The sequence below is a fragment of the Artemia sp. Qi Xiang Cuo genome, chromosome 21 (assembly GCF_049724085.1).
Source record: "Artemia sp. Qi Xiang Cuo chromosome 21, ASM4972408v1, whole genome shotgun sequence".
In the NCBI taxonomy this organism is placed as follows: Eukaryota; Metazoa; Arthropoda; class Branchiopoda; order Anostraca; family Artemiidae; genus Artemia; species Artemia sp. Qi Xiang Cuo.
This window is the reverse complement of record NC_142814.1, coordinates 50,581,139-50,643,175: the sequence shown is the minus strand read 5'-3', so window position 1 is coordinate 50,643,175 and position 62,037 is coordinate 50,581,139. Positions and strand designations below refer to the sequence as shown.

The window sequence follows — 62,037 nt, the reverse complement described above, 5'->3', positions numbered from 1 at the left end:
TCTGCAAGTGCAAAAATAAGGTAATGGATTTTAGAAAAATTCAAATATCATGACTCTTCTATTATTTCTGCCAGTGAAAAAGGTAGATTTTGAAAAAATCTGTGTCTGAACTTACCAAGAAAAGTATAATCAGTAATGTGGAACTTCTATGCTAATTAATAAATTCCATATTAATAACATAGAATTAATAAAATATGACATGCGGTCTTGGAATCGCCGTTACCTACTAGCGAAATATCATCCCATTCCGCCACTTTTTGTGTTTATTCTACTGTTATTTCTCGAGCCATACCATAGTCACCCCTGTGGTTAAAAAGCCAAGATATCACCCCTGTGGTTAAAAAGCCAAGATATATGTGTTTTTCCTTGATCTTAGCGTCACACTGTAGAAGTGGAAAATTTAAATGGCGAGAAATTGGTTTGCGTTTATGAATGCAAATTTCTGTAGCGTTTTGCACAAAGGGCCTTAATCCTCTGTTTTTCCGAAAAAAAGTTTGAAGAACCTCAAAGAGATCTATCGATTGGTCTATTCGAAATGAGTTTATCTTTAATTCTGACCGAGTTACAAATTTTTCTAAAAGAGCGTGAAGCCCCTTATTTTTTAAGCAATGAATAATTCAGCAATTTGGACATTTCCAACCAATTCCGATCAAGCAGTTAAATAGGAATCTGTCTTTAATTTCTTAATTTCTGACTTTTGAAAAAAAAATTTCATTGTTGTTGCTCTCTTGTAAAATTAGGAGAAGTGGACTTGGCCCTTTTTGCTAAAAGCTACGGATTTATACCCGGTTATTGCCTACTCATAACATATCTTTGTATGTTTTTTTTTCTATAGTTGTCTTGTAAATAATAAATGTAAACAAAAAAATTTTTAACTTGTTCTCAAAATAGACTGAAAAGTAGAGAAACATTTTTTTTCTTGAAAATCTATGAATATAAGCGAAAACGAACGTTGTAAGTTGTATTGGACTTTACATAACATAGATATCACATTGACCTATTACAGCAGTGAAGAAGGGAAACAGTGACCCTCGCGAAATATCAGTTGTTCTTCGTTAAGTATTTTCGTTGCCCCTTCAAGACCCCATCTTCGTTTTTCTCTTCTTTTTTTTTTTTTTTTTTTTTTTTTTTATACAAGTTGTAATGCATAAGTGGAAAAAATGGCGAGTTGAAGAAAACGAGTTAAAAAGACCAAGTCATGCAAACCCCAAAATTATTTTGCGCCCCTCGTTTTCACGTGCATTCATATATTCTCGAGAAATGTTCTTTTTCGTCCATTTTGAAAATGAGTTTAAAAAAATAAAAATCATATATATTGTGTTCGACTTTTTAGTCTTCCAATTTTAATATAACGTAACTGTATTTATTCTTATTGCATCTTTTCCGCATTGCATCCTCGTTGCAATGTCTTTTTCCTGTGAGCTTCTCCATAAAAAAATTGTCGGATGTAAGATTCGATCGCAAAATGCACTCATTGAAGTCCGACGTCGCACTGCGTGTCGAACTGAAGTCCGCAGTGCACTTAAGTCCACTGCGCAATCAAGAAGTAGTTAGAACAAAAATAACAACCAAGCAGAAACATTGATTGGTTGAGGAAAACGAGTTAAAAATCAAAGGTATAAGCTAAGAGAACCACCTGGAGAGAAGAAAACATGTCAAGGAAACAATTCTTACTTCATGATATGCAGAATAATAATAGTTAACACGCCGTGCATACAGCTTATCTTTATCTTCACTTATTTCAGTGCTTTTCTAATGTATTTAAAAAAATTTCAAAAGCTTTCCTTCACTTTTGAATCAACTCTGAAACAGAGCAATCTTAAAATTTGTTTGTTGAGGACGTTAAAGTGATTGCAGTGGCGGTAACACAAAATTCATGGAAAAAGTCTTTTGACTAAAGACAATTCTAAAAAAAAAAAGATACCGCTTTGTTTCTCAAAAAGAGTCAGAATCTTGAGTTGACAGTGCTGCATTTAGCAGACTTCAAAATTAAACAGGCTATTGCGAAAATTGATAAATTTCTTAGAAAAATTGGAAAAACACCGAAATAAGTAAAGATAGAGGTTAGCTGCATGCAAAATGTGTTACCTATGATTATTCTGCATACTATGAATTAAGAATTGTTTTCTTAACATTTTTCCTTCTTTCCAGGTAGTTCTCTAGGCTTATACCTAATCAAATACCAGTTAAATAAGAAAACCACCGTTCCAAGCTTCTTTTTTTAATGGCTCAAATCTTTACCCTGATGTGTTATTTGCAAATCTCGTGGCTTTGATGTTAAACAATGTTGTACTCGAAATAATACGAAGGGAATATGTGATTGTTGCTGTAATCGAGTGTAATTCTGATTTATCCATAAGTGTGACTGTAATGTGACCCGAGCATAATATTCTAAAGTTAACGACCATTAGTGTTGTTTTGGTAGATGTTAAAGTAGCTTTTGTTTGAAAGTTTGAAAAGTTTTTATCAATACTTTTCCTCTTTAAATGCTTGCTAGCAGAATCTGGATTGAACCATTTTAGTACTCCCTCCCCTCCTCCAGAACCACAAACCCTATGGGCTTATTCTGTTTTTTAATTGTAATCAGAAATATATGCTCTTAGACTGTCAATGAGATATCATCTAGTTTGTAATAAAGTTTTTTTTTTATTTCTATCAACTTTTTATTCGTATCTCAAAACTATTCATAGGTAAAAGTATGAATATGTATTCCCCATTGTTTTGATAAATCACGCTTTAAAGCATGCAGCAATTGTTAAAGATGTTCGATTTAACAAACTGCTTGTTCACTGACGTATCATCTGTTTTCAAACTTTCTGAGCTGTAACTGATGAAATCCAACCTTCAGCTCACGGGCTCATCGTCACCATAGCCTGGGAGAGGAAAAAAGATGTCTATAGGGATAAGGGAGTTTGACATCAGATCTAAAGAAACCACATTAAGTTGAAGAATGAAAATAAATTTCCAAAGCTGATAATAATTGAACCTGAATAAATAATAAAGAGGGAAAATTACTGTCTGACTATCAAATAAGTCTAAATATCTGCCTGTAAATTTGTGTAATTGAAAAAAAAAGGATTATTATTTGATTTTATAATTTGAACCGTAGATGATATATAAAAGGAACTCATGGCAAAGGGATTCGTCTCCTTTGCCATGTTGCGTTGTGCTAAAAGATTAAAAAAAAAAAAAAGAAAAAAAAAAAGACTCCCATAGTCATGATAAGGTTTTTATTGCCAATTTTCTGGTGAATAAATCAAAAGACCTTTCCTTAGTAAAAACTCCTGCCGTTCTCAGGAATTTTCAATTATGGTTAAAATATTCGTCAAGGATTGACAACTTATAAGAATGGAAACTGTCGCTAGTATCGTCAAAAAAAAGCTATCAAGGCCATCAAGTGTTTGGGACACTTGGCATTTTACAGGCTTTGTAATCGTTTTTCTGTGAAGATCTGGGTTAAGACACTTTTGATTAAGTTAATTTTGCCAAATATACAAATTAGATTAGTTATTCTTGTTATTACATTGAAAAATAATGTCAAGTCTTGCCAAACAATAGATGGCGCAGAGTTTTTTTGTCGATACTAATGCCAGTTCCTAATCTTATAAATTACTCCCTTGATAGTCGTAATGACTAAGCAGCAAAAATATGAATGAGTGCGTAAACACTAATAGAAAAACAACGAAGGACAGTTGAATCCGGAAGAAGTTGATTAAGTATCCTGCTTGGTGCAAGTAAACAGTGTGTATGGCTGCCAGTTTTTCCGTTTTCAGTCCAACAATTCGGCTTTACTTCGCCTGTTAGTCTATTGTCTTTGATCTCTGAATAGCTGTTTCACAAGCATGGCCCTTTTATTTTTGAAATTACGAGTTGGTCTCATATTGTTCGACGACCCAGACTTATCTTTACCGGTCAGCATTCGATTTTTTGCAGTCTTTTCGCTCTGGAGCCCGATTAGATGTACGAGTACTGTGGCATAAAAGGATTTTTGATGATCGATAAAGCTATATTAGTATAGATTGCCCAAATCCTTTGATGTCAGAAAAACTGAATCGATTCCCGTAATCCCAACTTATAGTCCTGGAATTGGATATGTTGATAATATTATGGGAAAGCCTTTCAACTCCAATTTAAGCAAGAAGAAGAATAACCCTCGTACGACTAAATGGCTAATACAATGATAAAGACACAGCAACAGTACTAAACGTAAACCAATAATAACAATGGAGAAGGCTGCAATCGTATAACAGAACTATAACCATGATTCCATAAAAAAGAATGTGCAAGCAGTCTTAAGAAATTGATTTGAGGTTTGTAGACAGCTATTAGTTTATGTGGCTTTAAGTCACGGAGATTAAAATACAGAGGTCCAATTCTCGCTTTGTCTTAATTATCGGGCTTTGGAGCCCGGCCTCTTCACAAAAGTTTTTTTTTGTAATCTATAAAGCTATTCTATTTTGCTACTGCTAACAACTCACCGCAGCACCAAGCCGCCTGAAGCCAATACAGCTATGCACGCTCCTCCTCTACCATAAACTATTTAAACCCTCCCAGGAAGTTCCGATTTCCCTTAAATCTTTCTTTATGAAATCCTCCCACCTCAACCGCGGACGACCTGCTTTCCGTTTACTAGATGATTGGCTGAAATGGACAATCTTCGGCAATCGGTCATCCGCAGAACGTGTCCTAACCATCTCAGACATTCTGTCATTATAGTCCTAGAAGGCAGGGACGTCATTTTCTATGCGGTATGGGGGCAACTGCCCTTCGTAGACCTCGCTTCCTCCCCCCTCCAACTGAAATTTAGTTTCTTCCAAAATCGTGTCCAAACTAAGATAAACCTGCATAATTCAAGAATCAACAGAAACAGATCAGTTCTTTAGTACATGTTTGCCTTGATAGTATTTCAAGTTACCTTTATATAGTACTATTCAGTACCTTTATAGTGCTTTCGAAGTACTAAATAGTACCTCTATGGTACTGAATGGCTTATTTTTTAGTTTTTACTGTCATTTTCACTTGATTTGGCAAAACTGGCTCCAACTTTCCCCCTCTCCCTTGGGTTTTGACGAAATTACGCCCCTGCTAGAAAGTGGGATTGAAACACACTTTTCGTACAGCCTACTGTTTGAAATACAACATGTTATTTTAGGTTTTCGAAATTCTTTGAAATTAGAGAAAATTAAATCGAGTCTCGTAAGTTGTTTTTTTTTTAATAGGATTTTTTAATATTATTAACAAAAATAATTTTCAAAAATTTCTTCACCCTTTAGGTATTTTGAATGCAACTGGATCATTTTTTCAATATTTTAATATGAATGTTAGAAAGAGCGCAGCTTTGCTAATTTATTTTAAATGGGAGTAAGTCTAATTCTTCACTTTTGATACGTCTTTTTGTTATGAGGAAGAAGGGTATTTTTCCTCTCCTCGCAAGACTCTCCTTGGTGACGTCTGTAAACGACATCACTAATGGAAGTCCATAAATTCAAAATCTTTAAACTTTAACACGCTTTACTTACATAATCTTCAGTATAACACTAGCTGGGCATGCTGTTTAATTGTATAAATCAATGTCTCTGTCGTGTTTTTTAGTTATTAATTACTGTGAAATGAAAATCGGTATAAATTTAATTCTCATATAGTAAGGAACATGGATAAAAGCTTAAAGAAGAAAACATTTGCAAACAAAGAAACCATAAATAGCGAATGAGTTACTTAACATAAATGCTGAAAGGATATGTTTATGGCAAAGAGATAGGCCCATTGAAGACAGGTCAGGATTTATTACAGTAAGATTCTTTTGAAAGCGATATTTTATGTCTAAGTCTCTTAGAAATTTTGCAGAAACAGAAGCTATTATGCTTTGGGGAAAATTTTTCTCCCCAGGGTAAAAAACCATTCTTAAAACAATGGAACTAATAACCAGTGGTGTCAATTCATAAAAATGTTAGGTAGGCCAAAATAAAATTTTCAAAGCCTACGGGGGACAGTTTTTTTCAGTGAAAGTACCAAAACAGGAATATTTTTCAATATTGGCACAAAGAAGGTATTTTTTTAAAAATCGGGGGGGGGGGGATAAATATCCTCCTCTCCCTCAAATTTGTACCACTTTTTATCACTACAGCTTAATAGTGTCAAAGCAGTGAAATGCATATGATTTCCAGCTGTGATCATGGGCGCCCATAAGCTGAATTCCAGGGGGGGGGGCAAACTTCGTCTAATTGCTACTTTTAATGCTATATAATAGAAATCTCAGAACAAAATATGAAAATAAAGCAGCATCATTCAGCCAGGGGGGGGCAAGAGCCCCCCCCCTGCCCCTCCATATGGGCACCCATGGCTGTGATAGTTTCTGGTGATAAATATAATATTGAATAACAAACTTACTTAACTCCAATGATTATTGCATACGAATACATATTATCGTATAACAAGAAATACCATATTGCGAGATAGTGAACCGCTAGTGAACTGAAATTGTCTCAGGGGATTGTCGGGGGGTAAAATTTAAAAAATGCTAATAAGAACCAAAATAGCAATTCACAAGATTTCTTGAATGAGCTTTAAAGTTTAGATCCATATTTATCGCAAAAAAAAACAATGCAGAAGCTTACCAAGTCCAATGACTTGGAAGCACTGGACCTTTACGATCTTAGTCACGACCACAGACAAAAAGTATATGATGCAAATGTCTAAGTGCCCTATCTTTTAGAGTTTAAAAAAGGGTTGGGTATCTGGCTATCTTTTCGCTATGTATAGTGACGTTAATGTGCACTAAGATTCTAAGAAACTAAGGCGCACAAACACAAAATTGACCAGTACCATAAAATTATTTCAGTTGGACGTCTATATTGCATGCGTTTTGTCTATTGTCTCGACTATGTTTAGTAAGTCCACTCATGATAATAACAGGTTCAAGAATTAGTAAATATGTCACTGAAAAAAAAGAAAAGCCCAATCCAAATTAAATGTGATCCTATTAAAAGTTTGAAGTCTGAAATCCTTCAAACTTTGTCCTTCAGATCCTATTCAAAGTTTTAAAGAATCTGAAATCCTTTGAAATGACATCACAGCAAAACGTTATTTTTCAGCCCATGTCTGGCTCTTTTTAGCCATTTTTTTCAATAAACATATTTTGAACTTTTGGTTACTATGGGCTGTTCTGATGGCTTTTAGCCTTTAAGGGGTCAAGATGTAATTTCCCCCAGAACGATTATTGAATTTATGAAAAAGTATAAAAAGGTAAAAAGTGGTGTATTTACTTTCATCCTATCCAGAATATGCTTTAAACTACAAATTTACCATTTGTTCTTTCATTTATGACGCTAGGACAGGGTTTAGTGTCAAATACTCATTTGATTTTAACCTTCTAAAATAGTCTATGATTAATCTGGCTAGATTCCGAAAACTTCTCCGGCTGTTTTTCTTGTAACTCTGAAGCTCGTCAAGAGAACAATTTAGGAAAGAAATAGAAGATTAAAAATTTCTAAAGTCAAAGAATTTTTTTAAAAGGTTAGCATTAACCTACTCAGTATACACAGTAAGCACTGAATAAAATTCTGAGAAAAAGATTCCATCAAATTTAGTTCTAATACCCTTCTTGAGGATAGCTTGCTGTAGATTACTTTCTGAAAAGATTGCCCAAGTCTTAGTTTTCTATTCAAAAGGTAGCCTAATATCCAAAAGAAGGTGTATAACATCAAGCTTATCACAAAAGAGCTAGTAAGATGTTTTCTTACATGGTCCAGTCTAAAATGTTACAGTAAAATTTTAGTTTAGCTCTACTTCTTTCTAGGCCTATGCCTATGTGATAGCAGTGGCATCATTTCATTCTGAACTAAGGGGGGGGGGGACTAAGCAACTTCTTTGGACCCCCTAAATTGGTTGAATAACAGTCATTGAAGAGCAATATTTTGGTAAATATATACCAAATCATATTATTGAGTTAGGACTAAAGTGAATAGGCTATACCATTTGATGCCTTTTTTTATGCTTATTACAATTATTGGTAAATATCTACCAAATCATATTATTGAGTTAGGACTAAAGTGAATATGCCATTTGATGCCTTTTTGGTCAATATCTACCAAATCATATTATTGAGTTAGGACTAAAGTGAATACACCATTCAATGCCTTTTTTATGCTGATTATAAATATAATAAGCATTTCTATCATAAATGAATTTCAGCCCCCCCCCCCTATAGAGGCTATACCTAACCTAGCCCTGAATTGGCCGATAAAGGGGGGGGGGGCTGAAATTCATTTCCAATAGAAATGCTTATTATATTCGTAATCAGCATTAAAAAAGGCATCAAATGGTGTATTTACTTTAGTCCTAACTCAATAATATGATGTGGTAGATATTGACCACCTTTTTTTATGCTGATTATGAATATAATAATCATTTCTATCTGAAATGAATTTCAGCCCCCCCCCTATATATACCTAACCTAACCCTGAATTGGCATATATAGGGGGGAGGGGGCTGAAATTCATCTCCGATAGAAATGATTATTATATTCATAATCAGCATAAAAAAGGGTAAATTACCTTAAATTACCTTAAATCGCATCTTCTAGCGACTAAGGTTGCAGGAACCTGTAGATGTCGCCAGGTAGTATTGACAGGAGTTCGTTGCACAATTCATTAATGGATCATCACATCCTACACGTATACAGGACAGTTGAATAACACACACTAATAGACCCTAGTGGTGGATGCAGGCTCATCCCACTGCGTCCTCCATGGCTTGTTCCTCCAGTCATGGTCAACGCCAGTCTTGAAGCTGTTAACTGAAGCTGCGGAAACAGTTGAATCGCTCAGTGAATTCCACAACGGAACAACGCGATTGGTGAAGAAGTTGTATTTCTCACGCTTTCTGCTGAATCTTTGGCGGAGTTTTATGGGGTTACCTCGCGCTCTGCTAGACTGGTCCTGTTTGAGAATGGGCTTGATAACACTGCTGTTCATCAACTTATATGCCAAAATTACGTCCCCCTTTTTCTACGGTAGGTCAGAGTTTGCAAATCAAGCTTTTCTAGGCGTTGCTCATATGGGATTTGTTGGTTGGCAAATGGGAGCCTAGTAGCTCTTCTCTGGACTTTTTCAAGCAACTCTGCATTGCATTTAAAGTGGGGGTTTGCAACTGCCATCCCAAACTCAAGATGAGGGCGGACAAGGGCTGTGTAAAGCTTCTTAATGACCCTGGGGTGGCGACTAGTCACTGATCGCTTGATTAGGCCTAGGATCTTGTTTGCCTTTGCGGCTTGAGTTCCGCAGTGACTATGGAACTTCAGCTTATTATCTATGATTACCCCGAGATCACGTTCTTCCTCTGCGCTTTGGATGGGTGTTATAGCACCAGTAGAGTCCAACATATGGTAGCTATGGCAAGGGTTGTTCAGTCCAAGATGTAAAACTTTACATTTGCTTGGGTTAAACTCTAGTGTCCAAGTTGAGGCCCATTGGCAGAGGTTTGTTAAGTCTTGTTGCAGGGCATTGCAGTCTTCGTCAGAAGCGGCAGGTCCAAAAAGTTTGGAATCGTCTGCATATAGTTCCAGCAGATTCTGGACAACCTCAGGAGCATCATTAATGTAGAGGTTGAATAAAGTCGGGCCCAACTTAGTTCCCTGTGGCACACCACTTCTGACATTTACTGGTGCCGAGTACACGAGGTTTCCGTTGTGGTCGTAGACTGCAGCAATCTGGATTCTATCAGACAGAAAGCTATGGATCCACTGGGCTACGTCTACATCAATGTGATATGCTGACAGTTTAATCATCAGGTACCGGTGGGACATTTTATCAAAGGCTTTTGCCTGGTCCAGTAGGAACACGTCTACAGGGGATCCCGATTCGATAACCTCAGTGATTGATTCATAAGCTTGGATCAGGTTCGTTTCAATGGACATTCCTTTTCTAAAGCCATGTTGGCCGCTGTAAAGGAGACCATTCCTTGTCATGTGAGCTATAACGGCATCATTGACAATTCCTTCAATCAGCTTAGCAACGACTGAGGTAAGGCTTATGGGCCGGTAGTTCTCTGGCTGGCTTCTGGAACCTGTCTTAAATATTGGAGTTATTGTTGCTGTACGCCAATCCGGTGGTAGTTTCTTTGTCTTCAAAGACAGATTATACAAGGAGCAGAGCGGTTCGGTGACTATATCAGAGATTTCTTTGAGCAGCCTGGGATGGATGCCGTCTGGTCCTTTGGCTTTGTTAGGGTCCAGCTTTGATAGTCTTTTCTTAACCTCTTCAGTCGTGATGATGAGTTTCGGCATAAGATGTTCGATATGTCTGGGGTCAGGACATGAGGGTTCAGCTGATGAGTCTGAGGAGAAGTTCGAAGCGAAGGTAGTGTTAAGCAAATTTGCTATAGCTTCTGGGTCTTCCAACTTTTTCCCTTCAGCGTTGAATAAGAATGGTATTGATCGCCTGTTCTTATCTTTCTTGGACACATACCTCCAAAATCGTTTAGGGTTTTCCTTTATACTAAAGGCTATCTTCTCCTCATATTCTGCCATAAAATGCCTAGTTAGATGTCTCAACTTATTCCTGGCTCTGGCATAATGCTCCCAGTGTCGTGTGCATACACACTTCTTGTACTTCGAAAGTGCCTTTTTCTTCCTGTTCATGGCTCTTTTAATGGGTCAATCTATGTGAGGCAGTGTTCTAGGTGCCTTGACAAAAGACGTTGAAGTACAAAGCTGCTCAACATGGAGGACGGCGTTCTTGAAATTTAGCCAGGCTTGCTCTATATCATCACTGTTAGTCACTTGATCCCATGCAACCGCCTGTAGTATTTCCCTGATCCTGCTGTAGTCGGTATACGTTCGTTTGGTGCAGTTGTTTGGTGGTTGACTTATTAGCAAGTCATGGGAAATACAGAGGTGATCGCTAGCGCCAATGGGGGGCAGGTAATCAGTATTCACTAGCAGTCCTGGGTTGTTAGTGATTGTCAAGTCTAGTAGAGATGGTATCTGGTTGTTTTTGTAACGGGTTGGCTGATCAATTAATTGGTACAGATTATTGTTGCCTAAATATTCCACAAACGGGTTAGTTGCAGTTGAACTTTGATGGTAACCTGCTCCATCCACCCACAAAATATCAGGCATATTTAGATCTCCAATTAAAATAAAATCTTGGTTACAATGCTTAGATGCATGATCAGCTAATTGAGTAAGAGCCCCATAAGAGGCAGCGGCATCTGGGCTGCTTGGGCTTCTATAAACGCATCCTATTAGAAGTGGCTTCCCCCAATAACAATATTAACAAAAACACTCTCAACCCATGGGGAATAATCATGATTCAAAGTCAAATCTCTGACCTGTAATACATCCTTCACATAAACAGCAACGCCTCTTCTGGGGTGAGTTGAGAGATTCGAGAACAGGCGATATCCGGGGATCATGATATGATCATCTTCCAGTGGGGTAGTAGAGTTCTTGGGGGTCAGCACGCAGATACACAACACATCGTATTCTTCAGCAGTAGTTGTAAGTTTTAGTTCAGGAAGCTTATTTGTCACTGTATCAATGTTCGTGTAAAAAAGCTTCAATAATTTCTTTTGACTAGTCTGTGGAGGGTTACTATAATGTATCACTTTTGGCAAACTCTTGAAACTAATATCTGATGAGCTAGGGCTCGAGCATGAATGGAAAGCACAACTATTATTGCCACTCTTAAATGAATCACTATCATCGACACTACTACAACTGTGGAAACTATTTACATATGGGCTATCCTCAGCAGGCAGTGGGCACTTTAGTGCTCCGTCGCTGCCCCGTTTTTTGAAGTTTGGATTTGTTTTCGTTTCTCCCTTTCCGCCTTTGTGCGGTCAAAGTGAAACTGCACAGCACCCTTCAGCTCCCTCGACTTAGTCACAATCTCCTTTTTTATCTTGTAGTTATCAGTGAGGAAGAGGACAGGTCTAGGTCGGTCACCTGGTTTCGGTGGATTGTTCCCGAGCCGCTGCGGCTTCAAAATTTTGACAGAGGGCAGATTGTATGACTGGGCAAGATGATCCTGAATAAACATCAGAATATCAGCTGCCTCTTCACATGATTCAGGAACTCCGTAAACTACAATGTTGAGCTGCCTTTTCTGTCTCTCTCTGTCCTCACGGATGATCCGTCTAACATCACTTTCAAAGTTCTTGGTAGTATCGCTCTGACACCGGTTCAGCCTGCTAGTAACTATATCTTCTAATTTGGATTCAACTTCTGCTAGGGTGCACTTGCCTGCGATCTCACTTTCCAAGTTAGAGATTTTGCTGTTAATGTTCCCCAGTTCTTGTTTAAGATCTTGCTGAAACTGATCCAGAGAAGAGGTCACAGCTTTTGAAACGGTAGCTTCGATAAGCTTTTAAAGTTCTATGAAATCATATTATTGAGTTAGGAATAAAGTGAATACACCATTTGATGCCTTTTTTATGCTGATTACGAATATAATAAGCATTTCTATTGGAAATGAATTTCATCTCCTAAGAGCTTTTTCACTATATATCAACATTAGATAGGCCTATGCATATAGATACCAATCTGTTCCAGTATGCCCATGCCCATCTTGTAGTAAATGATTACTCCAGCTGAACAACAGTTAGCCTATGGCTTTCCAAACATTAACAAACAGTTGGTAGCATATACTGCTATTCACAATAAAACAGTACAGCTCTGGAAGAGTTGTGAAAAACAATCATCTCAAGTTCTGAATAGAATCACCCAAAACAAGGTTGAGTTTATGAGGATTGTAGTTAATGTAAGTTGCATGCAGTGCAATTGATATAATATGGGCTTACCCACCTGAAAATTGGCTGCTCATGACACTGCCCTGGTATTTTCAAAGAAAAATGTAAAAACAACCAATTGATAGGTTTGAGTTTTTCTTTCAATGCTCAGGTTGTTCTTGTATAGCTCTTATTTATTAAGTTTTTCTTACCTTTTTTTATAAGTTGGTTCAAGCTAAGCCCCCCCCTCATTAATAAAGCCTTTTGTGTGTGAAGTCAAAATATTTGGTCTTTGATTGATGGTACAATTTCTTTTTAACTGTCCTATTAACAAATCTTTTCCTTTTGCATATTCTTGTTTTGTTATGATCTTTGGTGTATAAGACTAAGTATCATTCTTCAAGATCTTTATTGATTCTTTGAATTGTCCTTTAATATAATATATTTTTCTTGTCTTTCTTATCTTTCCCGAAATCTAATAAAAATAATTGGTCTGAAATTCACTCTTTGATTTTTTCAAAATTCCAGAAGCTAAATTTCAAGACAATTCAAGAAACAAAATTCATGAAATAACGATTTTGAATACCAAATTTAACATGTTGACTAGAGGCAAGGCAAAGAAGAAAAAGTGTAAGAAACTTTCAAAATCCCATATGGTCTGGCTTCTATTAACAATTACATAAAAAAAAGTTTTTTTTTAACTGAAAGTAAGGAGCAACATTAAAACTTAAAACAAACAGAAATTATTCTGTATATGGAAGAGGCTGTCTTCTCTTCAATGCCCCACTCTTTACATTAAAATTTTTATTGTTTCAAAAAGTAGGGTTGTGAAAAAAAGTCAAACTTTAGCATAAAGAGCAGGGTGTTGAGGAGGAGTCAGCCCTTTTCATATACCAAAAAATTTCTGTTCATTTCTTGCTCACATAAGAGTGAGCTATTGAGGAGAAACAACCCTCCTTATATCCATATTATCTTCTGTTCATTTTAAGTTTTAATGTTGTTCCTTACTTTCAGTTGAAAAAACTTGTTTTTTTTATTTTTATTTTCTGATTGTTTTTTAAATAATGCTGGGAAATCCAGTGCCCCCTTCATGAAAATTCTCTTCCCCTATGAATAATTCCTCTATGGAAAGATCCTCCAACATAACAGCCTCCCCCAGCCCCCTCCAGCAGAAAAAATTGCTCCTGAAAACGTCTGTATATTTCCCAAGAACCAATACTTTATGTAAACAATGGGCAAAGCTCATAACTTGCAGCCCTTTCCCAGGGATGGTGGGGGGATTAAGTTGTCCTCAAAGACATAGTTATTAGATTTTTCTACTATGCTGAACAAAATGGTTATCTCAAAATTTTGATCTGGTGACTTTGGGGAAAAAAATGAGTGTGGGAGGGGGCCTAGTTGCCCTCCAAATTTTTGGGGTTACTTAAAGAGGGCACTTGAACTTATAATTTCTGTTTGAATCAGCCCTCTTGCAACATTCTAGGACTACTGGGTCAATACCATCACCTCTGGGGAAAAAACAAATAAACACACATCCATGATGTTTCTTCTGGCAATAAATAGAAAATTCCACATTCCTGCAGATCGGAACTTGAAAACCCTACAGAAGGGTTATCTGATATGCTGAATATGATGGTGTGATTTTCATTAAGATTCTACTACTTTCAGGGGGTGTTTTCTCCTTTTATTGAAAATAAGGCACATTTTCTCAGGCTCTTAACTTTTGATGGGTAAGAATAAACTTGATGAAACCTATATACTTGAAATCAGTATCAAACATACAATTCTTTTGATGTATCTATTGGTATCAAAATTCCGTTTTTTAGAGTTTCAGTTACTGTTGAGCCAGGTAACAAACAACAAAAGCACAAAGAACAATAGGGAAATTTTTTTGCAAGACAGTGGAGATAGTTTGAATGAATATTTTGGCCCTATGTCCAAGGGCCGTCCTCAGCAAGACAAAAATATATAAAAGAAAAAAGACTCACAACAACATGCAACCAATAAAACCAAAAATTTTTCAAAGCAGTCCTAGCATCCTTACTTCAGCAAAGTTCAACCAGGACTGATAAAAAGTAAGGTAAAACAAGGCGATTAAATGAGATGAAAGAAAAATAATTTAAAAACACATTCTTATTGCCAATCCAGCCTTTTTGGCAGCTAACCTCAAAGTTCTTTTTGTGACTGGTTCTGTGTTAATGTCTATTGTTTTTTTTAAATATTTTGTAAGATCATTTTAATTAAATATGTGTATAGAGCATTTAGTGAATATTCCCCAAAGTCCCTATTTAGGAAAAAATTATTATTAATCTTAAGTCTGATTTCAATTGATCCTCGGACTACCTGCTTTATGCCTAGGTCATTGCTAATAAGGGCAGATTCATCAAATAAGGGCAGTTGTATGGGCTTTTCTAAATTCTGGTGTGTTCTACTTACATAATATTTGCCACAATTGCATGGTATTTGATAGACCCCTCTTTGGCAAGTAACTTCGGTTTTATCTTTACCAGAATTTAGAAGTTTATGATTTTAAAATTATTTGTGAATAATGCGTACAGATTATTTTTTGTGCAAACTTTTTTTAAGATTTGTAGTGATTTTTGGGATGTAGGGGAGGTAAATTATGTTTAAGGGCTTGTCAGAAATCTCACATGGTAAACTATTCATTAATTTTATGGGAAGTTTAATTCTGCTGTGATGTGGGAATACAATCAACAAGGTATATTACAACTGCTCTTTTAACATGTGGGGGGTGGTTTGATTTAAAATGCAAATATCTATTATTTTGTGTTGGTTTTCTATAAATAGTAAAATTGAGTTTATCAAAGCTACAAATAACTACCACATCTAGGAATGGGATTTTATTTGCAATAAGTCCCATTCCTATGAATGAATAAGATATGAATGAAAATCCTGATGAATGGGATTTTATTGCAAATAAATACCATTCTAGATGTGTTAATTATTTGTAGCTTCAATAAACTCAATTTTATCATTAAATTGAGTATTTTCAATTGACTCCCACACATGACCCCTCAGATGTAGAGAATAAAACCAAAAAAGCTAATACTGAAACAAGTATCACAAAAAGGGGAAAGATGATCACTATGAGAAGTTTGCAAAGGCTCAAAACAAACTACAAAATCTCACTAAACAACTCTTTTCAAACTTTGAGTCCAAGCCTGCAGGTTATAGCAAGAGAAACCCCAAAAGGTTCTAGAACTACATATCCAGCAAAGATCATATTAGACATTCAGTAAAGAAGCTAAAGAAATCTAATGGCACAGAAGTTACTGACCTGCAAGAAACTGCTGAGTTACTCAACAGGCAATTTGGATCAGTGTTTACCAATGATCCTGATGGTCCTCTCTTCAACAGTACAGTGTATAGTGTACCAAACCCTATGCCACCTATCATAATTTCTCTGGGGTCTGTCATGAAGCAACTTGAAGTGCTAGATGCTAACAAGTTGGCAGGGAGGGGTAACACCCACCTAAGGCTCCTAAAAAAACTAGCTAATGAGATCTCAACTCTACTATGTCAAATATTCCAGAAGTCCCTTGACTCAAAGACAGCCTTCAGATTAGAAAAGCTCTCGCATTACACCAATATTGAAGAAAGGTGAAAAGACAAATGCAGAGAATTATCAGCTTAACCTCAGCTGTAGCAAAAACCCTGGAACATATTGTGAATGCCAAAATTTTGACACATCTTCTGTCCAACAGTATACTGTCACTGGACCAGCACAGCTTCCTTTCAGGAAATTCAGTGGAGACCAACATGGTTGAAACTTATAATATCATCATTGACCTTCTGGAGAAGGAAGTACCTGTTGACCTTATTTTGCTTGACCTTGCTAAAGTGTTTGACAAGGTGCCCCACAGACACCTTAGGGCCAAACTATTGGCAGTTGGCATCCACAATTTCCCAAACCAGGTGATGTTGTCAGTGGAGTTCCTCAGGGTACTGTTCTAGGCCCCACCCTTTTCTTCATTTACATAAATGATAAGACAAAGGAAGCCACAAATAACACCATGCTTTATGCTGATGACTCCAAGCCAGCCATTCCACAAAGCCTGTGATCAGACCTCCAGAGAATCCAGAAGTGGACCAGTGAATGGCTACTTGAGTTCAACATCAACAAATGCAGTGTCCTCCATTTCAGCAATAACAATCCTCACCACCAGTATACCATGCATGGCCAGAAGTCATGATCTGATATTCAGCTACAAACCAGTCATGAAGAATGATCATTGGGAGTACTTGTTGATGAGCAACTCAAGTTCTGCAGGCATTGGCAACAAGTAGTGTCAAAAGCTAACTCAAGTCTAGGCCTGCTGAAATGTACTGTCACCAGTCATTCCTGTACACTCTTCCTGAGACTTTACAAGGCTATTAATAGGCTGTTCTTGGATTTTGGAACATGTTTGACCTCCCCCTCCTACAAGCTTGATACCAGAATAACCAAAGGAGTTCAAAGACGTGCCAAAAAAGGCATCACGGGTCTACAAAATATGCAGTATGATAAAAGACTAGAGCATCTAAAACTACCAACACTAGTCTTCAGACATTGCAGGTGCAATATGATGCTGACCTACTAATATAATAGTTAACCAAACAACACCCTCCTCACAAAACATACAGGTCAACACAGCACTAGAGGACACTTGCAGAAGCTAACAAAGTGAAGACTGAAGACCAAAATGCATAAAACTATTTTACCAAGTGTATTACCAACAACTGGAACAACTGTCAAGACAAAACCATGACTGCACCCACTACTGCCTCCTTCAAGTCAAGACTTGAAAAAGAATAGAACAACAAGCCATGGAAATATAAGTGGTACAATCCATCCCTCTCAGCTGCCAATTAATGCAACATCACTGGGCCCATAACACAGTGACATTCCAAATTACCATCATTGATGAAGCAGAACATATCCAGCATGGACCTTAATTTTGCTTCAAAGTACAAGTTAAGGTAGTTATTAGTTAAAGTAATTATGGATATTTGAATTGCCTGATAAAAGAGGTTTGAATTTTTAGAAATAAGTATTTGTGGAATGTGTTACTCTTGAACAACTTGTTTATAAACTAGTGATGTTTTTAACCACTTTTCAATAACTTAACTAGTGTTGATAACTTCTTTGTGTGGTTACAAAAAATGAAATTACTTTGGGGCCCCTTTAAGGGCTCGAAATGCAATTAGCCCCAGTAGCATTTATTGAATTATGAAAGGGCATAAAAAAGGCATCAAATGACATTTTCACTTTCATCTTAACTAAATTATATGACCCACTGCAAATTTACCAACAGGTCTATACCTATTAAAATTTGGAAAAAAACAACATTTTACATTAATTTTCAGTTATCAGTTTCTTTTTCTCTGGTTCTAGTTTTGAAAACGCAATTCCTGTTATTTGAGTAGAATTTTAAGCTATATCAATGGGTATTTTATATCAATTAGTAAATTTTTGCAGCTGAAAACAGTTTTCTTGAACTTTATTTAAACAGAACAACTGTTTTGCAAGGTCCTGCTTTCTTAAAACAAATAGTTTTAAAGGTCTTCAAAGGCCACTGCCCTCTAGGGAGAGAAGGGATGGAGGTAGGTACATCAAAATATCCTCCCAGGACACACTTTGGTAAATATTTTGCTGTTCATATTTTTGGCTTACAAATAAAGTGAACATACCTCTCAATGCCTGTTTTTTATGCTCTTTCCAAATATAATAATCACTTTTGCTGCAATTGAATTTTACCCCCACCCCTATATGGAACAATATTACTGTTTTGTTGTCATTTTGGCTAGTTCAGAAAAAAATGGTCATCTTCAAAACAGTGGTTATTTACCCTAGCTGGGTCAGCCTTTTTTGAAGGAAATATGCTTAGCAAATAAAAGTGGTACAATTAAATTCCATATTTTATGATATTTAAAAATATCATGGTCTTTTTTTAACCTCCCCCCCCCCCTTGATGGCCCCAAATACAGCCCTAGGGCTAAAAATACATAAAAGCAAAAGGAAACAATAAAAATTTGGAAATTTAAGGTCTATATTAGGGGATATTGAGAAGGAAACATGTTAAGAATTTTCTTACTTCATAATTAAATAAAAAAACAAGTTTTTTTTTAACTGAAAGTAAGGAGCAACATTAAAACTTAAAACAAACAGAAATTATTCCGTATATGAAAGGGGCTGTCCCCTCCTCAATGCCTCGTTCTTTATGCCAAAGTTTTTTATTGTTTTAAAAAATAAAGTTGTGAGACAGAGTCAAACTTTAGCGTAAAGAGCAAGGTATTGAGAAGGGGACATCCTCTTTCATATACAAAATAATTTTTGTTTGTTTTAAGTTTTAATGTTGCTCCTTACTTTCAGGTAAAAAACCTTGTTTTTTTAAATTAAATTTCTCAACGTTTTTGAATTAATGAAGGTTTTGATTTTGGCTCACTGTACATGAATAACCAAAACGAAATTTGCATGGGCTTACTTGAAAGTTTTTTAATTTTATGTACAAACGTTTTTATTAGTAATAAATATACATAACTTAGGTAGGGAACTTCTATATTTGTATATTTCTGTTACGTAAATTATGGGGTTTGCCCCCTAGTCAATACCTCACTCTTTACGCTAAAGTTAAAATTTTGTTCTAATTCTTTAAGAATGGTGCCTTAATCACAAAGGTCGTTAATTAGAATATATAGCTCTTATGAAATTAGTAAAAAAAAAGTTTAGTGTAAAGAGCAAGGTATTGACTAGGGGGCAAACCCAATCATGTATGTAATAATTTCTGTTCGTTTTAAGTTTTGAAGTGCTCCTTACTTTCAGTTGAAAAACTTGTTTTTTTAATTTAATTTTTGATTGTTTTTTAAATAATGCTGGGAAATCTGGTGCCCCCTTCATAGCAATGTCCCTTCCCCCATGGGAAGATCTTCAAAAGTAACACCCCCCCCAATACCATAAAAAATCCTCCCTGAAAATGTCTGCATACTTCAAAATAACCAATACTATATGTAAACATTGGGCAAAATTCATAACTTGCAGCGCTTCCCCCGGGGACTGTGGTGAATTAAGTCATCCAAAAATACATAGTTATTATATTTTTCAACCAGTTTGAACAAAATGGATGTCTCAAAATTTTGATTGGGTGACTTTGGGAAAAAAATGAGTGTGGAAAGGGGCCTAGTTGCCCAACATTTTTTTTGTCACTTGAAAAGGGCTCTAGAACTTTTAATTTCCATTCGAATGACCCCTCCTGCGATATTCTAGGACCACTGGGTTGATACAATCACCCCTGGGAAGAAAAACAACAAATAAACATGCATCTGTGATCTGTCTTCTGGCAAAAAATAAAAAATTCCACATCTTTGCAGATAGGAGCTTGAAACGTCTACTGTAGGGTTCTCTGATGTGCTGAATATGATGGTGTGATTTTCATCAAGGTTCTATGAATTTTAGGGGGTGTTTCCCCTTTCTTTCGAAAATAAGGCAAATTTTCTCAGGTGTGTAGCTTTTTATGAGTAACACTAAACTTGATAAAATTTATATATTTGAAATCATCATAAAAATTTGATTCTTTTGACGTATTTATATTGGTATCAAAATTCTGTTTTTTAGAGTTTTTGTTACTATTGAGCTGGGTAGCTCCTTACTTACAGTTTGTCACCACAAACTGTTTGACATACAGAATAGCCTTATTGTAGTTAATATGCTTTGACTACAAGTCCACTATGCTTTACCTTCAAACTCCTAACTAATGTGCAAATATACAGCCCAAATTATATGTTTCCTGTGTATTTCACCAATGTGTCTGTTGTTTCAACCCATTTACCTGTAAATTAAATAAATTCTGACAAAGCAAGAACCAGGAAAACAAGAGTGACAGGTAATGGAATACATGGGAAACATATATTTGGGCTGTATATTTGCACATTAGAGGGGGGTGGGTGTTTTAAGGGTAGAATATATTGGAGCTGCAGTCAAAATACAGTAACTACAACTACAATGCATATTCTAAAGTAAGATGTTTTTTCTTAATATGTTTCATCCTCAACAGCCCCTAATCTAGACATTCGCCTTCCATTCTACCTTTTAAAACATTTCATATAATAAATTGGTAATATTTACAAAAATATATTATAAATATTACCTTAATTCCTTGATCCACACTTCTGAGCATCTGAGTTCCATGATGTATCTGTTCAGTTCTATGTTGATGATTTATTAGGGAATCTCATTCACATTTCCATGGTTTGTTGTTCCAATCTTGTTTTGAGTATTGCTATTGTGGAAACAGTAACTGTATCTTCACTGAGTCCATTCCAATCATTGATTGAAAAAGGTGTAGATGGCATAGTGCTGAATAGCTGCTTTGCACCCATGCCTAGTTTAGCTTATTAGTGCTAGTGTTCCTAGTTTCTTGCCCTGGCAATGTAAGTAATCAAAAACTTGACCCTTTTGACTTAGTTTAGTGCAGTATTCATGCAAGTTATAATCGAAAAATTGACAAGTTACAAACTTTATTAACTTGGACATGTAGTGGAGCCATCTACATTCGTTACTCTATGGCAATTTAGACTCCTAAAAAGGCCACCAGATGGCAATCTTATGACGTTGCCGGTAACCACCTACAGACGCAAACGCAGAGGCAAGCACGGAGGAAACAGGAAAAAGTGGTATTTTATCCCAGTGCATATTTCAGATCTGTCGACAAGATTAAAGACTAAACCGAAAGTTAGACTACGGTCGCTCGTAAAAATAAAAGATCAGACGCACTATGAAATACCACTAACTCTTACGCCATCGCATGCTGTTGTGATTTTTTCTGCTGATTCCAGCAAAATTTCTCCTCCTGTTTTATTTCCTGAATTCCTGTCTGCCAAATCACAACTTCCCTCTGTTCTCATGACCAACGCCTACTCCTTGACTAACAAGATGAACGAACTAGAAGTCTTCTTGTAAGAATCCAGTGTACCTATAGCTATATGATACCGGGTATATCAAAGGCTACACTTGTTTTTTTAACACCCGTCGTGATAGAGGCCTAAACATCAGAAGCAGTGGTGTTGGACCGTATTTCCATAACGACCTCCCATCCAAACTGCTAAGTGCCCCCAGTGACTCTTGCCATGAAGTATTCTGGGGTGAATGTAACCCTTCCCAACTGTCAAAGAAGTTTTCATGCCTGATAGTGACATTTGTCTATTACCCTGAAAGTGCCAAAATCAGAAAGGGGCTTGTGATTTACTTGCAATCCTGCCATGATAAGTTTCTATGTACATTTGCGGCTCCTGTCTTTATTTTTGAAGGCCACTTTAACCAGACCAGCAAACAGTGGCTATCCAATGCGCTTGATCTGAAACAAGTAGTAAACATTCCCAGCCATCAAAGTGGCAGTACCTTAGACCAGATATTTACCATTCTCGATGAACTACACCATCCTCCCCTCTCAATGGGCCCGTTGCAAATCACTGAGCTTTGTGTAATCCTGTTGCAAGCAAAGAACAACATGCCAAAACCAAAAAGAAGCAAAGTTACAGTTCATCCATTGAACTGGGACTCTATATGTGCCTTTGGTGAGTGGATTGGTAATTACTCATTTGAAGAAATATGCTCAATCACTGACTTGAGCCTTAAGGTTTAAACACTCAACTCCCTGCTACTTGGAAAGTTCCATCAATTTTCCTGACGGAAGTAGTGCCAGTTTTTTAATCTGACAATCTGTGGATCACAAAAGACCTGAAGCGATTGATCAAGCTTAGATGCCGACTACACAGTTCAGGGTGTATTTCCGCTGCAAAAAGGTTATGGAACCGCATTGTCAGTGTCAGTAGACATGCTAAAAAGAAGTATGTTATTGAGAAAATTGCCCTCCTGCTTGATGGTGATTCTTGTAAGTGGCATTCTGCAGTCAAAAAGATGGCCAGAAAATCTGTTAGAGCTACAGATGCTGAAAACAGATGGGACTTTGATATCAGCACAAGAAGTCAATTATTTCCTTTCCAAAATCTGTACCATGTATCCATCATTGAGTGAAGTCAACCTGAATACTTTGATAGAAGACTGCAAATGTGATGAAACCAGGCAAGTTTCTGAGTACAAAGTTTACAGGGAGGTACAGAAACTGCAAAATAACTGTGCTTCCTATCCTGGCGAATTGCCATAAAACTTTTACGTGAACAAAATTTGCAAAATTTGCACTCTACTGACAAAAATATAAATGTTTTTACTTTTATAACTTTAATAAATCAAATAATTTTAACGTTTTGATTACTAAATATCAGTATATGTATATTAAACTGACAATGCACATTCGTTTGTATTTTTTCAGTAAAGTGCAAATTTTGTTCTGGCCTTGGGAAGGCATAGGGGTATTTGCGCCTAACTTATGTTAATTTCTGCTCGTTTTGAATTTGAATCGGTTATTTATTGTAGTTTCCGTTCGTCTTGGGTTTCATTTATTTATCGATGCTGATTTGTGGTAGTTTCGAGCTTGGTAGATTATTTGATTTTATTTTTGCTCATTTTTTGTTTAATGGAGTTCTTTACTTTTCTTTGAAAAACTTATTTTGTGGAAAAAGTTTATTTTTAATTAATTTCTGTTCGTTTTATATTGACATGGTCTTTTCAGGGAAAAAGAAAATAACACTTTAAATATTTTCGTTTTTTAAGACTTTATAATTTGGCCTGCTATTTGAATGCTGGAGAAAAATTTTCAGCAGTCTTTAACAACATACACCATTTTAAAACTCTTGACGCAAAGTGTAATGTTTAACTTAGTTTCATGCCTCTTCCAGTTGACCTGAAATGGTAAACTTCATACCATTCGCAAAAAAAATCCATCAAATTTCTTTGTTAGCTTTGATACACTTACACTATTTTGATTTGGTTAAATTTTAAGAGCAGAAGTAGCCTCGAAAGTTTGAACATAATACCCTCAGTTTTTCTTGGGATACTACTGAGATGCCTTATTGGGCATTAGCATCACCACACTGCATTTTGATTTAATCTTACGGCAACATTTAGCTTTTAAACGTAATGGGCCAATGGGACGGTGGTAGTGGAAGGGGAATTAGATGCCCTCCAATCAATTTCAACTATTAAAAAGGGCATCAGCCCTTTCTATTTTCAATGGAATGCGCACATTTCGAAGTTTCCACGACAACTTCTTCGATACGAAGTGTCCTGGTCTAAACAACAACAACAACAAAAAATATTACTAATCACTTTTGGCTATTAAAAAGGGCACTAGCCTTTGAATTTCCAATCGAATTAGCCTTTTTAGAAGTTTCTACGACAACTCCTTCTATAACAACCTTATATTCGCCCAGGGCATAACTTAAAACCCTTGCCCTGAGAGTTGTGGGGGAGTGTCCTTCTCAAAAACATATTTTCTATCTGGAAATCAACTAGCCTACGTTAAACAAAATGGCTATCTCAAAATTTTGATTGGATGTGTTTGGGTGAATGATATACGTGGGGGGGGGGGGCTAGTTGCCCTCCAATCAGTTTCGACTATCAATAAGGGCACTAGCTCTTTGAATTTCCAATCAAATCAGTCCCTTTTGAAGTTTCTATGACAACGCCTTCTATAAAAACCTTATATACCCCAGAACATAACTTAAGACCCTTGCCCTGAGGGTTCTTGGGGAGTCTCCTCCTCAAAAACATATTTTCTATTTGGAAATCAACTACGCTGAACAAAATGGCTATATAAAAATTTTGATTGGATATGTTTGGGGTAATGATGGGCGTGGGGGAGGGGCTAGTTCCCCTCCAATCACTTTCGACTATTAAGAAGAGAACTAGCTCTTTGAATTTCCAATCGAATGAGCCTGTTTTGAAGTTTCTACAACAACGCCTTCTTATAAATCCTTATATGTCCCCAGGGCATAACTTAAAACCCTTGCCCTGAGGGTTGTGGGGGAGTGTCCTCCTAAAAAACATGTTTTCTATCTGGAAATCAACTAGCCAACGCTGAACAAAATGGCTATCTCAAAATTCTGATTGGATGTGTTTGGGGGAATGATGGGCGTGGGGGGCTAGTTGCCCTCCAATCAATTTCAACTATTAAAAAGGGCACTAGCCCTTTGAATTCCCAATCCAATGAGCCTATTTTGAAGTTTCTACGACAACGCCTTCTATAAAAACCTGATATGCCCCCAGGGCATAATTTAAAACCTTTGCCCAAGGGTTGTAGAGGAGTGTCCTCCTCAAAAACATATTTTCTATCTGGAAATTAACTACGCTAAACAAAATGGCTATCTCAAAATTATGATTGGTTGTGTTTTGGGGAATGATGGGCGTGGGGGGGGGGCTAGTTGCCCTCCAATCACTTTCGACTATTAAAAAGGGCACTGGACCTTTGAAATTCCAATCGAGTTAGCCTATTTTGAAGTTTTTACGACAAAGCCTTCTATAAAAACCTTATATGCCCCCAGGGCATAACTTACAACCCTAGCCCTGAGGGTTGTGGGGAGTGTCCTCCTCAAAAACATATTTTATATCTGGAAATCAACTACGCTGAACAAAATGCCTATCACAAAATTTTGATTGGATGTGTTAGTGGGAATGATGAGCGTGGGGGGGGGGCTAGTTGCCCTCCAATCACTTTTGATTATTGAAAAGGGCACTACCCCTTTGAATTTCCAATCGAATGAGCCTGTTTTGAAGTTTTTACGACAACTCCTTCTATAACAACCTTATATTCGCCCAGGGTATAACTTAAAACCCTTGCCCTGAGAGCTGTTGAGGAGTGTCCTTCTCAAAAACATATTTTCTATCTGGAATTCAACTAGCCTACGTAAAAATTATCTCAAAATTTTGATTGGATGTGTTTGGGTGAATGATGGACGTGGGGGGGGGGGCTAGTTGCCCTCCAATCAGTTTCGACTATCAAAAAGGGCACTAGCTCTTTGAATTTCCAATCAAATCAGTCCCTTTTGAAGTTTATATGACAACGCCTTCTATAAAAACCTTATATACCCCAGGACATAACTTAAGACCCTTGCCCTGAGGGTTCTTGGGGAGTCTCCTCCTCAAAACATATTTTCTGTTTGGAAATCAACTACGCTGAACAAAATGGCTATCTCAAAATTTTGTTTGGTTATGTTTGGGGGAATGATGGGCGTGGGGGAGGGGCTAGTTCCCCTCCAATCACTTTCGACTATTAGGAAGGGAACTAGCCCTTTTAATTTCCAATCGAATGAGCCTGTTTTGAAGTTTCTACAACAACGCCTTCTTATGAATCCTTAAATGACCCCAGGTCATAACTTAAAACCCTTGCCCTGAGGGTTGTGGGGGAGTGTCCTCCTAAAAAACATATTTTTTATCTGGAAATCAACTAGGCTACGCTGAACAAAATGGCTATATCAAAATTCTGATTGGATGTGTTAGGGGGAATGATGGGCGTGGGAGGCTAGTTGCCCTCCAATCACTTTCAACTATTAAAACGGGCACTAGCCCTTTGAATTCCCAATCAAATGAGCCTGTTTTGAAGTTTCTACGACAACGCCTTCTATAAAAACCTTATATGCCCCCAGGGCATAACTTAAAACCCTTGCCCAGAGGGTTGTGGGGGAGTGTCCTCCTCAAAAACATATTTTCTATATGGAAATCATCTACGCTGAACAAAATGGCTATCACAAAATTTTGATTGGATGTGTTTGGGGGAATGATGGGCGTGGGTTGGGGGGCTAGTTGCCCTCCAATCCCTTTTGACTTTTAAAAAGGGCACTAGCCCTTTGAATTTCCAATCGAATTAGCTTATTTTGAAGTTTCTATGACAACGCTTTCTATAAAAACCTTATATGCCCCCAGGGCATAACTTAAAACCCTTGCCCTGAGGGTTGTGGGGAGTGTCCTCCTCAAAAAGATATTTTATATCTGGAAGTCAGCTACGCTGACAAAATGCCTATCTCAAAATTTTGATTGGATGTGTTTGAGGGAATGATGAGCGTGGGGGGGGGCTAGTTGCCCTCCAATCACTTTTGACTCTTAAAAATGGTACTAGCCCTTTGAATTTCCAATCGAAGGAGCCTTTTTTGAAGTTTATACGACAACGCCTTCTAGAAAAACCTTATAAGCCCCCATGGCATAAATTAAAACCTTTGCCCCGAGGGCTATGGGGAAGGGTCCAACTCAAAACCCTATTTTCTATCTAGAAATCAACTACATTGAACAACTTCGCCATCTCACAATTTGGATGGGTGGTGTTTGGGGGACAGATGGGCGTGGGGGTGGGGGCTAGTTGCCCTCCAATACCTTTCGACTATTAAAATGGGCGCTAGCCCTTTGAATTTCCAATTGAATGAGCCTTTTTTACGTTTCTACGACAACACCTTCTATAGAAACCTTATATGCCCCCAGGGCATAACTTAAAACCCTTGCCCTGAGGGCTGTGGGGAGTGTCCTCCTCAAAAAGATATTTTATATCTGGAAGTCAGCTACGCTGACAAAATGCCTATCTCAAAATTTTGATTGGATGTGTTTGGGGGAATGATGAGCGTGGGGGGGGCTAGTTGCCCTCCAATCACTTTTGACTATTAAAAAGGGCACTAGCCCTTTGAATTTCCAATCGAATGAGCCTGTTTTGAAGTTTTTACGACAACTCCTTCTATAAAAACCTTATATGCGCCCAGGACATAGCTTAAAATCCTTGCCCTGAGAGTTGTGGGGGAGTGTCCTTCTCAACAGCATATTTTCTATATGGAAATCAACTTGCCTACTTTATACCAAAGGGCTATCTCAAAATTTCGATTGGATGTGTTTACGGTAACGATATACGTGGGGGGGGGGCTAGTTGCCCTCCAATCACTTTCGACTATTAAAAAGGGCACTAGCTCTTTGAATTTCCAATCAGATGAGTCCCTTTTGAAGTTTCTACGACAACGCCTTCTATAAAAACCTTATATACCACAGGACATAACTTAAGACCCTTGCCCTGAGGGTTCTTGGGGAGTCTCCTCCTCAAAACATATTTTCTGTTTGGAAATCAACTACGCTGAACAAAATGGCTATATCAAAATTTTGATTGGATATGTTTGGGGGAATGATGGGCGTGGGGGAGGGGCTAGTTCTCCTCCAATCACTTTCGACTATTAAGAAGGGAACTAGCCCTTTGAATTTCTAATCGAATGAGCCTGTTTTGAAGTTTCTACAACAACGCCTTCTTATGAATCCTTATATGCCCCCAGGGCATAACTAAAAACCCTTGCCCTGAGGGTTGTAGGGGAGTGTCCTCCTAAAAACCACATTTTCTGTCTGGAAATCACCTAGGCTACGCTGAACAAAATGGCTATCTCAAAATTCTGATTGGATATATTTGGGGGAATGATAGGCGTGGGGGGCTAGTTGCCCTCCAATCACTTTCAACTATTAAAAAGGGCACTAGCCCTTTGAATTCCCAATCCAATGAGCCTGTTCTGAAGTTTCTACGACAATGCCTTCTATAAAAACCTGATATGCCCCCAGGGCATAATTTAAAACCTTTGCCCAAGGGTTGTAGAGGAGTGTCCTCCTCAAAAACATGTTTTCTGTCTGGAAATCAACTACGCTGAACAAAATGGCTATCTCAAAATTTTGATTGTATGTGTTTGGGGGAATGATGGGCGTGGGGTGGGGGGAAGGGGCTAGTTGCCCTCCAATCCCTTTTGACTTTTAAAAAGGTCACTGGCCCTTTGAATTTCCAATCGAATGAGCCTATTTTGAGGTTTCTACGACAACGCTTTCTATAAAAACCTTATGTGCCCCCAGGGCATAACTTAAAACCCTAGCCCTGAGGGTTGTGAGGGGGTTGTCCTCCTCAAAGAGATAATTTTATATCTTGAAATCAGCTACGTTGAACAAAATGGTCTATCTCAAAATTTTGATTGGATGTGTTTGAGGGAAATGATGAGCTGTGTGAGGGGGGCTTGTTGCCCTCCAATCACCTTTGACTATTAAAAAGGGCACTAGCTCGTTTCAATTTCCAATCAAATGAGTCCTGTTTTGAAGTTTCTATGACAACGCTTTCTATTAAAAGACACTCATATGCCCCCAGGGCATAACTTAAAACCCTTGCCCTGAGGGTTGTGGGGGACGTGTCCTCCTCAAAAACACAATTTCCGGATCTTGAAATCAACTACGTCGAACAAAATGACCATCTCACAATTTTGATCGGATGTGTTTGGGGAAATGATGGGCGTGAGGGTGGGGGCTAGTTGTCCATCCAATCGCTTTTGACTATTAAAATGGGCACTAGCCCTTTGAATTTCCAATCGAATGAGCTCTTTTTGAAGTTTCTACAGCATCACCTATCTATAAAAACCTTATATGCCCCCAGGGCATAACTTAAAACCCTTGTCCCTGAGGGTTCTGAGGGGAGTGTCATCCTCAAAGACCCAATTTTCTAAAACTCTTGAACTCATCTATGCTGAACAAAATGGCTATCTCAAAATTTTGATTGGATGTATTTGGGGGAATGATGGGCATGAGGGGGGATAGTTGCCCTCCGATCACTTTCGACTATTAAAAATGGTACTAGCCCTTTGAATTTCTAATCGAATGATCCCTTTTTCAAGTTTCTACGACACAGCTTTCAATAAAAACCTTATATGCCCCCAGGGCATAACTTATTTTGAACAAAATGGCTATCTCAAAATTTTGATTGGATGTGTTTGGAGTAAATGGTGGGCGTGGAAGGGGTGTTAGTTGTCTTCCAATCACTTTCGACTATTAAAAAGGGCCCCAGGCATTTCAAATTCCAATCAAATAAGCCTGTTTTGATATTTCAACAGAAAACGAGTCAGTCCATAGAACACTTCTTGAGTATGCTCCAGCCGCATAACTTGAGACCTTTGCCCTGAGGGTTGTGGAAGGAGTGTCCGTCACTGCAAAAAGATATGTCAATTCTATCAATAGGTGACCATCAGCCCCATAGGCTTTGATTTTGCGAAGATGGCCGTCATGTCATACTCAAACGCTTTTGCGATGTTAAAGAGTTTGAAGGCGAATGGACAAATTTGGAGTGTGGATTTCTGTATTATTGCATCTTTCAATTAAAATATCATACTATTAAGATATAAAGCACTACGATATGTCCATATTTTCAAAATAAATCAAACACGTTCGTGGTAACGACCCGACTCAACTAGTAACCGAAACTCGAAATAACGGAATATTGATACCAATAGCTACAAAAAAAGTATCAGATTTTACATGCTGATTCCAATATATACGTTTCATCAACTTCAGAAAACGCTCATCAAAAGTTACGTGCCTGATGAAATTTGCCTGATTTTTGAAAAAGGGGGAAACACACCCTAAAAGTAAAAAAAACCTTAATGAAAATCACACCATCAGATTCAGCGTATCAAAGAACCCTAGTATAGAGGTTTCAAGCTCCTATCTGCAAAAATGTGGAATTTTGTATTTTTTGCCAGAAGAGAGATCATGTACTTACTTGTACTTGTGGCGGGAATCAGGCGTTTCCACCTCGCCCGGCATCGATGATCTTGGAGACCTTCTTGGACCATGTTGAGCGATCTTCTGCCAGCTGCTCTGCAAAAGTAAGCCACTGAGTTGACCATCTGTGTCCGAACTTTCTGAATCCCCCGATAGGTTCAAGGTCTGATTTGGCCATGTTCCACCAGTTTTTCCTCTGTCCTCCTTGGCGTCTCTTCCAGGAGCTAATAGGCTCGACTAGAAGTATTTGGCGAGGCAAGTATTCTGGCGGCTTCCGTAAAACATGGCCCAACCATTTCAAACGGCGTTCTTTAATAGCGAGCGCAACATCACTCTGAATATTGCACATTCGACGTAGATCCGCGCTGGAGATACGGTCACGCAGCTGTATTCTGAGAATTCTTCGCAGACAGGTATGCTCAAACACCTTCAGCATATTCTCATGCTGTAGTTTTACCGACCATGTTTCGCATCCGTAAAGGAGAACGGTGCGGACTAGTGCCATGTAGATTCGCACTTTCATTCGGACACTGACTTCGCGGCGATTCCATAAGGGTTTCCGAAGGAAGGCAAAGACTGTTTGCACTTTCTGTGTTCTCTGTTGGATATCAGCGTCGGAGGATCGATCAATACATATTTGGGAGCCTAAGTATGTAAAACAGTTGACTTTTTCCAGCTGAAATTGATTGACAGTTAGTGTGAATGGTCCTGTGTCGTGGTTAATAGCTATGAATTTCGTTTTCTCTGCGCTGACTTTCAAGCCGATCAGGTCTGCCCAGGCCACCACGTTGTCAAGCATGTTTTGAGCTTCTACGGGTTCTGACAGGAGGCCAACATCATCCTCATAATCAAGGTCAGTCACTGAAAGATTCTGTCCGATCTGAACTACTGGATAGGACGACAGTACATTTTCAAGCACCCAATCGACGCAATAATTGACCAAAGTCGGAGTGAAGACAAACCATTGTTTTACTCCAAACTCAACCAGGAATTCTTCAGTTTCTTAACTATAGACTCGAACTCGGCTCACTGACGCGTCATAGTATGCCTTCATCAGTTCAACAAACTTCAGCGGCATTCCGTCATTCTCTAGGATCTTCCAAAGTTTCTGGCGAGTGACAAAATCGAAGGCAGTAATGAAGTCCAGGAACATCAAGATCAGGGGTAGATTATACCTTTCAAACTGCTGGATAATGAGGCGAAAAGCGAAGATATTATCAGTACAGCCTCTATCTGGCCGAAAGCCGGCTTGATTTTCTCGGGTTCTTTCCTCCCTTGCCCCTTTGAAGCGGTTCAAGAGTATGATCCCGAATATTTTGACCGCAATGTCTATAAGACTTATTCCGCGGTAATTTTTGCATTCGGTTTTATCTCCTTTCTTATAGAAAGGGAGAATGACTAATGTCTTCCAATCTTTTGGGAAAGAATTGGTCCTCCACACTTCTTCGAGAATGCCATGGAGCTGTTCAGTAGTGACCTCAGGGCAGTGTTTGTACACTTCCGGGGAGAGGTTGTCTTCACCTGGGGCTTTGTGTTTCTTCTGGGTCTTGATTGCTTTTAGTATTTCGGTTCTGGTCGGTGTGTCGAGCTCGACGTCATAGGGTTCTCTAGAAATGGCAGGTGGGAAAGCACCAGGGGCGGATGATGGGGATGGGCTTAGGAGGATCTGAAAGTGATCCTTCCATCTTGCTAAGCGCTCCTTCTGACAACTGATGATTTTTCCTGATCTGTCTTTGACTATTTCTGAGACAGCAGCTTTCTTACCAACGGACTCTTTCAGGATCTGGTAATGCTTGCGGGTATCATGTGAGCGTGCTGCTTTCTCTAACGACACGGTAGTATCTTCCCACATTTGGCGGCGGTCCAGACGAACAGAGCGTTTTACCTGTCTGTGCAGCTCTTTTGTTTCTTTTTTAGGGCAGCTCATCTTTTGTCTTCACTCACTGACTATTGACAGGGTCCTAGCGGTAATCCAGCGCTGTTGTTTCTTTTTTGATTGGCCGATGATATCATCGGCAGTCTCTGTCATAACAGTTTTAAATGTATCCCCAATCGTTTCGGGGGGTGGGGTTTCATCAGAACTGAGGGCGTCAAATCGGTTAGTCAGTTCCAAATTGAGGGCCTGCCGAACTTCTTTGTCTTGGAGCTTACCGATGTCGAATCTGGCCTTGGGCTTGGTTTTCCTCCGAGTTGCAAGACCTAGCCAAATTTTTGCAGCAACAAGCCTGTGGTCAGACCCAGACTCCAAGCCCGTGTCCGCACCGTTGTAAGAGCGAGAGACCAGTACGAAGCTTCTCCAGCGCTGGCGTACGAGAATGAAGTCTGTTTGAGCCCTAGTGACACCGTCATTTGAATGCCAAGTTAAAAGGTGGCTAGGTTTGTGCTGAAATAGGGTATTGGTGACAAAAAGGTGGTTCATCAAGGCGTAGTTTAACAACCTTTGCCCATTCTCGCATCTGTGACCTCGTCCAAATTTTCCCAAGACTTCTCTTGTGGTTTGGTCAGAGGGATCAACTCTTGCTTTGAAGTCTCCAGCAACAATCAAGTAAACAGTTGCGGCAACAGAAGAAGACAGCTGCTGTAGCTCCCCGTAGAAATCATCCTTGGTCATATCAGCAGCGTCACGGGTGGGGGCATAGGTAGAAATTATCGACACATTTGCGGGGTTTCCTTTCAGTCTGATTCTGGCAAATCTACAGGAGACTGGTTCCCATTCTAGGAGAGCATTTCTGGTTCTTTGGTTCATGATGAAACCAACTCCGTGGAGTCCCGAATTATCCTCTACTCCGGAGTAGAAAAAATGGAATTGATGTAGCGTTTCAGGAGCTGTAATAACTATGGAGCCGGAACCTGAAATTCTGGTCTCGGATATGCAAAGTATGTCTATGTTGTACTTCTCCATCTCATGGACAAGAAAAACTTGCGTGGCTTCTTGTTTGACGGATCTTACATTCCAGCATCCCACATTTATTTTAGATTTTGCCTGTTTAATGACTGTAGTGGGTTTTCCTAAATTTATGGCATGAAAAGGATTTTTCGACTTCGCCACCATATACGAAGTCGCATCGCCTGCCGAGAATGCCGTAGTATGGTTTGCTTGTTTACTTCTCGACACCCGCGCCAATACGGGGACCATGTCGCTTGCCGTGGACGCCGTAGCCGTTACAACTTTTCTTCTAGGTCTCAGATTCATCGATGTTTCTTGGGAATAGAGTTGACCGCAAGGTCCCCAGTCTTGCGGGTCACCCGGAGCGCGTTGGCCACCAAATCGCTCGGCGTGGAGCTCAGTGGTGTTTACACCCTTCCACCGCTTTGAGGTGCGCTGACGGATTTCCTCTGCTGCCCAGGGACGGAAGATCGAGCCTCATTGCCTGTAACTACCATCACTGCCATGGAGGTATACAAGCTTAGCTTGACCTTTAATTCCCACCTGGAATCAGCAAGGGCTTCAGGAAGGGGATCCATGTTGTTTATGGACAACATGGATGACGAATTCAAATACATAGACGATCTATTTGCGCTTCTTAAGTTTACAGTAGATAAAACCCAAGCTATGTCCCAATTCAGCCCTGATCTTTTAACAGAATTTAGGGGAGAGTGTAGTACAAATAGTTTGCAGATCAATGAAAGCAAAACCTAAATTGTTAGGTTCAATCCGCAGAAACGAGATCTTGTTTGCCAAGCTCCCTGGTTTCCGCTTTTATTGTCAGCTATAGTCCTGGGAGTTAATTTCAGCGCCAATTGCTCATTTAGGGATATGTTCAAAGGCTAGACCAGAAAGGCAACTACGCACTACGTTCTTTGATTTTCAATGCGCTGCTTGGGTTTCCCAGTAAATCAGCTGAAAACGGCATATCTAACATACATATGTCCCATATTAGAATATGCATGTCCCATTTGGGGGCCTCAGATTCATAATATTAAATATCTAAGTGATGATGTCGAAGGAGTAAAAAAATAGCAGTTAAAATCATCCTTGGAGAAAAATTTGTATTACAAGTCTACTCTTGAGTCTTTAAAGATTGAAACTCTTAGAGATCTTAGGTTTCTGTTGATAAGGCCTTTTGGGCAATTTCTCCTTTCTAGCCCCAAGCACTGACATTTTCTACCCCCTGCTGCCAACTCAGTAGTTAACACCAGAAAGAAGGACAAATTAGTGCCATTGCCTTGCAGAACTAATCGATTTAACAATTCATTTGTGCCGTTTTTACCAATACCTATAACAAAATGCCTATGGACTAGGTTTGTAAATGACAGTGATTTTGTGATTTTGTAGTTTGTGATTTTTTAGTTCACGAAGTAGTTTGTGATTTTTATCTACGACTGTGAAAGCTGTCTTTAAATAAATTATTTCTGATAATCACTTCTTTTGTAAAGAAGTTGTTAAGTAACCTGATATTCAAAACCTGTTTATAAAGTTTTTTTTTTTAATTTCGTCTTGTTTTCTGGGTTGAAAAATAAGAAAATTTTTACTTTTTCATATAATTTAGCTTCAAAAAAAGAGTAGGTTACATCACTTGATGTTTTTTTTATGCTTTTTCAAATGTAGTAATTGCTTCTGGGGCAAATTTTTTTAAGCCCTTTAAAGGGCTTTAAACAGCCCACAGAAACCAAGAATTTAGAAATACGTTTACAGTTAGATGTTATGAGTGTCAAGCAGAAAAACATGTAGGCTATCTGGTCAAATTTGTAATTTTCACTTTTTAACACAGATCTACTCGCCAAAAAATTCTATGTTAAGTGGTGTGTATCTTGATTACCTCCAACTCAAAAATTTGGAGATACAGACATAGTGGAAACAACATATCTCAGATTAGCATAGAGGGCTCTCTAGTGGAAACCACATATCTTGGAGCTTCCTCCTAACAGCATATATTACCTCCAGAACAAAAGAATTGTATGCAGTGAAGGAACAATAGCAAAATCATAGATAAGATAGATAACAAAATAAGATAAGAAAGAACTTTCAAGATCTACTTGAAGTGAACTTAGATCTAACTGAAGCTAGATTTTTTAGTGGAGAGTAGGAAAACAGACACAACTGGTCCAAAAGAATTCAGAGAGAAATCTCAGACAAGGACGAAGCTCCTCTTCCAAACCAAGTGTCTGAATCTGCTTTAGAAACTGATGAAGGTTTTTTAACTTTAAAAAAAGTGTGTAAATAAAAACAAGGAAAGAAAAATCTTGAGAGACTTAGGAAAAGAGAACTGAGAAAAGTTTGAGGTAAAACCAGCCTAAGAGAGATCAGGCCAAACCATTGTCTTTGCAAAATGTCAGTGGGTTTAGTTTTGCAAAACTTTTTAAGACAAACAGAGAGAAAAAAATCTTTTCTTACTATTGGAGGCTTGGCAATAAAATCCAACAAAAAGATTGATTGCCCATTCTTGCTGTAAACCTGTTTCAGAGCAAACTCTGAATGCAGAAACAAGAAAAAGGAACACTGTAAGATATTATATGTTCCACAATGATAGAAATAAGAAGAAAGTTTGTCTAAAATGTTTGTGTGTAACCCTAGATCTTGGGGAGTTTGTTGTAAGAAATGTAGCTAAAAACAATGACTCGGGATTTTCTCAGAGAAAGATAAGAACTCAAAGCCTCCCAATAGGATACCCAGGGTTGTGTATCCCTGCTGCCTTTTTTCTACAACAAAGATGTATCTGCCTACAAACTTCAAAAACACTTCAAACCTATTCAGACTTTCCACTGAACACCGTAGAAAAATTAAAAAGCCCATCCTTTTGTGCGGGATCTCAATGAGTTTGACTTCAGGAAGGACAAACCAAGGAAGGAAAAATGTGTGCTATGTGAAATGGTGCAGTCTGCTCAGGATACGACATAAAGTGGAAAGTTGGCACACACAAATCAAATAATAGAGAAAACAGAATCCAGGCACTACATGGCAGCCACCAGCCAATGTGGTGAAGCTGACCAATGTCATGTTGATGCATGTTTTGATCTAGAAAAAGTACTTAGCACACCACCTGGAGAAGGAATGTTAATTGGGTTTTATTTAAAATATGCTAGCTACAATTTTACAGTTTGTGAGTATGTGACTAAGAATAGATATTACTGTTGATGGAAGCAGAAGAATGGAAACCAAGGGGCAAATGAAATTACAACTTATCTTTCATGGTGGATTAGAGAAGTTGATAGTAGAGGCACTGTCAAGACAGTAAGTCTGTCCTGTGACTGCTGCAATGGTCAAAACAGAAACCACAAAATGCTTGCATTGTTCTTTTTAGTTCTTCAGCAGTGAAAAAGTATATAGACTATTGAGCTGACTTTCCTTCTTTCATGCCATTTGTTAAATGTCCCTTAAGAGCATGCATTCTATGGTTGAAAACAATGTAAGAGGAATCACAGCATATGCACAAAGTCAATGGATGACTCTAATCCAAACTGCAAGGAACAGTTCAGCTCCCTACATAATCAAAATACTGATGTTCAAAGACTTTTTAGACTGGAATGCAGCTCAAGATGCCATCATCCTATCTATCATGCAGGATACAAACAAAACACACTTAAAACTCTATGGATTAAACTGAGGTAAGTAAAGTTTACTAGAAACTCATAAATTGTAAAATTTCACACTGGTTTCATGGAAATAGATGAAAGGCAGTTTGAACTTTGCTGCCAGAAACAAGTGCTAAAGGTAGCTTACATTGAAAAAACCCCCATTTCAGAAGTGAGACCTTGTGACCTTCTGCAAGAAGAAAGTGATTCTGCAGCTATTGCATCATGAATAATAGCAGTAATAATATTTTATTACCCATCAAAATCAAACAAAAAAGACAGAGTACATAAAAAACAAGAAAAAGATAAACAAGACAAATATATACAACAAATACAAAATACAAGTTTTGGACACAATGTAATACTAGCACTAGCAAGAAAAGACTGGTTAAACCGTAGAGAAAACAAAAACACACTGAGTTCTACTGGCGTTGGATTTCACCGCCTATGTCCTTTTAATGGTATTAAGTTAAAAATGTCATTGTGTGTTGAAGGGGATGTTGAAAAAAGATGCTATGTGGATACTGCTACTAATGCTGCTACTGCTACTACAGCTATTGCTACGCATAATTACTGAACCTTTCAACAATGCTGAAAAAATGAATGTCTCAAGACTATGTTGGATATTTGTTATGCGAAATGATGGACGTGTGGGGGGGGGGGGGGTTGCTCTCAAATAACTTTGACTCTTAAAAAGGGCACTATATCTTCCAATTTCAAATCAAATGAGACCCATCTGAATTTAATATGACCACCCATTCCATAAAAACCTTACATTCCTCAGGTTATAACTTAAAGCCCTTGCCCCAGGGCTCTGGGGGGTTTTACCAACCCTGGAAGCATTGTTATATGTTCTTTGGACTATTTTAAACCAAATTACCATCGCACAATTTCAATCAAATGCATTTTGTGAAAAGAGGGGTAGTTGGGTAGGGGGGGGGGTGCTACTTGACCTCCATCACTTCTGACTCACAACCCTCGCCCTCAGGCTCCAGTGGTTTTTATCAACCTCAAAAGCCTTGTTATATGATATTTAGACTATTTTGAATAAAATAATTGTCTCAAAATATCTATTCGATACTTGTCAGGAAAACACAACTTGTTTGAGTGTTTGTGTGTGTGTGTGTGTGTGTGTGTGTGTGTGTGTGTGTGTATGTGGGGGGGGGGGTGCTCTGATCAATTTGACTCTTAAAAAGGGCACTAGAAATTATGATTACCAATCCAATGAGTCCCCTCCAAAGCATATACGGCCACCCTTTTTATTAGAACCTTATTTGCCCAAGGGCATAATTTACAACCCTTTCCTTGAGAGCTGTAGAGGGGGGGGGTTGTATTCCTCACAGACATAAGGCCTGTTTTTTTACTCATCAATGTGCTAAGATCTTACATCTTTTGTCAGAAAACGCTTAAAAGTGAAATCTTTGAACAAAGATCTTACATCTTTGGTCGTTTTTGTGCAAACATCTTTCATCATTCTGCTCTGAGCAGCGGTCTGAGTACAATGATGAGTAGATCATTAAAGTTCTCTCATCTTTGTTCTATATGGCAGAACAGTGGCGGTCTTCACACTTTTTGCTAACGTCAGTGAGCTGTAAGATCTTAGAACAAAGATGAGTTAAAGAACGATAATCTTTGCAAAAAAAATGTAAGATCTTAGTGCTTAAAAACGGGCGTATAATTTCCGAAACCTTCAACTATGATGACTAAAGTTGTTATCTCCAAATTTTAATTGGAAGTACTAAGGCAAATGCTGAAGGGGTGTAGGGGCTGTTTGCTCTCAAATCAATTTGACTCTTAAAGAGGGCCCTAAAACTTCCAATTTCAAATCAAATAAGCCCCATCTGATGTTTATATGACCACCCATTCAATATAAACCTTATATGCCCTCATAAAATAACTTAAAACCCTATCCTCAGGGTGCTGAGGGGTTTTATCATTCCTAGAGACATTATTATATGTTCTTTGTACTATTTTGAAAAAAATCGCTATCTCATATTTTCAATCTGATGTATTTGGTGAAAGGAGGGGTTGTAGGAGAGGGGCTAAATGCCCTCCATCACTTTTGACGCTTAAAAAGGAACTAGAACTTCCAATTTTCAACCTAATGAGCCGCTTCTAAAGTTAAAGAACCATCCCTTCTATAAAAACCTTAAATACCCCCTGGGCATAACTTCCAACCCTTGCCCCTAATCTCTGGGGTTTGTTTCAACCCCAAAAGCCTTGTTATATGATATTTAGACTATTGTGAATAGATTTACCATCTCAAACTTTCTATTATATGTATTTCAGGTGAATATGACGTGTGTGTGTGTGTGTGTGTTTAGGGAGGAGGGGGTGCTGTCATCCGATAACTTTGACTTTTAAAAAGAGCACTAGAGCGTCTGAATACCAATCCAATGAGCCCCCCTCTGAAGTTTATTTGACCACCCTTTCTATAAAAAACCTTATATCCCCCCAGGGCATAAGTTACAACCCATGCCCTGAGGGCTGGGAGGATTTGTTATCCTCAAAGACATAATTTCCAGACCTTTCAAATACGTTGAAAAAAATGGCTATCTCAAAATTCGATTGGAAGTGTTTGGGGAAATGATCGGCATGAGGGGGGGGGGTCATTTGCCCTCTGATCACTTTTGACTAATAAAAAATGCACTAGTCCTCTCAATTTCCAATCGGATGAGCTCTTTTTGAAGATTCTATGACAAAACTTTCTATAAAAACCTTACATGTCCCAAGGACATAACTTACAACCCTCGTCCTGAGGGCTATGGGGAGGGCGGGGTTTATCATCCTCAAAGACATAGTTTCCAGACTGTCCAACTATGTTGAACAAAAATGGCTATTTCAAAACGTTGATCAGAAATGTTTTGGGAAGTGATGGGTGTGGGGGGGGGGTGATTCTCCCTCCAATTACTTTCGACTATTAAAAAGGGCAATAAGCCTCTCAATTTCCAATCGAATGAGCCCTGATGGCTGTGGGGGGAGGGTGTCATCCTCTAAGACATAATTTCCGGACCTCTCAACAATGTTGAACAAAATGGCTATCTCAAAATTTTTATTGGATGTGTTTGGGAAATGCTGGGCGTGAGAGTAGGGCTAGTTGCCTTCCAATCGATTTCGACTAATAAATAGGGCACTAGCCCTTTCAATTTCCAATCGATTGGGCTCTTTTTGAAGTTTCTACAACAACACTTTCTATAAAAACCTTATATGCCCCTTGGGCATAACTTACAACCCTTGCCCTGAGGGCTGGGGGAGAGTTTCATCCCCAAAAAGATAATCTCCGGACCTTTTAACCATGTTGAACAAAATAGCTATCGCAAGATTTTGATTGGATGTGTTGGGGAAATGATTGGTGTGTGAGGGGTTAGTTGCCCTCTAATCACCTTCGACTATAAAAGGGGCACTAGCCCCTTCATTTTTTAATCGAATGAGCCCTTTTTGAAGTCTCTAATACAATGCTTTCTATAAAAACCGTATATGCCCCCAGGGTATAAATTACAACCCTTGCCCTGAGGGCTGTGGGGGAGGGGGGGCTTTCATCCTCAAAGACCTAATTTCCAGAGCTTTCAACTACGTTGAACAAAATGGCTGTCTCAAAATTTTGATTTGACGTGTTTGGGGAAATGGTGTGCGCGAGAGGGGTGTTAGTTGCCCTCCAATCACTTTCGACTTTTAAAAAGGGTACTAGCGCTTATTTCCAATTGAACAATCCCTGTTTGAAGTTTCTGTGACAATTCCTTCTATAAAAACCTTATGCGCCCCCAGGGCATAACTTACAACCCTTGCTCTGAGGGCTCTGGGGGGGGGGTTCATCCTCAAAGATATAATTTCCGATCCATTCAAGTACGTTGAACAAAATGGCCATCTCAAAATTTTTATTGGATGTGTTTAGGGAAATTGTGGATATGGGAGGGGTGTTAGTTGCCCTCTAATCACTTTCGACTATTAAAAAGGGTACAAGCCCTTCCAATTTCCAATCGAATGAGCCCTTTTCGAAGTTTCTTCGACAACTCCTTCGATACGAAGTGCCCTGGTCTAAAAGAAACCAAAAATAATACCTTGTGCCAACATCATTCTTTACTTAGGCAGCACTGTTACGCTGCCTCTGATACCAAACAGAATCAAGAAGTGAAGTCAGGTTAATCATAATGAAATATACCAAAATATGATGAAAATATAATACCTTATTAACAAAATTGTGGAAACTACAACAAAGAATTATGGAAAGCAGGCTGCCCAGAATGTATTATATTAAATATCTAACATAACCTAACCCAACGAAAATACCAACTCTGTATATTGATATACCTACATCATAGTTTTTCTACTGAGCATAAGCTAATTGTCTCTGAATACAGACAGATAAAACCAGTTTTTGCACACATAAGAAAGCAAACTTCTTCAGTGTGTTTGGTATAATATCTAAGTACACTGGATTATAACCTCTGCATTCTAAGTACATATAAAAACATTCCTTGTATAAAACATTGGTTGTTCAAAACAGTTAAAAAAAATTCCCACTTTTTTTTTGTTTTTCTGCTCTCCTGTAAAATGTCAATTTGGTCAGCACATCTTTTGTTGCAATTCCAAAAGTGTTATTCTGATATTCGCAAATATGTGTTATTTGTGAATATCACATTTGAAGCCCACTCTGAAACTTAGCATGTTCTGTTGATTAGTCTAATGATTTTTGTCCTAGCTTATGTAGTTCTGAGGCTATTGAGAGGGGAGTAGGGCAGACAAAAATTGGAAAGTGAAATTTGCTCAGAATGAAATACTGAGCTTAGACAATCTAGAGCCATCATTAATTGCCACCTGTATAAGCTGATCACATGGTGGTCATCCCCACCACACCCCGTGTTACAGTTTTTGTGAACTGGGTTGTGTATCTGTGAGTGGTTCTCAATTGTTCTTTTCTACTGATATTTCCTCTTCACAGTAGCAGCAGTTGAAGCAGTCCCAGATAACAATGAACAACGATGAATATCGCGAAGAATTTGGCATATCAGACAGAGACCTTGAAGATGCTATGGGTAGAAGATCGGGTTTTCGAAGGCTTACCAAAGAACAGCAAATCTATGGAGTTTTCAATGATTCTGATGCAGAAGAAGAAGCAACTGTTTCCAGAAAACAGAAGAAGTCTTACACAACACCATTGTCTTTTGTGGCAGGTGGTGTTGTTCAAGCTGGGAAGAAGAAAGAAGAACTAGGTGAAGATGAAGAAGCTGAAATGGAAGAGGAAGAAGAAACAATTATGCATACCTTAAAAGGGTTCGTATTTAATTTGCATTTTTATGTTAAAACATTTGGAGGCCATGTATTATGGGCAGGTTTAAGAAGTGTTAACCCCCACATATATACTTTTTATCAAAATAAGTACTGGACAGTATATCTAAAACAATAGTGCACTTTCAGGTTAAAATGTCCAAATGTCTTGAAATACTACAGATACCAATGCCTTTGTTTTAAGCATTCAACATGCGTCTTTTCTTCATGGGTAAAACATACCCCCCAAATACAGACTGTAGAGACAGGAAGAACTGATGTCCGATTTTGCAAAATTTGGCTGTTCACCAGGAGTCATTTTTTTTAAAATCATGGTTGTAATTTTAAGAATTTAGCCTACATCTTGTATTGGAAAGACAGATGATACAAATTTTGGTATTATTTTTCTAATTTGTGAATGATCATAATTCCAAAATTAAAAATCGTATTTTGACATTTTGACTCCAGGTCAACATATGGCAGAACCTGGCCTCTTTTGATATCCATGCTATAGTACCTTAGAAGAGAGAAGACTGCCGAAACACCCATATATCCAACCGTTTGCAATTTGTCAATGGAGAATCTAAATTATCTCAGGTTCCTCAATAGAATTCTACCCATATTTGGAATTTAATAGGCTATACAAGATCTATGACCTCAGATGAAATTGAATATTGTGCATTACTTGAAAAGTAGTTTCCTTTTTTTGTAGTAAGGATGTATTAAAGATAAATGAAGTAAAGAGAAATTACTAAATGCATTAAGAACTATAGTATTGTCTAAGGTACACTATAGTCTCATTCGTGGATAAAATCGAAGTTATGCATAATTACAACACCAATAAGATATCTCCTGCGTAATTTTGTGACTTAAGCTATGTTAATCTTTCATACGTAATATTTACAGCAGACAAAGTTTTAAGGATTTTTGGTCTTGAATGTAGAAAGCATGGGAGTTCGAATCAGCAGCTTTTCTATGTGTATGCTAAAGTTTGCAAAAATACTAATACATAATATAAGTTAAAAATACTTGAAAATAAATTATTGTGATTGAGCTTTTTCAAACTTATGTCCTGTCATTTAAATATTTGGCTTCAATAGTATGATATTAAAATCAAAAAGAAATATGAAAATAAATATATTTTTTTTTAGCAAGCTTTGCTAGGGCGTGACTTACAATGGCAGTAAACTGTGGAAGGGGCCTAATTTAATGTCTTTATATGTTAATTCAGCAGGAAAAAAAAAATGAAGAAAAAGCACAATTCATATGTTTTCTTGTCAAAGAAGCAATATTTATGTGCAATTAAAAACAGTAATTATAGTGTGTTTGATATTTTAGTCATGGTATTTACTTTTAACCAACTGTACTCTGGCTGGTCAAAATTGGTTTTGTAACCTCCTTTTTCTACCAAATATGGTGTTGAACCATAGTATTGTCTTGTGATGTAAAATCCAAAGAGTGACTGACCATGTCCTCCCAGAAATTCTAAGTTTCCCTGAATTTACTTCTTCTAATTGTTCACACATTTTGTAGCATTTACCCCTCCCCACAAAAAAAAACAAATAAAACGTTTCATGAGTCTATACTTGCAGCACCATGATCCTTTCTTTTCTATTTTGCCTTCCTGTTCTTTTTTGTTTATTTTTACTGCTTTTAACCAAAGTTTGCCTTTCAGAGTTTCTGTGTTTGTTAATTATAAATCCGGGGAACATTCTAGGATGCTCTTAAGCTAACTTGTTAGAACTTCTTCTGTCCCAAAACTGGTTTATCATCACCACATTTGCCTTATTTTCTGGTTTCCTTGATTTTCCTTGTTTTCCTCCGTGCATGACACAGTCCCTGCAAGCTGGGCTATGATTCTGCTAAGCTTGGTATACTTTTGTACACTTGGGACGCGGCACCTGGTTCACTTGATTTCTAAGATGGCGTTCACCCTTTGATTAAAGGCTCTACTAAAAAACGGCACGAATGAATACGGCTAGTTCTACAAGGTACTGGCACTAATTTGTTCTTCCTCCTGGTCTTAACTGCTGAGTTAACCATCAAGAGATAGACGTTGTTGGTGCTTGGGACTACTAAACGAGAAATTAGCCAAAAAGCATTGTCAACAAAAAATGGTGATCTATTAGGGTTTTATTCTTTGAAGACTTAAAGAGTAGATTTGTAATCATAATTTTTTCTTCAATAATGATTTAACTCGAAAGAGGCAGTATTGGCAGGAATTAGCAGAAAATTAGCAGTATTGGCAGGAATTGGCAGTATTGGCAGAAAAGGCAGTAGCTGTTCACAGAAAAAACCTAAAGAAATCGCATTTTCCAACTATGTGGAAATTAACTCTTTACACAGCTTTTGCGTTTGGACATTCTTTTTAGGATTTATTGAAGTCATGATTTTTTAACTAAGCAGTCTCAATTTTAGATTATGCACTATTAATTAAACATCTTGTAGTTTGTATTTCTGAGACTCTCAATAATTGAAATAGTAATTTTTGGAATTTAACAGCAGCTCTCAACACATCTTAAACTTGTTGAGAAACATGATTAAACTACTGCCGAATTCTGGCCTCCTTATCAAATTTAATCACATCCTTTAGCCTTCTTATCTTACTGGAATGGTGTTCGAATTGTTGACTCTAAAGCAAGCTAAGTAGATCTTTGAATTTTATGGCCTTTTATTGGCTTATATGGACTTTAAATATATTTTAGACAAGGCCATAATACATTATATAATATAGCAAGATTGCATATTTCTATTTAAGCCAGGGTTTTTGCATCCATGATTTTTGTTGGGAGGAGAGGAGGGGGGGGGGGGAACTAAAGTAAATTATTGTTTGGGGGAGAAGGGGTTACATAAATATTCTGATTTGTTATATTCTATTCTCTCGCCTTTATTTTTACAACCAAGTTCAAGAATTTTTTTTGTTTTTTTAGGTACAAGGCTCTTTTTATTTGTATTTTAACGACCAATATGCGAGTCGAAGAAATATCCCCCCTCCTTTGGATTCATCTCTGATTTTAAAACATCAACAAAAACGAAAAAGAACAAAATACCCCTTCAAAGACCCTATGACCTGTAATGCAGGGGAACTTGATTATAATTGCACAAGAAAATACTAAGAAAAGAAAATAAAATCGGAAAAGAAACTCAGTTATTTATCAAACCCTAAATTATCCGGCATTCAATAAATTGAACTAAAAAAATAGTTCTTATAAGTGAATAATTTCTGAGACCACACTGGCTAATCATGATAAAACATAAAATGGCGAAGAAAGTAAGAAAACGGGGACAATTAACAGCCAGTGAAAAAATTGAAAAATTATGCAAATATTTCGGTCAAGGTTCACCGTTACTAAGAAAGGGTCGTCCAATTTTAGTTTTGTGTTTTATTTTAAGGTTTGGTTTTTATATTTTTATCAGTTTTATTCTGCACTGAGAACGGTCAAGCGGAGGTCTTGACCGAAATATTTGCATGATTTTTCAATTTTTGTCACTGGCTGTTAATTGTCCTCGTTTTCTTCCTTTCTTCGCGATTTTATGTTTTTTTTCTTATAAGTGAATGCCTTTTTTGACTTTAAGGGAATCTGAAGACGGTGGTGACTCACCATTCCACTTGTGAGAATTTGTGTTTGCTTTTGGTTTCATTTTATTAATTCCCAGTAATTTCTGATATTTTTTTTAATTTTACTTCATAATTTCTTTATTTTTTAATTGATAATGTCTTTACTTGTTAAATACTTTGTTTCTGCTCCTTCTTAGCTTGATATTGCTCTTTACTTTTCTTTGCACAAAAACTTGTTGTTTTTTTTTAAATATTTATTTTTATTATAATGCAAAGGTCATAATGATGCAAATATGTATACAATTTAAGTGGGAAAAATAGGGTTAAACAATAACCTAAGAAATCAAAACTGCAAATATGTAAACTGTTCTGTCCTAGCTGCGCCGTCTGTAATATCTAATTTGGTTTACTCTCCCTGCCTTATACCACCCCAGTTAAACCATCTGCTTTATACCACATGATGTAGATACCGATAGTGAGAGTTTTTGTTTTTGCTGCATGACAATTTTGATTAAATTGCCAATTTTTACATTTTTTTATTGAAGTGTTTCTGAAAAATACTTATTACTAACGCTAATTATGTAAAATCAAACTACTTGTTCATAAATTCGGTTCTAATAATAGTCTATTTTCGGTTACGCAGCTGGATTTTGTATAATCGGATGAAAAATTTATTTTAATGAATGAATGTTTGGTTCGCTTAAGCAAATGAAATAAAATAAAAATTATTTGTCTTGACAAAATTAGAAATAGAAGAAAATTTACAAATGGTAAAATGGTGCTCTATGATTCTTTTTCAATATTGGTATTTGAATGAATATTTTATCCTTTTCCAAAATTTTCAAGAACGACTCCAGAGGACACTCAATAAGACATACCTCTCGTAATTATCGGAGTGATACTCTTTCGGTACTTTTAAGTCCAAGTAAATTTTTGTCAAATCTATTTTAAAAATAGATTTTATCTATTTGTAATCTACAAAAATTTACAAAAATCTACAGTCTACAAAATTTTTTGTCAAATCAGCAAAAATTTGCCATCCTCTGGCACATTTTTAAAGTCTATTTTTTCAAATACATTGAAGGTGAGGGGGCTGTTGCCCTCTCACCTTCTTATGATGTTAAGGTTGTTTTTCTTTCCTGTCTTCTTCTTCGTCTAGCAATTGTTTCTAGCTAATTTCAATGTGCATATTTCTATGGGGAATTTAAATGGAACTGATTTGGTTGGCTCAACATCAGAATGAATGGAGCAGAAATTCAAATGTAGCTCAGTGGAGCAGCTCAAATAGAGAAGTACATTTTGTCAAAACAGACAAAGAATTTTTGTCTTCTCGCCTTTCTATAACGTTAAGGCTGCTTATGTTCCCGGTCTTCTTCTTGGTCCAACACGCATTTCTAGCTAATAATAATAATATTTTTAACCCACATCATATAAAGAGATGACACTTGTGGAGTGTAAATACACTGCATACATGAGAACTTAAAAGAGTTTAAAGTATAGAGTAAATAAAGAAAACAAAGAAATTTCAAGACACAGAAACTCAAGAAAGTGAAACTATTTACGAACAAAGGTGGCTAAGACGATTGAATGGCCCAAAAACTTAAGACTTAAAAAAAAAACAAAAAAAAAAACTACTTACTATGGGGTATTTGAATGGAACTGGTGAAGTTAGCTGAAATGAAGCAGAAAGATCCAGATAACTAAAAACAAAAATATTTTATGAATGATTCAAAGTTTTCTATCTTCTTTCAAGTATAAGGGCAAAGTCTTTTGATACAAATTACTGAGGAACCTTCTACTGCTATTACTAAAAATTCACTGCAGCATCACGCTGACATGGCTACGCACGCTCCTCCTTCTCCATCCCAATATATTCAAAGCCTCCCTCTAACCCTCCCTAGAAGTTCCAATTTCTTTTAGATTCCTCTTTACGATATCTTTACACCCTATTCAGGGAAGACCTGCTTGAGGTCAACAAAGCTACGCACGCTCCTCCTTCTCCATCCCAATCTATTCAAAGCCTCCCTCTTAACCCTCCCTAGAAGTTCCAATTTCAATTACATCCCTCTATACGATCTCTTCCCACCCTATTCAGGGAAGACCTGCTTGAGGCCAACATAGCTACACACGCTCCTCCTTCTCCATCCCAATCTATTCAAAGCCTCCCTCTTAACCCTCCCTTGAAGCTCCAATTTCTTTTAGATCACTCTTTACGATCTCTTCCCACCCGGAAGACCTGCTTGAGGCCAACATAGCTACGCACACTCCTCCTTATCCATCCCAATCTATTCAAAGCCTCCCTCTAAACCCTCCCAAGAAGTTCCAATTTCTTTTAGATCCCTCTATACGATTTCTTCCCACCCTATTCAGGGAAGACCTGCTTGAGGCCAGTATAGCTACGCACGCTCCTCATTCTCCATTCCAATCTGTTCAAAGCCTCCCTCTTAACCCTCCCTAGAAGTTCCAATTTCTTTTGAATCCCTCTTTACGATCTCTTCCCAGCCTATTCAGGGAAGACCTGCTTGAGGCCAACATAGCTACGCACGCTCCTCCTCCATCCCAATCTATTCAAAGCCTCCCTCTTAACCCTCCCAAGAAGTTCCAATTTCTTTTAGATCCCTCTATACGATTTCTTCCCACCCTATTCAGGGAAGACCTGCTTGAGGCCAGTATAGCTACGCACGCTCCTCATTCTCCATTCCAATCTGTTCAAAGCCTCCCTCTTAACCCTCCCTAGAAGTTCCAATTTCTTTTGAATCCCTCTTTACGATCTCTTCCCACCCTATTCAGGGAAGACCTGCTTGAGGCCAACATAGCGACGCACGCTCCTCCTTCTCCATCCCAATCTATTCAAAGCCTCCCTCTTAACCCTCCCAAGAAGTTCCAATTTCTTTTTAGATCCCTTTTTACGATCTCTTTCCACCCTATTCAGGGAAGACCTGCTTGAGGCCAACATAGCTACGCACCTTCCTCCTTCTCCATACCAATCTATTCAAAGCCTTCCTCTTAACCCTCCTTAGAAGTTCCAATTTCTTTTAAATCCCTCTTTATGATCTCTTCCCACCCTATTCAGGGAAGACCTGCTTGAGGCCAACATAGCTACGCACGCTCCTCCTTTTTCATTCCAATCTATTCAAAGCCTCCCTCTTAACCCTTCCAAGAAGTTCCAATTTCTTTTAAATCCCTGTTTATGATCTCTTCCCACCCTATTCAGGTAAGACCTGCTTGAGGCCAACATAGCTACGCACCCTCCTCCTTCTCCATTCCAATCTATTCAAAGCCTCCCTCTTAACCCTCCTTAGAAGTTCCAATTTCTTTTAAATCCCTCTTTATGATCTCTTCCCACCCTATTCAGGGAAGACCTGCTTGATGCCAACATAGCTACGCACGCTCCTCCTTCTCCATCCCAATCTATTGAAAGCCTCCCTCTTAACCCTTCCAACAAGTTCCAATTTCTTTTAAATCCCTATTTACGATCTCTTTCCTCCCTATTCAGGGAAGACCTTCTTGAGGCCAACATAGCTACGCACGCTCCTCCTTCTCCATCCCAATCTATTCAAAGCCTCCCTCTTAACCATTCCAAGCAGTTCCAATTTCTTTTAGATCCTTCTTTACGATCTCTTCCCACCCTATTCAGGGAAGACCTGCTTGAGGCCAGCATAGCTACGCACGCTCCTCCTTCTCCATCCCAATCTATTCAAAGCCTCCCTCTTAACCCTCCTTAGAAGTTCCAATTTCTTTTAAATCCCTGTTTATGATCTCTTCCCACCCTATTCAGGGAAGACCTGCTTGAGGTCACCAAAGCTACGCACGCTCCTCCTTCTCCATCCCAATCTATTCAAAGCCTCCCTCTTAACCCTCCCTAGAAGTTCCAATTTCAATTACATCCCTCTATACGATCTCTTCCCACCCTATTCAGGGAAGACCTGCTTGAGGCCAACATAGCTACACACGCTCCTCCTTCTCCATCCCAATCTATTCAAAGCCTCCCTCTTAACCCTCCCTTGAAGCTCCAATTTCTTTTAGATCCCTCTTTACGATCTCTTCCCACCCGGAAGACCTGCTTGAGGCCAACATAGCTACGCACGCTCCTCCTTCTCCATACCAATCTATTCAAAGCCTCCCTCTAAACCCTCCCTAGAAGTTCCAATTTCTTTTAGATCCCTCTATACGATTTCTTCCCACCCTATTCAGGGAAGACCTGCTTGAGGCCAGTATAGCTACGCACGCTCCTCATTCTCCATCCCAATCTCTTCAAAGCCTCCCTCTTAACCCTCCCTAGAAGTTCCAATTTCTTTTGAATCCCTCTTTACGATCTCTTCCCACCCTATTCAGGGAAGACCTGCTTGAGGCCAACATAGCTACGCACGCTCCTCCTCCATCCCAATCTATTCAAAGCCTCCCTCTTAACCCTCCCAAGAAGTTCCAATTTCTTTTTAGATCCCTTTTTACGATCTCTTTCCACCCTATTCAGGGAAGACCTGCTTGAGGCCAACATAGCTACGCACCTTCCTCCTTCTCCATTCCAATCTATTCAAAGCCTTCCTCTTAACCCTCCTTAGAAGTTCCAATTTCTTTTAAATCCCTCTTTATGATCTCTTCCCACCCTATTCAGGGAAGACCTGCTTGAGGCCAACATAGCTACGCACGCTCCTCCTTTTTCATTCCAATCTATTCAAAGCCTCCCTCTTAACCCTTCCAAGAAGTTCCAATTTCTTTTAAATCCCTGTTTATTATCTCTTCCCACCCTATTCAGGTAAGACCTGCTTGAGGCCAACATAGCTACGCACCCTCCTCCTTCTCCATTCCAATCTATTCAAAGCCTCCCTCTTAACCCTCCTTAGAAGTTCCAATTTCTTTTAAATCCGTCTTTATGATCTCTTCCCACCCTATTCAGGGAAGACCTGCTTGATGCCAACATAGCTACGCACGCTCCTCCTTCTCCATCCCAATCTATTCAAAGCCTCCCTCTTAACCCTTCCAACAAGTTCCAATTTCTTTTAAATCCCTATTTACGATCTCTTTCCACCCTATTCAGGGAAGACCTGCTTGAGGCCAACATAGCTACACACGCTCCTCCTTCTCCATCCCAATCTATTCAAAGCCTCCCTCTTAACCATTCCAAGCAGTTCCAATTTCTTTTAGATCCTTCTTTACGATCTCTTCCCACCCTATTCAGGGAAGACCTGCTTGAGGCCAACATAGCTACGCACGCTCCTCCTTCTCCATCCCAATCTATTCAAAGCCTCCCTCTTAACCCTCCCAAGAAGTTCCAATTTCTTTTAGATCCCTCTTTACGATCTCTTTCCACCCTATTCAGGAAAGACCTGCTTGAGGCCAAATTAGCTACGCACCCTCCTTCTTCTCCCTTCCAATCTATTCAAAGCTTCCCTCTTAACCCTCATTAGAAGTTCCAATTTCTTTTAAATCCCTCTTTACGATCTCTTCCCACCCTATTCAGGGAAGACCTGCTTGAGGCCAACATGGCTACGCACGCTCCTCCTTCTCCATCCCAATCTATTCAAAGCCTCCCTCTTAACCCTCCTAAGAAGTTCCAATTTCTTTTAAATCCCTGTTTATGATCTCTTCCCACCCTATTCAGGGAAGACCTGCTTGAGGCCAACATAGCTACGCACGCTCCTCCTTCTCCATCCCAATCTATTCAAAGTCTCCCTCTTAACCCTTCCAAGAAGTTCCAATTTCTTTTAGATCCTTCTTTACGATCTCTTCCCGCCCTATTCAGGGAAGACCTGCTTGAGGCCAACATAGCTACGCACGCTCCTCCTTCTTCATCCCAATCTATTCAAAGTCTCCCTCTTAACCCTTCCAAGAAGTTCCAATTTCTTTTAGATCCTTCTTTACGATCTCTTCCCGCCCTATTCAGGGAAGACCTGCTTGAGGCCAACATAGCTACGCATGCTCCTCCTTCTCCCTCCCAATCTATTTAAAGCCTCCCTCTTAAACCTTCCTAGCAGTTCCAATTTCTTTTTGAATCCCTCTTTAGGATCTCTTCCCACCCTATTCAGGGAAGACCTGCTTTTTGTTCGATCAGGGATTTGGTTCTGCTTATCGTTCGACCCTTGGTGGATGGCCAAAAAGGAGGATCTTTAGCAGCTCCTATCCTTCATCCGCAAAACGTCTGTTAGCCATTTTAACCTTTCTCTTGCTATTGCTCTAGAAAGTGAGATAGAACCATATTTTTTGTAAAATTTGTTGTGTGAAGTACGCTCAGTCATATCCTTAGATAATTCTTCTGAAAAACATCTAACAAATCCCCCTCCGGTCTTCCGAAATCACTCGGTTTCAGTACCATACTTGACCACTGCTATCACTGAAGCTTCCAATCACTGAGGCCTCACAGGAAAGTAAATGTAGTACAACTTTAGAATAGAATCTTCACACTAGCTAAAGGGGGAATTTTTCAGCGCTCCTTGCAGGCTTAAAAAAATTGTCAAGAATTTATGCTCTATGACTCCTTAAAAAATATTGCACTGCAATGGTAACGTGAGTTGCTTCGACAATATGCATTGTCAGAGAAGTGAAAAATGCATTTGGAATGAGCGTCAACTGGGGAATTGATCTGTGATGCTATTTTTTTTTATTATAGCGTTTCCTTCAGACGGTTCCTTCTACATTATTCCATGTTTTATGGTTAAAGTTATAGAAGGTCAATTTCGCTTTTTAGCATTTTGTATTTAATTTCCAAGAGCTGAACTCTTCTTAATAGAAGCTAAAAATGAAAAAAGATGTACTGAACAAAAAATTTCATTCAGAAAACAAGTTTCTGAATTATTAGTGAATTTGAATGGAACTGGTGAAGTTAGCTGAAATGAAGCAGAAAGATCCAAATAACTAAAAACAAAAATATTTTATGAATGATTTAAAGTTTTCTATCTTCTTTCAAGTATAAGGGCAAAGTCTTTTGATACAAATTACTGAGGAACCTTCTACTGCTACTACTAAAAATTCGATAAGCTATCACGATAAGCTATTAGTGATAGCTTATCGTATGAAAAAAGAAAAAATAAGTAATATATTGAAATAGCCGAGAAAACAAGGGTAATATCAGCCAGTGGATAGAAAAAAAGTGAAAAGGACAAAAAGCAGACATTTAGGCAAGGACCTTTGCCAAACCGTCTTCAGTACAAAAAAAAACGAAGAAAAACTAGTCTTTTGAAGTAAACTCAAACAGAGCAGAAGAAACACTTTAAGTAGAAGAAATACTGTATTTCTTCTGCTTCTGTTTGAATTTACTTCAAAAGGTTAGTTTTTCTCCGTTTTCTTTTTAGTACTGAAGACGGCTTGGCAAAGGTCCTTTCCGAAATATCTGCTTTTTGTCCTTTTCACTTTTTTTTCTGTCTATTCTTTTAACTCATATTACCCTTATTTTTTTTTTTTTTTAGCTATTTAAATATATCGTTTATTTTTTCTTGATTGTCATACGTCATGTATAGTCAATGTGGTTTTAGAATGTATTTATGATAGCATATTTCTTCTGCCAACTGACCTTTTTTTTTTGGGGGGGGGGTGGGGTACAAAACGTTTATTACATTTTTACAAGTCGGACAAACATTTGGGGGACCGGGGGGGGGGGTAAAAAATGCACCACACGATGTAGAAGAAGCACTAAGGAAAGCTATAAAAAAGTGTGGTTTTATTCCCGACGCCATACTGCGAATGTCACAAAAGAACCCATATAGGACTTTCGTTGGGTCGTTTTCACCATCTGCCGTAGAGCTTCGACCTTGCTCCTAACGACTTTCATCTGTTACTTCGTTTGGAGTTTTCTTTGACTATCAGCGCTTCAGCACCGATGTATATCTAAAATAAAATGCTATCACATGGTTGACAACATAGGTGGCACCATTCTATGAGGAGGGTACACACGCTTTGATAAATGCCGGGAAAATAGCAGAAGTTCTGTCGTACTAAATAAAAACAGTTTTTTAAACTGAAAGAAAGGAGCAACATTAAAATCAAATCAAATAAAAATAAATTTGCATTTGAGGGGGGCTGCCAAAGAAGATGGTCGACTACATCATCGTACGTCGACGATGGCTGTCGTCTGTCCAGAGTTGCCGCACCTATCGTGGCGCTGAGCTCGGGAACATCGACCACCGGCTGGTAGCAGCCAAAATAAAGCTCCGCCTCAAAGCTATGAAGAACAGCCAGTCTTCTCGGAAAATTGATGCCGGTCGCATCCAACAGGACCCTGCTCTGGCTGAGCGGTATCATGTGCAGATATCCAACAGATTTGAGGTCCTCGGCCAATGCGATGATAGTGAAGTTGCATGGAAGTCCTTCAAAGAGAACACTCTTTGCAACTGACTCCAGCAACTGACGTTGTTGGAATGAGGCAACGGAAGAAAAAGGACTGGATCAGTAATCACTCCCTTGCCATCATAGAGCTCAGGTGAGAAGCACGTCTAGGCGGGGACATGGCTACATACAGACTGCTAAACAAAGAGCGCAATTCCATGCTGCATAAAGACCGCAAGGCTTTTATTGACAGCAAGGCATTCGAACTGCAAGAGGCCGTCAAGAAAAAGGACAGTGGAACCACCTACAAGATTCTTCGTGAGCTGTCAGGTCAGCACACTCAAACTACGTCATACCTTCGAAGCGCTAGCGGTGAGAATATCTACGACCAATCACAATGCCTCCGCCAGTGGAAGGACCACTTTGAGAAACTGCTCAACTCAGATCCACCAGACCAGACGGACCACGAGCTAGCGGCTGCTGTGTCTACTACCATACCTGCTCCTGATGGTCCTGAATTTACAGCGGAGGAGATAAAAGCTGCCACCCGCAAGCTAAAGAATAACAAAGCGCCAGGAATATGTCGCCTAACATCGGAATTCTTTAAAAATGGGGGTCCAGCCATGATCCTCTGGCTACAAATGCTGTTTAACCTTGTGTGGCACTCTGAAAAAATCCCCTCAGACTGGAAGAAGGGCCTACTTGTACCAATCTACAAGAGGAAGGGGAGCAAAGCAGAATGTAGCAATTATCGTGGCATAACTTCACTCTCAGTTCCTGGAAAGCTCTTCGCTATGCTGCTTCTCAAACGGGCAACAAGCTACCTCCTTGCCCTCCGTCGCCCCCAGCAAGCTGGCTTCACGCCAGGCAGGTCCACCACCGAGCAAATCCATACGATTAGACAGCTAGTAGATAAAACTCTAGAATATAAGAGGAAGGCGTACATTGCCTTTGTCGATTTTCGATCTGCCTTCGACACTGTCGATAGGCAGTCACTATGGCTAATCCTCCAGTCTGCTGGCGTACCCACGAAAATCGTCCGTCTCCTCAAAGAGCTGTATAATAACACTGAAAGTGCGGTGATCGTAAATGGACGGCCTTCCGGATATTTCAAAATTAAAAACGGTGTCCGGCAAGGATGTGCCGCTGCACCTGAGCTCTTTAACTGTGTAATAGACCACATCCTGAATAATACACAGCAGGTGCAGCCGTTTGGCATAGGCTTTGCTGGAAGAGTTCTATCAGACGTCGACTTTGCCGACGACGTGGCGCTAATATGCGAAAACATTAGTGACCTCAAAACTACACTGGAAACACTGGCCTCTGCAGCTGAAAAACTCGGTCTGAAAATAAGTTGGTTGAATACCAAGATAATACCCGTTGAAAAAACGCCGTCCAACCCCCTGTCATCTGTGGAAATTTGTGGCCAAACTGTTGAGATAGTGAAGCAGTTTACCTACCTTGGTTCAGTTGTCTACTAAAATGGAAGCCTAGATACCGAAATATCAGCAAGAGTTGCAAAGGCAAACTCTTTCTTCGGTCGCCTTCTAAAGACAGTCTTCCATAAACCCCAAATCAGCCGCCTCACCAAAGCACGAATATATTCTGCTTCGGTTGCCAGCGTTATGCTCTATTCTGCCGAGACTTGGTCGCTGACTCAGACACAAACGCTGAAGGTAGACGTCATCCAGACGAAATACCTCCGAAAAATCGAACGCTCCCAATGGTCCGACAGGGTACGAAATTCGGAAATCCTCAGGTCCTTCAAACTCCCATCCCTGTCTGAGCAGCTTGAGTCTCGCTCGCTGCGTTGGTATGGTCATCTGCTCCGTCTGCCTGCCCAAACACCCGCCCGGCACATCTTCGATTTCGACCCAGCTGCAAACGGCTGGAGGCGTCCTAGGGGAAGACCACGCACCAGATGGGCGGACGTCATCCGTGATCGGCTCGCTTCCAGAAACATCAACCCGGCTGAAGCGACAACCCTCGCCCTGAACCGACCACTCTGTAGAAGACTGACGGCGCTGACGACTGGTTCCCTCTACGCTGGCGACGCTGCCGAGCAAGAGCTTTAAGGTAAGGTAAGGGGCTACCCTCTCTTCAATCCCTCGCTTGTTATGTTGAAGTTTTTTAGTACTTTAAAAAAGCTGCTTACTTCAGATAAAAGGTCCTTGTGTTTCAGGAGTCGTTCTTAAAGAATTAGGAGAAAAAGTCAAACTTTAGCGTAACAGATGAGGGATTCAGGAGGGGACAATCCCCTCATATACGAAATAATTTGTGTTCGTTTTAAGTTTTAAAGTTGTTCCTTACTTTCAGTTGAAAAAAAAGACTTGCCGGGTTATTTGATATCTCGTCATTTTTCGAATAATGAGGGGGAATGCCCTAGGCATTCGGCAAATGTGACTGAGCATATGCACAGCAATCTATGACAAATCAAGGAAATTTTATAACCCACCGCCTCCGGCTAACTGGGGATAATGAATGTTTACATACAAAGATGTAAGACCACTGTTGTAGGATTATCAGCACATGTCAACTTTGATAATTTGTTTTTCATCAGCATTGCGCCCCTTTCAGGGGTGTTCACCTTTTCCTAAAACTAAGCGTATTTCCTATGCTAATAACTTTTGAAGAGTAAATCTAAACGCAATCAGTTGCACTTATTAGAAATTAGCATAATGCGTACACAAACTTTATTAGAATTTTGTTAGTATTGACTAAGGTTAGTCCTTAATTACCACTCATTGCCCAGAGATGTAGGTAAGGTTTTCAGCATCCAGTTTAACAACTAAAGTGGGCCTATTTTTAATGTGATATATCAAAATGGCACCACAACAGATGCTGCACCCAGGGACAAGTTTCATTTATCCTGGAACACCATATCTTCCAGGAGCTCTGCTAAGGGTCTCAATTTGGGTGGGGGGCCATTGCTCATTCCCCTAAGATTATTTGGCTTCCTCTAGATTTTGAAAACTACTTATTCGCTCCCCTTCCTGCATTTTCGTGAATTGACACCACTGAGCTCTGCCTAATAAACCGCGGCGACTCTCTGGTATATTTGATATGGACAAGAGAACCAACGGAGGTCGGGAGTTGACCTCCCAACGATAGTCGGTTTTCTGTAGCAAATTTCTTTAATTTGTTAGCAAAAACGCTGTCCTAAATACACTTTTCATGGCAAGTGTCCTTAGTCGTGCTTGTTGGATGTTCAGGGTCTGCTTTCTTAGTTACATTCATTCCCTTGAATTATGTCTGATTTTGTATTATGGTTTGGAAAGTTGATAGACCGGTTTTCTGTGCTTAGACATGCCAGTGCTGGAAAGTTGATAGACCGGTTTTCTGTGCTTAGACATGCCAGCTCAGTGCTTAGACATGCCAGTCTATGCATCCGGAGACTGGTGTTTCTACTTCTATCTTCTGATAGGTTGCAGCTACTGCTGCAACCGTGATCATTGCCAAATTGTTTTCCTCACCAAAGTAGGGAAGAATCGCCAAATTTGTCGACAAATTACTGATGGTGGGTAAAATTTCCTCCTCTGCTGCCAGGATCATATAAATATCCCAGGAGTTAAATAGAAAATAATATTTATGATACAAAAATTTCAGGTGCTAAGCTACTAAAAATGATGGGCCTGAAAGGTCACTAGTCAACTATTTCCCTAGGCTTTCTCCTTATTGTTGTCTCTCTTGAACATGCTTGCAAAGGAATCAACGGATGGGCTTTCAGGAGTAACACCCCTTGGAAGACCATTCTAAATGGTCTGTTTTTTTTTCAAGGGGTGTTTCAAGGGGTGCAGCTGTTTTTCCAGCACTCAATGCAGGGTGTCTCCTCTTGTAGGTAATCCTATCACTGGTTTCTGTTTTGCTTTTGCTTGAGTAGAGATACTCGGAGGTTTAAGTAGAGATAACCCTCCTAGGGAGGGTAGTGGATGTGCTTGTAAAAAAAATAACATTGAAATCATATTAAAGCTCTTACTGAGGGTTGTAAAGCTACCTGTTCGGTGCTATAATTCAGGTCTTGTTTGGGTATTTTTTGTGCCAGAGGGGTTTTGGTCCACTTGATGCTAAATTGTAAAATGAAACGACTCTCAGCTGACATTTTGCGAGTTATTATTGGTTGATATCTTAAAGTCTTTTTGTAAAATCAATAGCAATATCGATAAATACTGGGATAAACAAGAAAATAAAAAAGAAGACTCAGAACTTGATACTAAAATAGAAAAAAAACCTGCAAAATTATGAAAAATTTTGTTTTCGTATGGTAGGTGCTAATTTCAGATGAAAGTAAAGTGCACGCATTTCAGTCGCGTCAAAGACCAGCTTAATTGCATTTTTAGTGCAAGAATTATCAAATTCATTAATCTTAAAATCACATAGACTTTTTAAAGATGTTTTTAAGTTGATTCTTTTTTAGACGTAAGCGTACAGCAGCTCGACGCACTGGCAAATCAAAGGGCGAAATGGGAAACTGGGAGGCTCACACAAAGGGCATTGGAGCTAAACTACTTCTCCAAATGGGTTATCAACCCGGTAAAGGTTTGGGAAGAGAACTGCAGGGAATATCAAAACCTATTGAGGCTGTTCTTCGGAAAGGTAGAGGGGCTATTGGAGCCTACGGCACGGAGGTTCCTATCGCTCCAGAGCCCGTACCTGAAGAGGAAAATGAATTGAAACCACATCAATGGCGCTCAGAAGGGAAGAAGAAGAATAAAGCAAATTACGTGTATAAAACCATTGAGGAGGTTATAGAAGAAGAGAGTAAAGGAGGTCGACGAGTTGTTAGAACTCAAGTTGATAATAAGGTGAAAGTAATTGATATGACAGGACCAGAACAAAGAGTTTTGAGCGGATATCATGCTATTTCTTCTCAGGCCGCGGTTGCTGATTTGACACGTGAGTTTGCTCATTATGATATACCTGAACTTCGTCATAATGTAACTTTATTTGTTGATATGTGTGAACATGAAATCATTCGGAATGCAAGAGAGCTGAATCATGCTCATGATAGAATTGTTGGTTTAGAACAAGAAGAAAATACACTCAAGATCCTAGTTGAGCGAGAGGAAAATCAACTAAAATCCTCAACTCGACTCCTCGGAATTTTGGAAGATTTAGAAAAACGGTTTAGTGACACATCCAACCCCCTAACTCTTTCATACTTAGCTTCAGTCCTAACTCAACTTCAGAGTGAATATTTTGAAGAGTATCATCTATATGAAATGGGTAATCTAGCCAATTCTTACCTCGTTCCCTTAATGCGAGAGAGGTTAAGTCTTTGGCAACCTCTTTCAAGTCCTAAGGAGCATATCACTTTGTTTCAGCAGTTTAAAGATATTCTTGAGAACCAAACAAGGCTAACGCAAATTAGTCCATATTATGGATTAATATGGAACGCCTGGATGCCATTGTTTCGAATAGCGGTTAGCAGTTGGAATTGTCGCATCTGCGACCCAATGATTGATTTGATTGAAGTGTGGCTGCCACTTTTACCACCCACTATTTTTCATAATATTTTGCATCATTTTATTTTGCCGAAAATACAGTCAGAGGTAGACACATGGAACCCGCTCACGGATACAATACCTATCCATTCATGGGTTCATCCATGGATTCCTTTGTTAGGACAGAATTTGGATATTGTCTATCCAACAATTAGACAGAAGCTTGGATTTGCACTGATTAACTGGCATCCTTCTGATAAATCAGCGCGACTTGTTCTAGAACCTTGGTTAACAGTTTTTCCTAAAGCGCATATGGACGCATTTTTGATTAAACATATCGTACCTAAGCTAGCAAAAGAGCTAAATGCAATGACAATTAATCCTCAGTCTCAAGTCTTAGATCAATGGAATTGGGTAATGGCTTGGGAAGATCTTTTACCCGTTGTACAGGTGACGACCATGCTTGAAAAATTCTTTTTCCCTAAATGGCTACAGGTCCTTGCCACATGGCTAAACCATAACCCCAATTATGAAGAAGTTACAAATTGGTATAAAGGGTGGAAGGCCCTTTTTCCTGAAAATATTGCCAAGCATCCTAGTGTTAAAGAACAACTCACAAAAGCACTTGATATAATGAACCGTGCAGTGCAAATGGCAAGTGAAGCGCCGCCGAGGGTGCCACAACCTTTTATACCTTTCCCTACTCGGCCTGCGTTGTTACCAACTCCACCACCTCGTGTTAACCAGCCACAAATTCGGGTGGAGATGTCCATGCCCTCGGGTTTTAAAGATTTGGTGATTAGACGATGTGAAGAAAGGGGTATTCTAATAATGCCTGTTGATAGGTGGCAAGAAGGAAAACAAGTGTATAAATGTGGCAGTGGATTTATATATTTTGATAAAAATGTGATTTTTGCAAAAGATTATGGAACACGTTGGATTCCAGTATCCATACAATCTCTTCTGGAAACGGTTGGCTCTTAGAATTTCCAAAAATGGCAGATGTTCTTTTCGCTATCTTGATTCCTGTATATTAAATATTAGAGAATAAAATGTAGCCATTTTAATCTACCACCGGACATATTCGCCTTTTTTTAACTTCGAAGCATATGCAACTCTGACTTAGTAGATTTTTGTTTTTAGTTTCTTTTTAATATTCAAAATTTTAAATACTTGTGATTAAACATAATGCTGTTTAGTATAGATAAAATGTATTCTTTGTTACATTTTATGATGCTTTTAAGAGGAGATTGGTGGATTGAATTACCCAAATCAGAACGCTTTCAGTGCTGTGCATTTTGTATTCTAATGATCTTTTCTGTTGGGGGAGGTCTAAAAGTAAACAAAGAGGGAGACACACAAAAAAGAACAGTAATTATGCTCAGAAAAAACAGCCTAAGCTGTAAAATGCTTCCTTTTTAAAACATAGTTTTGTTTTGATTTAATTTGAGTTTTGCTGACTCTTTGATAATAAGGACTCAAGAGTATATATTTAAGAATATGGGACCATGCAACTTGAGACATATAAAAATTTCAAAATAAAAGCGTATGTACACTGGCATAAACGTACATGTTCAACCAGACAGCCCGCTCTATATCGCGCAAGCTCCCTGAAATAGATGTATCATGTGCCGACGGAAATAGACATAGACATAGGTTTATTAAGATCGAACAGCGTAGCCATGGCTAATTTATGTCGTCTTTACAACAATATGAGAAGAAAAAAAAAAATACAAAGAACACTATAAAAACACTAACACGTGAATTCAAATAACACTAAGTCTTGTTGTATGCTTCAACGAAAAAGGGGACAAACGTGTGTTTGTAGCGGTTGGTCCTGCAGACAAGGGGTTGTAGCTTGGACTGGGATCTGGTTCTTTGGTTAACAGGAGCATCAGGTGGGAGGATCAGTTTGTGATGGGCCGAAGATAGCAGTGACTTGCCGAGGGACATGATCAGTGATAATCGTCTGTCGCTGAGAGATTCAAGGTTCAGTTCTTGCAAGAGTTTGTTGTAGTCGTCACTTCTGTTACCAACGATTATGTTAACAGCTCGTTTCTGCAAAGATTCAAGGTCATCGCAAAGGTAGTGGATGCTCTGGACAAAAGGTCCCCAGACAGCGACGGCATATTCGAGTAGAGGTCTCACATACGTAATATAGGCATTTTTTAGGCTTTGAGTGTCGCAGCCAAACCTGCGCATCAGGACGAGGGTCTGAAGTGATGCATTGCCAGCCTTAATAACCTTCTCCACGTGTTCGGTGAATGTGCAGTCCATCGATAATGTGACTCCGAGGATTTTTGCAGATGGAACAATAGGGAAAGGGACTTGCGGGAATTCCAGATCACGTTTTAAGGGGCAAAACCTGAGAATCATTGATTTATCTGCATTCAGTGTCAACTTGTAACGTTCACAGTCCTCAGAGAAGGATGCCAGAAGGGTCTCGCTGAACTGACGTTCGATTACACCTTCTCTCACGAGGTATTTGAGGACAAATGATAAATCGTCGACGAATTTGAGTTGCTCTTCGAAATTCTGAAGGAGGAAGTTGATGAGGGAGATAAATATGAAACCAGCAAGTCTTGTACCCTGAGGGGCTCCACAGGTAAGTTTAGACCAGTATGAGATCAACTCACCTTCAAACAATGGAAATACACACTGCGTTCTGTCCTGAAGGAAGCTCATCACTAATGCAAGAGACCGCTTCTCTGCGCCCATTGCTCGCATATTTTTTGCTGCCGTAAGATGACAAATCAGGTCAAATGCCTTCCTGAAATCGGCGAGAGCTAGGTCGATGAAGGTACTGCCCTTGTCAAGCCACTTAAAGATAATGTCAA

The 62,037-nt window shown here is 38.8% G+C and overlaps 2 protein-coding genes across 4 annotated transcripts; both read left to right on the top strand.

Moving 5' to 3' along the window:
- Nucleotides 1–7,475: 7,475 nt before the first annotated feature.
- On the top strand, nucleotides 7,476–60,337 carry LOC148939681 (tuftelin-interacting protein 11-like). 3 transcript variants are annotated; one of them, XM_089106779.1, is made up of 3 exons: nucleotides 7,476–7,540; nucleotides 41,616–41,947; nucleotides 58,174–60,337. In XM_089106779.1, the coding sequence occupies exons 2-3, from the start codon at nucleotides 41,646–41,648 to the stop codon at nucleotides 60,182–60,184; spliced, it is 2,313 nt and encodes a 770-aa protein (XP_088962905.1). In that variant the 5' UTR covers nucleotides 7,476–7,540; nucleotides 41,616–41,645; the 3' UTR covers nucleotides 60,185–60,337. The 3 variants fall into 3 exon arrangements, with proteins under 3 accessions (XP_088962905.1, XP_088962904.1, XP_088962906.1); XM_089106778.1 differs by having other exon boundaries at nucleotides 7,480–7,512; XM_089106780.1 differs by lacking the exon at nucleotides 7,476–7,540 and adding an exon at nucleotides 7,706–7,722.
- Nucleotides 16,360–16,701, top strand: LOC148939682 (uncharacterized). The gene has a single exon (XM_089106946.1). The coding sequence runs from the start codon at nucleotides 16,360–16,362 to the stop codon at nucleotides 16,699–16,701; it is 342 nt and encodes a 113-aa protein (XP_088963072.1).
- Nucleotides 60,338–62,037: the final 1,700 nt, after the last annotated feature.

Coding starts and splice junctions, on each gene's coding strand:
- LOC148939682 (XM_089106946.1), top strand. CDS start 16,360: ATGCAGAGAATTATCAGCTTAACCTCAGCTGTAGCAAAAACCCTGGAA.
- LOC148939681 (XM_089106779.1), top strand. CDS start 41,646: ATGAACAACGATGAATATCGCGAAGAATTTGGCATATCAGACAGAGAC. Junction 41,948..58,173: donor ATTATGCATACCTTAAAAGG/GTTCGTATTTAA, acceptor ATTCTTTTTTAG/ACGTAAGCGTACAGCAGCTC.